The sequence below is a fragment of the Populus nigra genome, chromosome 8 (assembly GCF_951802175.1).
Source record: "Populus nigra chromosome 8, ddPopNigr1.1, whole genome shotgun sequence".
In the NCBI taxonomy this organism is placed as follows: Eukaryota; Viridiplantae; Streptophyta; class Magnoliopsida; order Malpighiales; family Salicaceae; genus Populus; species Populus nigra.
Genome location: NC_084859.1, coordinates 10,955,667 through 11,016,614, shown reverse-complemented (window position 1 = coordinate 11,016,614; position 60,948 = coordinate 10,955,667). Strand labels below are relative to the sequence as shown.

The window sequence follows — 60,948 nt, the reverse complement described above, 5'->3', positions numbered from 1 at the left end:
CTAAGAATGATTTTTTTTATTGTTAAAATATGATTAACTGATAACTTCCTCTCATTTGTCTTACTTTCTCTAAAACTTAGTCTAATATTTAAAATTTGTAACTTGTGAAATCTTGGATATGGATTTAATCAAAAAACTTAACTTTCAACAAATTTAATTTTTAAGGATAAACTAATGTAAAAATTATCAATAAAGAAAACTTGCAAAATGAAAAAAATAGCAACAAAAAAAATGGGGATAAAATTTAATAGAAAAAAACCAAGGAGGATAATTTTTTAAAAAAATATTAAAAACAACCCCCCAAAAAAATAAATTACAATTAAAAAAATGAGGATCAAATTTGAAAGGTTAAAAAATCATATGGGTGAAATTGAAAAAAATTTATAATTTGATAGATTATTTATAAATTAAAAAATGATAGGGAAACAAATTGCTCAGGGTTAACCAAATATAATTGAAACACAAAAAAATAACAAAAAAGGGATAGAAAATAAAAAAAATATATGTTTAGAAAAATAAAAAAAACCAAGCAAAGTATACAAACCTTTTAAATCTAGTTTAATTTCTAAAATTTGCAACCCGTAAAATATTTCAATTAAAAAATCTAATTCTCAACCAACTCAATAAAAAACTATAAGGATAAAATTTAATAGAAAAAATCTAAGAAAGGTATAATTAAAAAAAACAAAAAATATTGCTAAATAAAATAAACATCAATTAAAAAAACGATTAAGGGTCAAATTTTAAAAATAAATAAATCAGGTGAAATTATTATTATTATTATTATTATTTTGTAAAAGCTAAGCAAGAACAAATATCTCAAATCTGGTTAAATTTTAAAAGTTCACAATCCGTTAAAATTTTGGACATGACTCAAATCAATCAAAGAAGGCAATTATGAAATTTAGAATCACCTAGGCTTCTGTCTCTGGCCCAAACTTAGGCTTCACAATTTTGATTATTTTAAGGAGCCGAAGAAGTCCAATAACAGGTCATGGTCCCTACCAAGTTACTAGAATGGATCATGCAGGCTTCTTCAGAGGCCCAGGCGTCATGACTAAGGCCAGTCCAATGGGCAAGAAAATAAAAAAGTAACCACCATAATAAATTTGTGTAAGGTGAAGTAAATAAAATTAACCTGGAAAAAATAGGAAATCGGTGACAGATAAAGGAGACCGTGAGCTTAGAATTCAGAGCTAAAAAGGGCAAAAGAAGAAGCCAATTGATGGACGTCTAATCTAATCTAATTTAGTTTAGTTAGGTATTAACCCCGACGACCATTTTCCTCCTCCCTTTGACCTCTTCCTCCCCACTTTCTACTGTTCTACCAAGCATCCAAATTTGAATTCGGTGATTTTCCTGCAAAAATTTCCACCTACCAATTTCAATTTTTTTTCACCTATCTTCTTTTCTCCTTGTACTTTACATTAATCTACTGCCGTTATGGTGCTTTAAAATTCAAATTTGGTCCGTGGATTATCTTAGATTTGTTCTGATTAGGGATTTCTTTCGCGAATCAAGCTGAGCTAGGTTATCGATGATGCTTCAAGCTGTTGTTTCTGATCGTATGCAGTTTTTTTTTAATTATTTAACTGGTATGAAACAGGAATTTGTAACGGAGAAAATGTGCCATCAGAATTGTGGCGTGGAGCATTTGTCCGTAGAAGAGGCAATTGCAGCTGATGAGAGTCTACTTATTTACTGCAAGCCTGTTGAGCTTTACAATATCCTTCGCCGCCGTGCTCAAGACAACGTAATTAATCCCCCCTTTTCTTAATTCTTATTCTATTTAATCTAAGAATCTCTATATTTAGTCAATTTTTTTTAAATGATGCTTTTTTTATCAAATCATCGTATGACCTTGTTACCTTTTCACTTCCTGGAACTTGCTAACGTAAAATATAGTCAGTCTGATTGTGGTTTTTGTGCAATTTGTCTTCAACGGTATAAGGATGCATAACGTGTTATCTACCTTCTTGCTCTGACTCCGTTCCTGATGTTCTTCACATTATTCCTTCTCTTTTGTATACTGGACTCTAGTGATGGAAAATAGTCACACTGTGATCAGCTTTATTTGATAAAATATGTTCAATGCGATGGTTAGGTATGCGACTGATTGAGCTTAATTACTGTATCATCATCAAACTCTTCTTTAAATCTGTTAAAATGCAAGAAATCAACAGGGTTTTTTATGCTATATCAATTGGATTGCATTGTTATCCTTGATTTATTCAGCACAAGATATTTCTTTCTTAGACATTCATGCGATGTTTCTACTTTCTAATCACATGCTTTATTCGCTGCAGCCTTCATTTCTTCGGAGATGTTTGCGTTACAAAATAAAAGAAAGGCGTAAAAAGAGGTATGTGTTTCAACCCTTACAAGTTTCGTTGCAAGGCACTGGCAATTATAACTTCATCTGCTTAATATATGTGGCTGCATATGCTTGTCTAGGTTAAGAGATGGAATTGTAATTTTCAACTACAAGGACTACAAGAACATGCTACGAAAGACTGAAGGTTATTCCGACTCTTCTGTGTAATGCTTTTAAGATTTTGTACTTGCATGTTACTTGTTTTCTCTGTGTTTGTTTTATTATTTTGTGGATTGCTGGTAAACTTTTAAGATTCATGTTCTACCAACTAAGTTTGTCCCACCGTGATCTTCTAAGGTAAAATTGTTGTTTGTCCATTAAGTACTCTCATTTTCTTGTTGATTAGCATGTGGTTAATTCCCTTGCCAGATCATTAGCTGCTGAAAACAATATGTTAAAATGAGATTAGTTACATTGAAATTATGCGACATGAACTGTGTAATTATTTCAAACTTCTTATTTATCAAGTGGGCCTGGTAACTTCACGTTGAATGCTATGAAATTTGACATGTGCAGCTTTTGGTTGACGTATATTGCTGTCTGGACTGAATAATTGCTTCCGTGAACGTTTAGGACCATACTGCATGGTTCCATCTGTTAAGACAAAATATCAATATTCACCGTTCTAGATGCTTTTATCAATCAAAAGATGACCATCATCCTTTCTGATTCTTCAGAACAAATACTTTCAATTTGTCAAGGATATTCATATTATATGTTGGTTAATTTTCCTTCCTTTCTAATATGCAATAGAAATCTTAAGTGTCCTTGTGAAATCAGGTTATCAAGGGGTAGAATCACTAATTAGAATGCTTTGGTTACTCAGTGAGAACATGTTTAATTATTTCACCATCTGCTTAGAAGCCTATTGATTATGATTCTGGAACCACTATTCGTATAAAATATACTGGTAATGATGCAATCTTAACATGATCTGTTCTGAGTATTTCTACTCTGAGCCTCTCAAAGCACTTTTCTCCCTTGCTCTTATCATTTGTGAAGGTGGAGGCTTTAATGATTTTGTTTTTGCATATCAATTACACTCCGCTGAGATCTTAACGCCTTAGACAGTTAAGACTTGGCTTCTGAAATAAGGTAACTATTAGTTGGAATGAAGGTCTGCTTATTTAATTGAAAATATGTTGACCGCTTGCATGGGAGGTGATGGATTAATCTTGGTGTTTCTCCTTTGAGAGAGCAGTGCTGGTAAATAATTTGGATCAAGGCAGTAATTTATTTTACAGAAACCAGACTTTTCCTTGGTGTACATGCAAATATAATTGTTGACACACTTTTTATTTATTCGAAACTTTCCTCCAGCTTTTCAAAATGAAGTTACCTCTTATAGTTTGCACTGCACACTCTTGTTTAATAAAAGGCAGAATGTGACCTTTTGCAGCTCTATCATATTATGAGCATTGTTTTAATTGAGCTGCTAACCAATTTTTTGCTGTGTGCTTTCTCAACCTGCAGCAACTGAGGACTTCTCCTGTCCATTTTGCTTGATGCAATGTTTAAGCTTTAAGGTGGATGCTCTATCTTAGATACGTGCTCACCTTTTTCTGATTTTGCTATTTTCTGCTGTTCTATCCATAAGTTTGAAGGGCAAATAGGTATTTTAAAATATACAGTTTGGTGAGGAACTAAATAAAAGAATCCTAAGATTTTGTTTTGTTTTGTGGAAAATATTTTTTAGAAAAATGTTTTCTTTCATTTTTCAGTGTGAAACAAATACAGAAATATAAGTCAATGAAATTTTTTTTTCAATCAACCCCAAAACAGTGACAATTTAGAGGAAAATATTTTAACCTCAGTACTAACAACTCATAATATTCACCACCACCCCAACCCCCACCCCACTATTACTGCCACCACCACCCCATCAACTGTCAGTCACTACCACAACTACCATCTTATTACTAATGTAACCACCTTTTTATCATCATCCCACCATAATCAACCACCACCCCACCACCGTCGCCCATAACCATGATCACCATCTCATTACCCATATTGCCATCATTTTACCATGATCCCATCACAGTTTTTCACCACCACCACCACCTCCTTGTTATTAAAATAACCATCATTTCATCACTATTGCAACCATGACCAATATCGCAATAACCATCATTCTATGACCACCACCACCAGTATTATTATTATTATTATTATCATCATCACAAGTACCACCACCATAATCATCATTAGTGCTACCATCATAACTACCCCTACCACCGTCACAATCACTATCCTTATCACGAATATCGCAACTTTCTCATCTAAACAATGGAAAATAACTCATTTTCCAAGAAAATGCTATTCTTTGGGAAATATCTATCGCGAAACAAATGTACCCTAAATTCTGAGTTTGGCCATCCAAAAAAAAAAATTGAAAATGTTTGGATTACATATTACTAGAATTTATGGCTTATGTAAATTGTTGGTTTTCCCACCAAATAATCTGCAATTCATTCACTCAAAGGTGATGTCCCTGGTTCTTTTCTTACTACTTCCCCTTTTCAGCTCACATATTCATAGACATGCTATAACCTCAATGTAGTTACAAGATTCTGTTCACTTGGATACTCAAAAATCAAAATTTACTCCTCTGTTTCTAGGGCCTGCGGTATCACTTGTGCTCTTCTCATGACCTATTCAACTTCGATTTTTGGGTTGGTAATTAGAATTCATCCAATTTTCTTTCATGAATTCTTGTAAAAGCACTAGCAAATTAACATTATTGTGCAGGTGACTGACGAGTATCAAGCAGTGACTGTCTCTGTGAATATTGATAGATTTATATCAGAGGTCAGAAAATTAGTTTGTCTTGGATATACTTTGGAAGATTCATCTTTTTTACTCTTAGTTGGAAAATATTGCACGTTGCACATTAAGGAACTCAAAGTGAACTAGGCACCTGGTTGATTTTAATTTTCTTGGAATTTTAACAAAAAATCTCTTATCAGGGTCCAATCAAATTGAATTTCTTTGCAAATTAGTGAAGAGAATGAGGAATTTTATCTTTTGAGGGTCCATTATAGCTTGTAACTGTTTTTGCTTTCTGAAAACCCAATGCAAAAGGCATTATTATATAATAAGTAGCCACACCTTTCGGTAAAAGAACCGGAATAAGTTCTTATCTAACTATTTGCATCCCATCAATGTGTACAGACTGTTGCAGATGGAATAGAGCAGCGACAGCAGACATTTTTTTTCTGGTGGTCTTTACATATCTACATGAAGATTCTAGTTCTTTTAATTTTTATCTTTTCTGCAGTAAAAGTATTGAGAACTGAAATAATGAAATAAATTGCATATACAGCTCAAAGCCACGAACACGCAAGTCAATAAACCTTGACCAAAATGTGAAGAAAGTTTCCATAAAGTTCTTGGAGTTGAATTCATCTGAAGGCACGAACAATGGATTTTTGGGGAAGGAAGAGGGTACAGTTTCTTTCCTGCTGCATATACAATCACTTCAAAAGTATTTTAATGATGAAATTTCTTAAATATTGAGAATGTTTCTCAGGTCCAACTGTAAGTATATTAATAGTTTCAGATGCCAACTTCCTTTGAGACCTTTATGATCACATTTAAGTAATGATTGAACTGAAAATCACATTAGTGGTTTTCACTTTTACTCTGGTGATTTGCCTGGCTCCTCCATCTTCTTTTCTAATAAATTGGACATTTTCCACAGTACCAATATATAAATTTTATTCTTTTAGAGAGACCGTATGAAGGGGAAAAAAAGAAATCATAGAAGAGCATTTGAGGGAGAAGGATCTTTGCTTACTTTGTTGAAGGATATTTGGATTGGCATCTTACATAATTGGCACACAGAACAATCCTTGACTTAGAGGATGATTTCCCTTCTTTTTTTTTGTTTCCAATCTTCTACCAACTGTAGGTTGAAGTTCTTTTGTGTAGTTTCTTAATCCTGTAGATAGGATGTACCACTGTGGCTGGCCTTTTTATATGTACACATTTTAATTCGTCAGAGAGACTAATAAATAATCAAGTTCCATTACTTTGGTTCTTCTGCTCATGTAATTTCTTTATGAGCGTTGCTGTTTATATTCATCATTTAGATGTATCTTGTATAGGTGAGAATGCTTCCAAGTCATCTTCTAGTGAGAAAGATTTGCTCAACATGAGAGATGGAACAGAAAACTATGGTTCTGAGTGTCCTACCGCTACAGAGTTAATGGAGCGTGTTGCATCCAGTTTTAGTATCCCTGGTGTTTCAATTGCCCAGGCTCAATCTTCCGTGGATCCTGAATGTGTTAAATCACAATCTGGAAGTGAACCTTCACTTCCTGCTGCACTCCATGTTGCAAAAGCAAGGAAGCTAACTGTGGAACGGTCAGACCCTAAATAGTATGTTCTTTTGGCCTTTTCCTTCCTACTCTGTTTTCAACTGTATTCAATGCCTTCTCTTTTTTTCCTTTTCCTTTTCAAATTCACAATATTTTGTTTCTGGAAGGCCCTTACTTCACTTTCAAAGGTAGAATAGGCATGTGCTTATTTCTGTACATGTGTTTTAACCAAGCAGATAAGATTTTTTATAAAGGAGGTGCAATGCCTCTTCTAACCATGTGTAATTCAGCTGTGCATATCATATAATTATCATAGCATCACACCATCTCGTTTTGTCCTTTGTCTTGTTATTATGGTGGCTTCAACTTGTATGGCTTTTTTAAAGTGCAGTCATTAATCTTTGTGCATATTAGAAGCTTGATATGGGATAACGCAGCATCACATGAAGAGAAAACTGCTTGCCAAAATTTTTGTCTTTAATTTTGTCAATCTTGGGAATTCTAATCTATTGTCTTCTGAAATTTTCTTTTTTTCCAGCCGTGCGCTTCTGCAGAAACGACAATTCTATCACTCTCATAGAGTTCAGGTGATTAATTATTACTGAAACCATTACCTTGAACTATCTTCTGCTTCATTTGTCTGATCTGTTAATTGTTAGTTAGTTCAGTTGTGATGGAATTGACTTTAGCATTAAGCCTGTCATGCTTAATGAATATAAATAGCATATTATTTTCATCCTATCAAAATTGTGAGGCTATCATGCCATGTTAATTTTCCTTGATAATCTTAAGGTCTATATTGATCCTTTTGCACCATTCATCTCGATCATAGACCAAATCTGCCTCAATAGATCCTTCATTAGCAGTACCCTTCGTGTTATCTTAGATCTTCCTCTTCCCCGCCTCCTTCCTTCCACTGTCTTAAGAATTTGAATGCATCATGAGTTTTCCTCTTGTCATGTTTTTCTGTGGACTTTAATGAATCCAGTGTATATGCATTTTTACTTGAGGATTCTTCAAAATATTTGTTTTTGAATTGGATAAATGGTTTCTATTATGCAAGGAAAATTTCCCAAGAGTTGCTAATACCTATTGTTTTGTTTTTTTTTTCTTTGAAATTTCTATGTTTTTTTCCTTGTGTTTTTGCATTTCTTTCAAGTTATGTTTTCCCTTTATCTTCCAATTTTACGTGGATCACTTTAACTGTTGGCTTGTCAAACCATGTTTTTCTTGCACTCCAACATTTGCATATGCTTTTTACTATATAACACCAAGGTAATTCCCGAAGTTATGGTTTTCACAATTTAGACTTATGATTTAATTTGAATGTGAACTGAAATAATAATTTCGATAAAATTTTCTTGAGGACTTGCATTCTTGTATTACTAAGTGGCATATATGTGCAACTTTACTCGATAAACAAATGAAACTTAGGCACTAATGCTTGTAATTTATCAGAAACAGCTGTTGGTCTATGTTTCATCCACACCAGATGATCTTAAGGGGGATGAATTCTGGATGTGCATTTTCAGGAATACTGTAGGAATTGAGATTGTAGATTTTAATGTCATTTGTCAACAGGGAACTAATTTTCATAAATTTCATATTGAAATAGTGGTTATTGTTCGCATGATGGTGCACATCAGATGCTTTATTTTTTGGTCACTGTTGACCAAAATGTGGTAAATGATTCTTCTTCTGTATGTTGATTGAGTTTTGTAGAACATCTTGTAGCGACAAGGTGGCAAAAATAATTAATCACCATCTAATTTCATTTTCCTGTTAATTCTTATGTTCCTTTTCTTTGGGACTTTAAATGCTTGTTTTATCCGCAGTTAATAATTTGCTTTTGTGAACAGTTTCCCTAAGGACTAATTGACCTTTTCCAGTGGCCGGTGTTAGTTTCCATTATTTTATACTTGTGTTACTTTCCCCCTTGCTGACGCATTACTGATGATATCTCCTTTTTTTAACTTGAAGCCTATGGCATTAGAACAAGTAATGTCAGATAGGGATAGTGAAGATGAAGTTGATGATGACATTGCAGATTTTGAAGATAGAAGGGTATGCTTGCTGATTATGTCTTTTTTTTTTTTTGCTTTGTTTTCTATTTCTTGATTTTTTTTACAACAGTGGAAGTTGCTTTTCCTTCATTTTCATGTTCTATTTGACTTGTTTAAATTTGTTGTGCATTGTATTTCAATAAGAGGTGTTTTCGCTTATTCATATGCTTGAATAGCCATGTGAAGAACTTGTTTGTTTGCTTTTATGGTAATTAGGAATGCTTTGCATGGTCTTTTGATAGAGAGGTTTCTTTAACTACGTAATGAGAGATAACATGAATGACAAGCTTGTGGTTTTGTGATTTTGAATTAGCACAATCACCTTAGCCTGGTTCAAAATTTGTCCTTTGAAACGTTTGGCTGTACCCATAGTGAGTTTGACCTGGGGGCTGGGATCAAGTGAATCAAAATTAAGATTGGAGGAAATCATGACTTTGTGGGAGTCCAACTATGCAAAACTGGAAGACTTTAGTTTTTTCTCATTTATGCCAATATCCCAAACTTCTTTGAAAAAAACTTTTAGAAGAATAGAGAAAAGAAAAGGTCTAGTTAGAATTGATTACAGAAAATTTAGTAAAAGAATTGTGAAGAGATGAACTTATTGTCAGTGGTTGAAGTTCTTTAGTGGCTAATGGAAATATCAATGGGAGGATGGTATATTGAACTCGTTATTAAATGTTTCCTAATTCAGCTAATGTATAGTAGTAAATTGGTAATAAAAGTAAATCTGACCACCTCATATAAGCGGGTTTTTTTTTTCCAGAAATGAGAGGTGATATATATCTCGTGTTTTCTAATGGTATTAGGTCAAAGCTTAAAATTTTCTACATGCCACCCTGCATGTCGTTATTCTCCAACGTTTCATAGAGTCCCATCAGTATGTGATCTTGATATTGTAAAATTTGCCACTCAATAATTGATGGGTGAGTAACCTTCTATTCTAGATTCAATCCATTTATGTTCCTTTTTCTTTATAGAAAATTGAGCAACATTTGCATTTAATTTTCACATGATTTTATCTGGTTCGTGCTGGCTTTTCAGCTCCTAGTTGCATCCAAGAACAAGATATACTCAACTCATCTCTTAGTAGTGTTTAAGATAACATTGCATCAATTTGTTGCAGATGCTTGATGACTTCGTCGATGTTAGCAAAGATGAGAAGCAAGTCATGCATCTCTGGAATTCATTTGTGAGAAAGCAAAGGTGCATGGGTTATATCAACTTCTTATTCCTCTGCTCTCCCGCTTATTTTCATTTTATCTTTGTAATTTAAGAAGTTAAACAGAATCAGAAAAAAACCTGCTGTGGGCCATGTAATTCTTGTTCAGTGTTTGGTGCCATAATGAAAATGCTTGCCTTTTGCTTGGGCAGGGTCCTAGCAGATGGTCACGTTCCATGGGCATGTGAGGCATTTTCAAAACTTCATGGACAGGAGTTGGTCATCTCTCCTGCTCTCTTTTGGTAATATTCCGGCACTATCATTTCTATTGAACTCCGATCATATTTGCATCAATTCGACTTTTCTATTGATAATCATATTGACCTACCAATGGATGCCATTGACTAGGCCTTGATCAACTATCAACATTTCTTCGAAGATTCAGAAAATATATATTCCTGTTCTGTAGGATATAATTCTCTCTGGCAAATTTCTTATCAAGTCAAGGTTGATATGAAATTGAAGTTTTGAAACAAATTCTCTTGAGATTGCATTAAATTGGAATCGATGGAAGTAAGATCCTTTTGCTGTTAAATGACTGCATGGTTTTGTAAGATTTTTGGTTGCAGCTTCTTTTGATGGATGCGTAGAGCCGAACCATCCTCTTACCGCTGCTCTTTCTGAATAATGATGTTATTCTAAATATCATTGTGTTGCATAATAAATTTCAAATAACATTGCGGCGCATGCATTAAAACAGTGATTTATAAAGGCTTGCAAAATTAATGATTGCCTCATTTCTCGGATATTTTTTATTTGAACTGTCAAATGTACATGGGCTCAGGTGTTGGAGGTTATTTATGATCAAACTCTGGAACCATGGTCTTCTCGACGCATCCACGATGAACAACTGCAACATGATCCTCGAAAGATGCCGAGATGAAGGGCCGGATGCTGCAAAAAGTGAAAGGCTAGAAGATTGACCGGTGTCAAGGAATCTTCAGTTTTTTAGATGACAGGATAAGTGACATTGGTTTAGTGCTGCCTTAACCCATTCTTTTACCCCCGTTTTACCTCAATCATTGAGCCATAATTTGAATTATTATTATTCATTCATGCACATGAGAAGGGATAGCACAGGACCTCCTTCGTGCTGTTGTCATCTCATTCAATACAAACCACCATTGTTTAACTCTACTGAATTTAAGCTCAGATCAATAATTGCTCATTGATCAGACTCCTTGTTAGTATATGATGTATATCAAGACGTTGTCGTCCTCTCTTTTTAGATGAGAAACTGTGAACCTCCACCATCTGGACATAGTTTTCTGCCATCCTCCTTATATCAATCCAAGAAACATCTATGAATCCAACAGCTACCAAACTCTCAAAGGCGTGAGTAAGTCATTGTGAAGAATCTATGTTGCCCTTAAAAACAAAACAAGAAACATGTTATTGGGGGTAATTCAGTAACTTCACAACAATTTTAAAGAGTCACTTTTATAATCCAATGTAAAAGGATCGTTATGCTTCCACCTTTTTTAAGCTTACATTCATGGGTGTTTTCGTCTTTTTCATTTTTAAAGAACAATAAAATAACTTGCATGGCCTTAGAAAGTGAGATTTTCTATAGATTACGTTAAGGGATATTTTTCTATTTGCACTCGTTTTTTTTTCTTACTGTTAAGTTGGTTTAAGGGTGATTTTATAATTTAATATATATAAATATTATTTTTTAAAAAATTACGAGGTCATCTAGTGATCAAGTATTGTTTTTCTTGATGGTGTTTGAATTGTCTTATTATTTTCTTTGTGATGAGGCGGTTAATGTGGTTAATAATTATTTAGTCTGGCATTGCTAATTTTTTTTTCTCCCTCCTCAATTTTCATGGTTATCCCTTAAAAAATTTAAATCAACACTTTAATATGTTGTTCTTTTAGAGTTGGTTTATGTTCTTTTGATTATAATTTTTTTTATTTGAGATAATTTATAAAATTAGAATTATTTTTTAATTTCATCCATTTTAATTTTTTTCATCTTTTAAATTTAGTCCCTATTTTTTTGGTCCCTAATTTTTTTCACTTGATAATTTTTTTAAATTAATTTTTTTTTCTAGTTTCATCGTTCAATATTAAATTGGTTTAGAATTGAGCTTTTTGATTGAGAGTGGGTCTAAGATTTCACAAGTTGCGAGTTTTAGAGATTAACTCAGGTTTAAGAGGTTCGCCCGAGTTGTCTTGTTTTTTTTTTTAAACCTATTCAATAGGAGATTGGATTCTGTTGTTTTTGTTTATTTTTTTCTATAGAGTTTCTTACTAATTTTGAAAATGACCCGAGTTATCTTATTTTTTTTTAATTTGTCATTTTTTGTTAAATTTACTTCGATAATTTTTCTAAATTAATATGTATATTTTTTAATTTCATCATTCAATATTAGATTGATTTTGTTTTCAAGTATCACCATTCAACATTGTGTTGTTTTATAGTTGAGTTTCATATTTTTATTTAATTCACTTTCATTGATAACTATTTTATTTTATCTTTTATTGGTATAAATAATCATTTGATTAAATAAATAATATAAATATATATATATATATATTAATTTATAATTGAGAATTTTTTTATATAAAAAATATATTGAAAAATTTTACATATTTATTTTTTACTGAAAAAAATTATTTCTATCTCGCGACAAAACACAGGTATAAAATAACTAGCAAAGGTCTAAAAGGAATATATTGCGAGAGAAAGCTCAGCTGCTCGGGTAAACTTTAGTTTCTAACCTTCCCCATCAACCGGCCCCACCCCATCCCACCACCCCCGCTTAGTATTTGAGCTGCTATATTTATCATAACATTATAAATTGATCATTATGGAGCTGGTCGTGCTGCCATTTGATTCAGGAGTTTCAAGGCTCAAACCTCTTGATCTTCAGATTCAGGAATTTTAAGATTCAAATCTAGACGAGCTAGTTTTTCACAGTTATCACTGTTCTCATCCACTTCCGCATCCGCATCCATTGCTTCGGGAGGACTACCAGCTGGGGTGCTGAGAAGGGCCTTTTGCGGCCTTACTGTGCTCGGAAACCATGAGGATGTTAAAGCTAATAATCTTTTGGCTTAAATTATTATCAGTCGGAGAAAACCCGCGTCTCGCCTTCCACGTATCAGTAAGCTCCTGGACTGATGGGATGATGACTAGATCTTGTTCAACTCCAAGAAAGGACAATCTGGAAATTGAATCAGAAGTTCCAACGTGGTTTAAATACTGAAGGTTATAGAAGAAGCAGCATGCCTTGATTGATCAGTAAAGATTGATTATATTTTTTTAGCAGCTGTGAGCATAAGATCAACTACAACCTGAAAGCTAGCAGTAAAGGTTTGTAAATGAAAGATAAAGAGAGAAAGTACACTAACTGAGGGGAGTTTTTTCTCCGGAATTTGCCAAGGGTAATTGTAGCATAAAACTAGATAGAAGTCATGTGTTACGCTGAAAGCTTACTCGGATATTAACTTCATTGAATCTAATAAGATATGGTAATTTAATAATCTAATTTAAAAGATAGATAATAACGATAATAACAATAGATGAATTGTTTAAAAAAACATTTGGCAATAATTTATTATAAAAAAGTAAACTATCAACATTATATATGAGAGGAAAAAAAAAGAAATTTGTTAAAGACTCACTGCCATTTTATTATGGATATTGTTCACTATCAAACAAGTTTATTAAGATGGTTTCAAACCACACTGTAAATGACTGTATGATGACACTATAAGAAGTCACATGGATCGCTAGAGTAACGATTCAGTAAAGCAAACTGAACAAAACATAATGAAGTGAGCGTCTTATAGCTATATTCAATCAATCAATTAATTTTATTTAATTCAAGAATAATAAATAAAAAAATATGAGATAATCCAATTAAATAAATAAATAAATAAAGATAAAACAAAGGACATAGAAAGCAAATTAAAAAGAGCATAATCTTCAATTACATAAATGTTAAATGATGAAATTAAAAAAAAATCAGTTTAAAAAAACAAAAAAAATACAACCAATCTCAGAAAAATTTTCAAAGCTAGGTTAATTTCTCGAACATATAACTTGTAAAATCTTAGACAGGAGGTTAACTAATATAAATCCTGAAAATAAACTTTTACATTAACTAAAAATTTAAATTAAACTCAAATATTAAGGGGTAAAATTATAAAAAAAATATAACTCAAATTTTAAACAAAAAAATAAATAGGATAAAAAATAAAACACTTAAATAAGTGAAGTCGAAGTATAATAAAAAAAAAAATAAGACTATAAATATTCTATTTTCTTCTTCCTACCCATTCGGTTGGGCTTCTTCTTTATTTTCATCTTCCTTCTTTCTTTCTTCCCCTGTGCTTATTTTTCTGGGCCATTGGCCCAACAGCTGGATGGTTGGGCCTTTCCCTTCCTCCTCTCCTTTTTTTTCTTTTATTCTTCTTCTTCTCTTCTAGTTGGGCTTCCCGTTGGGCTAGGTTGCCTGGTATGGCCTTTCTCCCTCTACTTTTTTTTTTCTTTCCTTCATCTTCTCTTCTCTTCCCGTTAGCCTACTATTAGGCTAGAGCTGCTTGGTCAGGTTTTTTTTTTTTTTTTTTTCATCTTCCTTCTCTTCATGGGGATTATAATTTCTAACATTCACTATTCAATTTGACTTTTTTTACAAGTCTTATAAAAAAGAAATACAAAAGTAAAAAATAAAAATATTTAAAGTCAACTATTATTACTAAAAATAAAAATGTTAAAATAAGCATTTATCAATTTCTTGTTCTATCGAGAGGTTTGGCTTTGCTTCCTAGTTTTCATTCAATCAATTAGTTATGAAATATGATTAAGAGTCTGTTTAGTTTGTACCATGTTTCTTTAAATTTTTATTTTTTTTTATGTTTTTAAATTGTTTTAATGTGCTGATATCAAAATTGATTTTTAAAAAATAAAAAAAATTATTTTGATATATTTTTAAATAAAAAACACTTTAAATCATAACCATTATCACAACTACAAACAAATCCTAATTTTTTGTGTATTGTCCATATCTCGAAGTGTGATTCGTTAAAACATAAAATTTCCCTTCTCCATTTTTCTTAGGTTTTTCGAGACACCTAATTAGGTTTTTCTTCCTCTCCCCCTTTGGTTAGGTCGAAGGTGTTCGGCCTGGCCTTGATAATTTTGCCTTGTGAGGTAATGATCAAATTTTGTAAAATGTTATTTTTCATCTATCCTTTATTTGTGACTTTTCATCACAAATTCTTACATTTTACCATGAATTTTTGTTTTCCCTTTGTTCTAGGGTAAACCATGTTCTCGAATAAAATTATTTCGAAATCGATTCCAAAACTTAAATCTAAAAAGTCAAGCGAGTGAACATATCTTTTTAACCATTAGATTACCCTTCATTGCATTTTTATTTTTATTTTTACTTGCAAAAAAGGTAGTGATACTCTAGAAATTTTTTTTTATATAATATATAATGATAAAACATTATTAATTATGAAAATCACCTTGTCATACTTTTAAAATATCCATGATTAACGTGCTAAGTCACTTGGTAATAAAACTTAGTAAAATGTTCAATATCCCTAGATTACTTTCTAATAAAAAGGAAGATGATAAACTAAAACAGATTATTTAATGCCATTGAAACCGCAAAACCTAGCTCCCAAACGAAATAAAATATATAAATAGATGCCAGGGTCAAACATAGCCAGCAATTCTTTTAAGATACAATTAAGGTCGGTACTTTCACCCAATTTAGTTGATTAAATTTAAGAAATGAAAAAGTTTTGGAATATTATAAGTTTTTTTTTATATAATTGATTTAATATTAAAATTTTAATTATAACACCATTGCTCATCTTCTTCCTCAAATCTTTTTTATATATATATACATTTAGGTCTTTTTATATTTTATATAATTCATGATCTGCATCTGTTTTAATTTCATCGATTCGTTGGTAAAAGAAACCCGGCCTGCCAAACCAGTAATCAAGCCCAACCCAGCAACCAACTACATGTCAAACACGATGCCCTCGTTTCCACTCGGAACGGCACCGTTTAAACATTTTGAAAACTTTTTCTCTCCCTCTCCCTCTCCTTTTGCTGACGCTTTTCTAGTCTGTGGGATTTTAAATACCATTTTAAGATTAACGCCGTCTGCCAAATCTCAACTTGACCCTATATTTTATGATTAAGGGACCTAATCACGCACGCTGGCCTCCTTCTTATCGATTGCTAAGCATGCTATGACGTCATTAAAAAAAAAAAAAAAGTAGCACGGTAAGATCATAGCCATGACCTCTTGTTGAGCACATAGTTTCTACAGTCCACTGTTCATGTATCAGACTAGTCATTATTAAAACAAGATATATTACGTGGCGAGGAACTCTTATATCAATTGTTTAATAAATTAACTATTACGAAGCATGTGTGCCGTTGGTTCTGAATCCTTGCCTCTTGATTGAAGAATTGTTTTTAGAGAAAAACATATGTTTTTTTTTCTAATTAATATTCTAGTATTTAAATACGTAGTTAATGTATAATAAGGGATGATTTAACTGGGGCGCCATTAATTAGCACGGGCACCCACCATCGACTTGATCCATATGCTCTTGAGCTTCGCTAAATATATTCAAATTCAAACAAATAATCAAGTAAGTAATGCTCCTGTTTTCTTGAAACAATCGTGAAATAATTAACGAATATATTGATAGAATCATTTGTATCCAAATACATAAATAGATATGATGCCTTTTAAGAATATCGTTATATCATATTATAAAAAAATAAACCAAAGGATATATGTGGGAGAAGGAATAGTGCATTGTTTCTCTCTATTCTCTTGATATCAAGATATATATATATATATTAAAATTTAGATTTGAAATATAAAATGTTAAAACACTAACATGGACCAAGATAAGTGAGAAAATTGAAATTTTAGAAAGCATATTCATGCCAAAATCTAAATGGGGTTTATTTTGTTTTTTGTTATTTTTTATCTTTTTGTTTGTTGCGATTATATTCTTATTTTACAAAATTAATCTTTAATTAGTCATCAAAATGTTCCTTGACACCTTGAACATGCAAGAGGAATATTCTAATGATTAATTGAAGACTGATTTTGTAAAATAGAAATTTAGTTATAGTTAAAAACAAAGGAAATTACAAGTCCATGCGAGAGGAATATTCTAATGATTAATTGAAGACTGATTTTGTAAAGTTTTATCAATTTAGGTTTTGGTGAGAGTTTATTTTATTATATATAGAGAGAAAATGTCATAAGTTGAAGAAAAAGAAGGATTAGGGTGTTGTTTGGTGGGTTTTATGATATAATTAATATATATGGTGTCATTTTGGGGTTTTTGATTGATTTGAGATTTTTTGTTGCCTGAGGATGATGTTCTTTATAATTTTCAAAATAATAAAAATAAAGTGTAAAATAAAATAAACTAAAAGATGGTTAGAATATTTTTCTGTGTGAATAATTATGTTTTAACCTAATTTCTAAAACTTTTAAAATAATTTGTTGATTAATATTCAATGAGAATAGAATATTTATTTTTTATTATAAATATTTTATATATTTTTCTCAAACTTATTGATCTTTTACATTTTTCCATATATGTGCATAAAAATAATTAATTCATGATTTTTAATTTTTATCGAAACTTCCTTTCACAAAATTTTTTTTTTCTTTAAAAAATAACTTTTCATCAATATAAAAGAGAAATGCATGAATAAAAAGTTAAATTTTTTTAATCATTGATACTTTTTATTCAATAACCTATGTTGCTAATTAAAAGTTATTTTTTGACAAAAATAATTACATGAATAAGAAAAGGTAATTTTAACTAAAAAAAATACAGTTTCTTTCTATTATTTTATTCATTTTCCCCCTTAAATATCTATTTTTATTATAAAAAAATAGATTAAAAAAACTTTCTGGGTATCCATGGGCGGCGAAATCGCTGGTTATAAATATTAAATTACAAATTGAGATGCAACTCGCGTCAAATAGAAGGCAAGAAGGATCCAAGCAGCCTCCTAATTAAAACACGTGAAGGTGGGAGAGTTACTTATGTGGAATGATGTGGCAACTTGCCAAATTATTGTTCAGGATAGTTTCCGAGACCAAAACTGCCTGCGCTAACTCTTTTGTCTGGTTTAGGCTTCACTTCAACTTGTTTTTTAAAACAATTTATTTTTTTAAATTTCTAAATATATTAAAAATAAATTTTAAAAAATAAATTAATATTATTTTAATACATTTTTAAATAAAAAATAATTTAAAAAACAATCTGCTACCAACAACCTCATTCAAATCTTAAGGGCGCACGCATGTGTTGGTCGTCGGACCAAATGGGGATAGGTATGGTTACTACTAACAGGAAGTCAAGAATTCAGACAAATTTGACCGAATATGTCAGCCTCAAAGGCCTCTATATTGCTGATGTATCTTGTCAAGGCCGATTTCTTGAAGAACTCGCCATTATTGGGCATTGAAAATCTATTTGCGATACTATTTTCCCTGAAAAAAAGGGGACATTGTTGATCTATCAAAAGCCACCACCGAACTGCGAGAGAAAAGAAGATTTTCCACAACTTTACTTTTATTAGTACAGAAACCGTTTTTTATCGGAAAAAGGAAAAATATAACTACATTTTCACTGTGTCTGATCAATCAAGACTGGCCACGGACGGTATAGGATCATTGAGAATCAAGGCATTCTCAAAATGGGTCCAGGGAAAACAAATGAAGTGAAAATAATAATAATTGTTATTTTTAACGAGGAAAATGAGCGGCCACAAGTCGCCAATAACACCAACCAGTATCAGGCCCCGGCCCACAAAAAGCACCAATAATATCGAAAAGTACGACTCCGGTGGTTCCAGTCCCACTTCCATGTCAAGGCCAAGAATTTAAGCTAGCCGTCCTTGAGAGGAAGGGGACAAGGTGGAAAAAAGGGTCATCATCCATATGAGATACACACCTTCCTTGAAGGTAACTTGAAGGGAGAGGGAGTGCAATCTGACGACGAAGTGGTGGGTCACCATGCTCAGGGATTGAAGATCTTGATGGAAAATCGACCTTTTGAGAGTCTTATCAGCATCCATGGAAAATTTTATAATTTGTCCAGGACGGATGGATCCCTGTTGCAACAACAATGGCTTCTTTCATGTTTTTTTCTCCTCCCAGGTTGCCCACGAGTCCACGCTGCCTCCTGCTTTTTCCCCGTCCTTTTAATTTCTTGGGTTGATTTTTCCTCTTTTAATTTCAGGAAAAAAAACGCCTCGTGGAAAACATGGACAAAAAATAAAATTACAAAACCCTATTAAATCAAGAAATAAAAAATAGTTAAAACAAAATTTGATAGGAGCTTAATTAATTAAATTTTAAATTTATTTATAAAAAATTATTAGTTGAGTGTCATAAATATTAGAACTACTAAAAATTTATATGGTCACCATTAACTTTAGAATCTTGACGAATTAGTTGAGGTACGTGTAAGTTAACCCGAACATCCATGATTAAAAAAAGATAGTTTGAGTGTCATAAATTTTAGGACCACTGAAGATTTACATGGTTGTTAATTTTAGGGTATCAAAAAATTAATCGAAGTACATGTAAGCTGATTCCAACATCTATAATTACAAAAAAAAAAAGAAATAATTGAAAAATATAGAAAATAAAAATAAAAAACTTGAAAAATAATTCATGGAAAAACTCATATCGTTTTGTGGATTTTTATTCACCGTCGGCACACTATGTTCTTTGAGTTTTTCATCTCCCTATTTTCTTCTGCATTTCTGGTTTATTTTTCTAGGTCAAGATTTTTACTCCTTGAAGTTTTCCAAATTTATTCTTATTTTTTTCGTATTTTAAGGGTTGTTTTGCATTTAAAAATAATAATCAACTGATTTTTGGTCTGTTTGGTAGTCAATGAGAGAAAAAAATCATTTGACAAGTTTAAGAAGAAAAATCACGATGAGCAAGGAAAACTAGTCGATCAGCGAACATATATATATATATATATATATATATCCAAATCGAAGATATTGTATACATGAACTTTTTTATATTCAAAATATCCTTACTATCCTTTTGGTTATATCTATTTCATATGACTTGTAATTGTTTAGGTAGTGTTCTAGTAATTGTTTTAAGCAACATTCCAAATCAAATAATTTATTGAAATAATATCTTAATAATTTACTTGAAATTATGTTAAATTCATATTAAATTCACATTGCATTGTATATTAAAATATTTGTATATATAATTATTTATAAGCCCCAGTCTAAAACAAAATTCTGATCACATATTAAAAAAATTGATCCAGTTTTTTTAAATAATATTATTTTAATAAAATTAAAATTAAAAAAATAGAATCGTTAAATTTTAATTAGATCAATTTAGATTAGTTGAAGTCTAAAATTTATTTTCAAGTTAATTTATTAAGCGGGTTTGGATGGATTTTATAACTATGTATATATTTAATGAGTTGATGATTTTTTTTCCTATTTTTCCTTAACCCTTAAAGCTTTAGTAAAATCAAGGGTGATAATTTCACTTAATTCATTGAATATTTAGTGTCATTCTACTCGATAAGTTAGATTTTTTTTTTTCTAATTTGATTAAATGATATCCAAGTTAATTTTTATTGGGTTCGGCTGAGTTTGGGAACTCGGCTGCGGCTGCGTTCCCAAAAAATTTAAATTTTTTTTTGTTAAAATTTAATATGATTTGTATGTTTTGGATCATTTTGATGTGCTGATATCAAAAATAATTTTTAAAAAATAAAAAAAATATTATTGACATATATTTTGGCATAAAAAATTATTTGAAAAGCACCCGCAACTACACTGCCAAACACGCTCAAAATCAGATGTTAGATAGTAAATAAATTTGATCGTTCCATGACCTTACATGAGTTAGGGATGGATGATGATCGGAGATATTTCAAGTTGTATGTGTAAAAAAAAACATGAATAAATGTGATTTCATTAACTTACCGAGTAAAGGGTATTTTTTTAGGGTATAAATTGTTTTTTAAAATATTTTTTTTAATAAAAAATATATTAAAATTATATATATAGTTTTATTTTTAATAATATGGCATCAAAACAAACCAATAACATAACATAAAAATAAAAAAAATTAATTTTTTTTAAAAATTATGATCAGACCGTAATCCTCCAAACCAACCACCCCAGCTTTTACTTTTATGTATTATTTGAGTTTTTTCCACCCATTATTTAAGTGTTAAACAAACACTTAAAGACTTATTTTGGGATAAATATAAATTGTTTAAATTAAAAAAAAAAGCTAAAGTAATGAAGAGCCGTACACCACACCACATGACTAGGGATCACACCACATGACTAGGGATGTTAATGGATATCCATGGATCATACTATATATATATATATATATATATATATATATATATATATATATATATATATATATATTACTCAACCATGGATTTCGAGAATCCATTACTCAACAATTATTTAATATTTAATAAAAAAATAAAGTAGTCGGCGATCACAAGGCAGACAACAGGAGATAGAGAAAGAGACAAAAGACAACTTGCTGCTCTAAGACTACAGATGACATCATCATCCCTTCCCTCATCAAAGAAACAAATATCGCAAATTTAAACACGTGACTAAAACTGCACCCGATATTTTTAGAGAAACTTCAAAGAAAAAAAGGCAGGTTCCTCCGAAGCTACCATCACGCCCACAAAGGATAAACGGCAACCCCACCTGCAATTTTATTAGTATTTTTGAAAAGTCTAGCCGTCCCCTTAGTACATGCATCTTCCTCCCTATATATCCCCAGAAAATCCCCATCAGGAAAGAAATACAAAATCTCAAAACCCACAGCAGTACTCAGCACCCTCTAAACCTCTCCTCAAAGCTTGAAAAAGAATTAAGGAGTGATTGATAATGTACGGGCGGAGCTTACTTGATCAGCCCGATTATGCCTCTCTTGATTCCGTTCGCTTGCATTTGCAAGGCGAAACTGTTTCTACTGCTCCTACCACTACTTGCAGCTACACTCCAGCAATTACAACGACGACGGCTGCTCCAGCTGCTAATTGTACTCCACCCCTTGTTTATTGCAGGAGCACAAGCTTCAGCAGCTTGTATCCTTGCTTAACAGAAAACTGGGGAGACTTGCCACTCAAGGTCGACGATTCCGAGGATATGTTCCTTTATGCTGTCCTCCGCGACGCCGTCACCGTTGGGTGGGTCCCATCACTCAAAACCGACCAACTGGTGCAGCCCAATTTCCCACTAGTGAAATTGGAACCCACAGAGAATCTGGCTGTCTCGCCGCCCTCCACGGCGGTTCCAGTGGCTGAGCCTGCGGTGCTTCCGTCCAAGGGGAAGCATTACCGGGGTGTGAGGCAGCGGCCTTGGGGGAAGTTCGCAGCGGAGATTAGGGACCCAGCGAAGAACGGGGCCCGGGTTTGGTTGGGGACGTTCGAGACGGCGGAGGATGCGGCGTTGGCTTACGACCGTGCTGCCTATAGAATGCGCGGGTCGAGGGCGTTGTTGAATTTCCCGTTGAGGGTGAATTCCGGTGAGCCTGATCCGGTTAGAGTGACTTCGAAGAGGTCTTCTCCGGAGCCATCATCGTCGGTGGACAGCGGGTCACCGAAGAGGAGGAAGAAGGTTGGTGGCACAGCGGGTGCTGCTACAGTGGTGGCTAAAGCTGGGTTGGAAATTGGGAATGGGGTTGGATGTCAAGTGGGTACCCATGGCGAGCAAATGTTGGTTATCTAGATAATGTTTAAAAGTGAAAAGGTCTCTAACATTGTGGTGATTTCCATAATTTTGAAACTGTTAGGGGTGGGAAAAACAATCACTGCTAACTGGGGTAAAACTGTAAAAGGATTGTGAATAGAGTTTTGCTATTTTGTGATTTTGATGTAAAATCTCTTCCAACGGAAAATGGAAACATTTCATTCTATTTTTGGATATTTCTAGTCTTTAACTTTTTTGGTTATTAATTTTATTTGTTGTAGCCACGGCAGAATTTAGTAAAACTTCGTATTGCCACATCATTCAACTCATAATTTTCTACCTCTGTCATTGTTGATTTGCGGTCAAATGACCACAAACAAAATGGGAACATTTTAAAGCAGACATGTCTGGCTTCTCAAATTTAAGACTATCCATGGAAGATAACCAAGATCCCAATGCCCGACCAACGGAGGCATCATGGAGATGCGAGAAATCTGTGTAAACACAATCAATTGCTTTGGTTTTGAAATATCAGCTGCTGGTTTTAGAAATATATTGACATGCATGCAGAAAGACAATAAAAACCAACATCCTTGCTTTGAGATAAGGATACGAATCTGCACTAAATTTGAATAATTTCCCCCCTGAGACTTCATTTTTTTTTTAAAAAAGAGAGAAAATGGTGACAAATTCCTGATTCTAGCTGGATAATTCCTGATTCTAATATGCCATGAGCAACTTGGTTTACCACCAGGAGACACATCAAGGGTACAGCGACCTTCTTCGCCTGTAACTGTGCGGTGACCAGCTCCTGCGATTTGGAAATTAACAAGATTGAATCATAAGACAGAGAATGGAAAACATGCAATCTATGTGAATTAAACCTGATGAATGGTGAAGAACATGTAGAAGATGGTGATTAAGCCGCTGCATTTCTTCTTTTTGATAAAACATATCAATGAACTTCACTAAGATGGTGAATTCGTATCAGATGAAATCAGAAAGGTTTAATTGAGAAACAAGGCCATGGTGCCACTTTTGTTTCATTAATTGCACATATTTCACATCCACCAATGTCAAGGATCAAGCTGATGAAGAAAGACAGCCAGCTTACTTTGTCATGTTTCAGCCACAAGAGGACGAGAAAACTGGGTTTTCTGAGGCTCAGATGCATGACTATAGGTTACAGTTCATACAAAAATAACTTGCTTAGTTGCCTCGTTAATCAACTTAATTCCCCATCCATATATTCAACAATATCAATGGAAATTACTGTTTGCCTGAAATGAATGAGTAATCGCATACAATATAGAACACAACTTTAAGATGGATTACCTCTTGGATCGCATGAGATCCTCTTCATGTTCCATTGGTCCACCAAGAAAGTCAAAACCATCACCATATTCCAAGAAACAAAGGTCCTGCTTGTGCTGTGATTTCTGCCAACCAAAAAGAAAAAAAGGGACCTTATAACAGGAACATAATTTGCAGGAACATACAGCTCAAGATTCAGGGTTACTAAAATCACAGCACTCGAATTCCTCCTCATCACATATTCTGGAAATTTTATGGTAAGAACTGCTTCGTATTATTTTATATAAAATGAAATGTGTCTGCTTAAAACTTATGAAGAGATGAACTTAAAACATTTAACATAACCAAAGTTTCTTTTACTTTTCATGGTTGGTTCTCCAATGCCACAGGGATCACTGATAGCCAGAAATTTAGAAGTCAAATTACAACAGGAGAGGAAGGAAAACTCACAAAGTAGAATGCATATTCAGCTTACACCTTAAAATGGATATTTTTCTTTCCTTCATCAATTCTACCTTGGAGTTCCTGCTGGTGATCCATGTTCAACTGACACATTTTACTAGCGCAGTCAATCTTTTCTTCAATCAAGGAAAGCACGTTGTCTGAAGTGGCTAACCTGAAAGTTGCAAACAATAGCTGTGACATCCTTCCACACCAGCTTCACAAGGACAATAAACATAAGGAGTTTGCGGGGGGATTGGACCAAATTAAAATGGGATTTAGAAAAAAAAATTCATGCTTTGGTGAAATTAATGTGAACACAACAATTTCAGAAAATCCAAAGCAGAGAACGAAATCACATGATGTACACAGCAGAGAACACTAGCCACTCGAATTAACCAATAGATCCCAACACATCATTGCCAACGGAATATGCAATTGTAGAAGTCACACAGCGAACAAATGACAATTTAATTTTCACGATCTTATTCAAACCACCACCCAATGTTCAGTGTGACCACCAAAATGTGGCAATAACACTGGACTAACTTTGTCCATACTCGCCCACAACAAAACTAAAATGGGCAACTTATCATGGATGAGATTTCAGCAACATTTCATCCTGCATTAGTCCTTGTCTCAACATCTTGTGGGATATTGAATGACATAACTGGATGAATGATGGAACAAATACTTTGATGGAAAGTGAAGCCCCCTTTTCATACAAGTCCCCAGCACATCTCAATTGATTTTTTTAAGAAGATCCTCTTGATTGCAAAACGCAAGACAAAACTCAAATTCTTTAGTTTTGTCCACTGGGAGTTTATTAAAACATACTTTCTTCAGTATTTGGCTGCATCATGATGCCAAGTTCTCCAATAGTGCATACAACATGTAACCTCAACTGCTTATCCTCCTTCAGCATCCCTATTCTTGGCTACAAATTGTGATTTGTCTCGAAACCACGTGAGGTTGCCCCTAGGGTTAGCTAAAGGTAAAAGATCATAAAGTGCAATGTAGAAGGTGACGTTCATGAATACAACATCAATTGAAATGACTCATCGAGACATCATCTCTCCAACAACTTCTTAAACAGAACATAAAGCAGTAAATAGTTTAATAACTCCACTATTTAGATGCATATCAATAAAAAACATGTTTTCATAAATTGTACTTCATTATTCCAAGTCATTGATAAAAGAACCATATGGTGAAGCCCCCTTTAACATGACAGAACAAGTCTGCCTGTGTTTAATTACCACGTCCAGGGATCGCAAACAATTTGAACGGAGGCACAATTACTGCACCTTGACAAGAAAGAGATGCTCCAACCAGGAATCATTCTTAGAAATGCAGAAACTAAGACAGTCAATGACCTTAAATAGGACTTTGTGTGGAATCTGTGTTGAAATATACTTGAACTAAAGCATGTATTTGAAAAAATAGGGACTATAAGCCTACCAGTTTCCCAAAGTATCTATCATACTCCCAAGCTGCCCATGCATGAGATCCCTCTCTGCTGCAAATTGCACCTACAAATGAAATAACCCCAGAGAATCAAGCATTAAATCGAAAACATTTATTAGAGACTTGATGAAGCCAAACAAATGACTTATTCTTCACAGGGTAAATAATTAAATCTCAAAACATCTTCCCAACTGATTCAACTTCCCTTTGACTATGCCCTATAAAAAAAGCATTACAAAAGGATCATTCAGAATTAATTAACAGGGAAGGCAGATACATGTTTCCAGTACCTGATGCAGAAATGGGGAGACCTACCGTATCATGCAGTCATTTATTAGGAAGTCTTCAAGTTCACGCACATTAGAAACCTCAAGCTCCTCTTGAAGTTTATTGTAAGAGAGAACCTATAAGGAGTAACTAAAATTATAACAGCAAAATAGCATTTTTTTTCTTAATGGAGAATATGAAAACAAGCAAGAGTTTATCCTGTAGAACATGAAGCAAAGGGAAAAACTCGAGCATAAAATTCTAATTTTGCAAGACAAACTGAAATCCCATGAAACGAAACAAACAAAATAAAAGGAGTTCACTCCAATTGCAGCTATAAATTTCAAGAATTTCAAATGAGAAAAAAAACTAACATTAGTTAAAATCCAGTACCTTATTGGTCTCAGAAAGAGTAAGCACAGTGAGTTGTTTGAGCTTGAGGATTTGATCCTGTGACAACTTTGGCAGCATAGCAGAATTACCTTGGGGATTACAAATATATAAATATTCAAACATGAAAAAACAAACCTACACGCACAATCTAAAGAAGAAGGAAAAGAAAAGAAAACAATCAAGTGCATTGCTTGTAGGAGATAGATAAAGCCAACCCACAAAACAAAATCGACAGCCAAAAAAAAGGGTAAAGTTTGTTTCTTTTACCTTTGTAATCACGCCAGGTTCCATAACCAAATAAGCGAAGCAAATCAATATAAGCAGAATCCTCAGTTCCTTGAAGCTGCCATTGAGAATTCAGGTTTAAAATAAATCAATTTCTCTACAAGAAGCAAAACAATTAAAAAAACAAAGATGAACATTGTTGAACGCACCAATTAATTTATTAGCTAAAATAAAATAAAGAAGAAAAAAAAACCTGGAGGATATTAGGGAGAGATAAAATCTCGGAAAAAGCGAAAAGAGAAGGGTGAGAAGTGGCTTCAACGATGAGGTTGGCGAGAGAGGAGGTGGTTTCAAGAGTCGAGGCTTTGTTCACGAACTTTTGGATTACTTGGGCTTGCCCTTCCTCGATCTCCATTGTCGACTGCTGTTTTTTTCTTTCTTTCGACAAAATTTGAATGGGACACCAAGCTCAAGTCTTTAATAAATACATAGACACACACAAAATTTGACGGTTTCAAAGATAAAATTTCATGCTACGTGATCATGCAGAATGACCACCTTCATTGTGGATTGTCGCACTGTTATTATAGACAGTTCCATTGTTATCGTGGACGGCTACACTGTCATAAATGGCTGAAGTATTAATAGTTAAATTGATTAGTTGTCTGATTATGAGTTTGAGTTTACTCAATCATTAAAAAATTATAAATTGTTAATTTTAAAATTTAAAATACACGCAAAATAACTCAGCACGCAAAATGAGAGGATTGATGGGCTCTGGTCTAAACCAATTTCCTCTCCTCTTGGGCTCGGTTTTAGTTCCCTTCTTCTTCTTCTTCTCTTCGGCCTCGGTTTTGAATTGGACTCGATCTTGATTGAGCCCTTCTTCTCGATCACAAGCTCGAATTTGTGCCCACCATCAAGAGTATATACCTCTTAATTATCACATCAAACCCCTGATAATTGCCCTCACTCTCTCTTTTGGAACCATTAAAAACTTTTATTTGATCAGTGAAGGAAAAATAAAATGGAACAGGAGCCTATGTTTAGCAAACTTTTCATGCTATAACGCGGGTCTTAAAAAATCAATGTTCAAGTGATAATAATACTTTCAAAGAATAAGTGAATTGGATCATTGACTTAGTCATACTCTCAGTCAACATGAATTAATCTACATGTAATTTTATAAATAAAAAATCAGAATAATATCATAAAAAATAATAAAACTCAATTTAAACAAACCTAATATAATAAAAAAATTAAAAAAAACCAATTATAAAAGAAAAACCTAATGCAACTCACATGTAGGTTTTTGTATATTTGTAAGTATATATTTCATGATCCTGTAAGACAGTGTATGTTTACGCTGCTGCGGCTGTGTTTCGCTTGAAACGCAGCTCCTGCATGTTTGGTTACCAAAAAAAGGGATTTACTGTTCATGGGCCCCGTCTGTTTTGCGTTTGCAACGCAGCGACGATAGAAGATGCTTGGGGTTGCTTTTGTTGCAACTGTGTTACAACACAGTAAACAATGGCGCGCCCTACAGCAGAGAAATAACCAGCCCTTTCCCTTCCCCCTTTTCTTCTTCAAAACAGCTTGGGGTTGCTTTTGTTGCAACTGTGTTACAACACAGTAACAATGGCGCGCCTTGCAGCAGAGAAAAATAACCAGCCCTTCCCCTTCCCCCTTTTCTTCTTCAAAACAGCTTGGGGTTGCTTTTGTTGCAACTGTGTTACAACACAGTAACAATGGCGCGCCTTGCAGCAGAGAAATAACCAGCCCTTCCCCTTCCCCCTTTTCTTCTCCTTCTCCTTCTCCTTTTCCTTCTTATTTTTCTTCTTCTGCACCATGTCTCCACTGTTCTGCAACGTGAACAGTGGAGACTCCATTGTTCACGTTGAAGAACAGTGGAGCGCAGCTCCTTTACCACCGCCCTTTCCCCTTCCCCTTCTCCTTCCCCTTCTCCTTCCCCTTCTTCTTCTTCTTCTTCTTCTTCTTCTTCTTCTTCTTCTTCTTCTTGTTTTGCACTTCTCCATGTCTCCACTGTTCAGCTACGTGAACAGTGGAGATCAGCTCCATTGTTAATGGGCCAGACCCGAACCTAAATGCATCGAACCGGGTCCGACCCAAACCTAAATGCATTGAACCGGATGTGACCTAGTAAAATAAAAAAATCCAAAATTTTTTCTCAATATTGTGTTTTATTTGAAAAACTAATGTTTAACATGATTCAATGGCACTACATAATTACATTTGAAGGAGATCGTATGATGACATAACATTTGCAGAATTTGATCGCAATCCCAATTTTATTCCTGATGATATTTTACCTTATGTTGTTGCACGCTTAGGAAACCATGGAAACTGTAGTCCTTAATTTATTGAATAGATTTCATACATGATGAAATTGAACATAGTTTAATCTAACAATAAAAATACTTTATATAAAGTATTGTTTATTTCATGATGTAATAGCAGTAGTTAAATCGTTAATATTTCAATTAAAAATCATCAATATTAATATATGTCTTTTTTAATTATTTTATAACCTTAATTTGAAAAGCATTTTTTAACCAAACACATTAAATTAATTTTTGTTCAACTTTAATTTCAACCACAGTTTTAACCAAACATATATTTTTCCAAATCAACCTCAACTAAAAGTACTTTTTATAAAACAATTTTTTTCAAACCACAACCACAACCACAATACCAAACACACAAATAGTCATGGTTGTTAAAAAACATGATTTCCTCCACCACAGACCCAACACTCCACGAAATTGTTTAGTGCAAATTAAGAAATGGGCTAATGACCATTGACTTGGAATGAGCTGAAGGGAGAAGGGGACCGTACCGCCATCTTCATTGTAGGTCCCTCCACCACATTGACATCTCTACCCACATTTGCAGCCTCTCTCTCTCTGTAATCCGTCACCATCCTATCGTTGTCCACCGAAAGATGAATGCTCCCTCCAACACTGCCATCATAAGCCCAATCTGGAAGAACTTCTCTTTCTCCTTCTCCTTCAAGGTCCATTACTAATCTTCGAGAACAGCGCACCAAAACTGTAGACATCCACTTTAGCAGTTACAAGCGCATTCTTGAACCATTCACAGGGCACATAGACTCAATCGTGTCCCTCTGATCATCATATGGGTTCGAGGTTGATTTGAGAGAAGCAGTTTTTCCAACCCAAAGGCGGTTATTCCTGCATTGAGATAATAATCTAGAATATGTTTTGAGGCTTAATGTCACAATGGATGATTGGGAAATCACATTCTTCATGTGTTGCTGTTAGTGTGATATATCATTGATTAATCACTTGACCAATTATTAATTTTCTTGTTAATATTTTTACTTATTCTTTGTTTTTTTCCTTCAAATAAAGAAGAAACTATAATTAAAAATTTAATTTCATGAATAAAGATAGCAACCTCGTAAAATTTTAAGATCTTAAAACTTCAAAAACGATAAATTTATCTCATTTAATGCCAAGTAAAAATGAAAACAAGCACTCGAATAAAAAGAAAAGAAAATAAATAAAGCAAAATGCTAAAAGCAAATAGGATGAATAAAATTGCAAAAAGATATTGCATTTATAAGGTTGTGGCAATCATTTTCACTAGTGGATTACCTATTTATAATGCTTACACATTAAAATAAACTAAAAGAAATCTTGGTTTTACTATGGTGCAAATTAATGTAGTTCAAGACACAAAACACAATCGATCGATTATATTTTATTGTAACTCAAGTTTTTTTTTTTATTTCATACTTTTTTATATTGAGTTGGTTAAAGATCAGATTTGAAGCTTTGTCTTAGTTCAATTTGCATGGGATTCTCACAGTGTCAAGAAAAGAATTATGCGCTTAGTTGATGATCAGTTTTGAAAAATAAAATTTTATTTTATTGATTTAAAATAATTGAAACTTTAGGGACTAAATTCAAAACTTGCCAAATTTCCAAATCAAGGGCTAATTTGAACAAATGAGGAAATTTTGTTGGCGTGTGTGAGGAAGGCTGGCACATTGCGGTGGCAATTGACCTTTAGAGGATCTCTGGTTTCTTCATCAATGATGCGTGTTGATGGAGGATCTCTGGTTTGGCCTTGACGAACCATCTTTCTTTTCATTTTCTCTTTCTCTTTTTTTTTTTGCTTAATTTTCATGTCTGACACTCTCGTTATTTTTTCAGTTTGCTTTTCATATGACTATCTTGGTTTCATGATCCACGTCATAGGTTTTGTAGGTTCATCCAGGTTTACTTGGGATTTTTTCTATCCTTTTTGTTAATTGATATTTTTTTTCTTTCAATTTCATCCTTCTATATTACTTCTTTATCACGTTGGTTGGGAATTAAATTTTGTAATTTATTCTGGTTTTCTTTATGTTAGGTTATCCAGGTCTCACAATCTAAGTTATAAATTTGACAGGTTAATTCAATTCATTTTTTCTTTTTTTTTAATTGACTTCTTTTCCTATTTTGTTTTTTAACATTGAATTGGATGAAAATTGAACCTCATAATTTTTTTTTTGATTTGCTTTTTATGGAGGTATCCTATTTTCATAACTCGAGTCGCGTGCTTGGAAGGCTGACTCAGATAGTTTTTTAGATTCTTTTTTAAAAATTGAATATTTTTTTTCCCAGATTCTTCCTTCAATAGTTTGTTGATTGGTTATCAAGTAAGATTATAGAAGAATTTTCAAAATATTGACAAGTAATTTTTATGCAGGTCATTAATGATTGTTTTTATTTAATTCGGTTGATTTATCATGGCACTTCTTCAAAATATTGACAAGTAATTTTTGTATCGGTCATCAACGATTTTTTTGTTTAATTCGGTTGATTTATCATGGTTGCCTTGTTTTGTTATCATATGAATGAATTAGGTGAAATTATTGAACCCAGTTAGGTTTATGATCCGAGTTGCAAATTTTTCTTGTTTCTAGAAAACACGCTAGCAGTGTCTGGTTATTCTTTTTTTTTTTACATTAAAAAATATTTTGATTAAGTACACGATGTAGCACAGGTCACCAATTTAGTTGAATCCTAATACAATCGAAACTACTTTTTAGTGACAATTAAGTGAATCCCAGCCAATTTACAACACTTGATTAGTTCAATCCACTAATAACTCGTGTTTTGAGTAGATTGAACTTCTAGTTATTCGAACGCACCAAATTGATCGTTTTAGTCAATAGCTTTTGATTTTTCCTAGTCGATTAGGATTTTTTAAGCTTAAACGATTTGATATGCTCAATTTCAATCTTTCATTCTCTATTTATTAAATATGAATAATTACTATTTTAATTTGGTCGAGATGTAAATAAATGTTTATTTTTTTTAGGTAAACATCATGTATACATAGAAGCCCTTTTGCAATTTAGAATGCAATCTTAACTATCTTATGCCAATCAGGTCTTGGAAGTGCAAAGATAGAGTTTGCTAAAACACCATTACTCATGAACTCATATATCAAAAGCCAATGAGATCATTCACTCAGATTAATAGAGAATGTTTATTTCTGTGGCTGTTTCTGCGTTTGAAGCAGACCACAGAAAAAAACTGTTTGGTTAATTACTAAACATAATTTACTGTTTGTGGGATCCAGTATAATTTACGTTCAAAATACAGGTTTACCAAAAGCATCTTCAAGCTGCTTCTCCTTCTCCTACCGTCTTCACAGTAGAGAGTTTCACTCTTCACTGTTCATGGTCGGACCGGGTTTGACCCAAATTTAAATGCATTGGACCGGGTTCAATCCAATAAAAAAAATCCAATTATTTTATTTTATTTTTAATTGTGTTTTGAAAAACTAGTGTTTAACATTATTCAATGACACTACATAAATTAGAAGGAGATCGCATAATGACGTAGCATTTGTAAAATTTGATCTCAATCCCAATTTCGTTCATGATGATATTTTACTTGATGTTGTTGCACGCTTAGAAAACCATGAAAACTGTAATTCTTGTCGGATGAATTTCGTATGTTATGGAATTGTAGATAGTTTAATGGAACAATAAAAAATATTTTATATAAAGTATTATTTATTTATTGATGTAATAACAATATCTAAATCTACAATATTTATATTAAAAACTATCAATAGTAATATATATAGCTTTTTAGGTATTTTATAACCTCAATTTGAAAAGCATTTTTAACCAAATACATCAAACTATTTTTTGTTCAACCTTAATTTCAATCACAGTTTTAACCAAACATATAGAAATATTAAACCAACATAAAAAAATACTTTTTATAAAATAATTTTTTTTTAAATAACAACTATAATAATTACCACAATATCAAACACGTATTATTATCTCTGCAAGGAGATGGTGCTTACCTTGTGGTAGCTTCTAAGAGATTATAAATATACAACACATCTTTCCTGGCACCAAGAGGCTCACAAGCGTTTAAGTTCCTAGTTACTCCTACGAAAGAAGAGGAGGGAGAGGACAACGATATGTGCCGCCCTATCATCTTCTTCATTTCTATTTTCTATTTGGAAAACAAAATCATAAGACTTGGTTGTTTTTTATTTTAAAAAATACAAAACACCAATAATCAGTTATCAAAGAAAAAAAATGATTTCAAAAGTAGCTGTTAGTTTTGCTCTTCGATCAAGACCCAAAACAATCACAATTTTTGATTTTTTTATTTTCAAGAATTTGAAAAGAAATAGAAAAAAAATATTATTTTAATATATATTTTAAAAAATAATTGTTACCAACAACTCTGGTGGGGGGAGTGGGGACTAACATAGCAATGTGGTAAATTCAATAGGTTTCTTTTAGAAGGCCTAAAATGAAGATGAAGATGGTTATGCAAATGTTTGGAGGATGAGCCCAAGTTCCTTTGCTTCCTCCCATGTCCATCTTCATCTCGTCTTCAAGGATACCAAGCAACAGGCATCTCAAAGTTCATTTATTTCCCTACGTTTGTTTACCTCTCAATGCATGAGCCGTAACTCCGCAATATCTGGCACTGTGTTTGGAATCTATGGCTGCCGATGTGAATTTGTTTGCAAGGATAACGCAAAGAAATGATCCCATAATAAGAGAAGAAATGATCCCCAATACGCACAGGCCTGCTCCTCCTAGCAAGTAACGCATCTTGAACACAAATGATGAGTGGTAAGATAATATGATCCCAACGCACATAAAAAAGGTTTTTATTTCTTGGTAAAGCAGGCAGAGTTTTGTGCTAAAATGTTTAATGGAAATAGTTAAAAACGAAATGATTTCAGGTGCAGAGATACCTAGCTACATTGACGACAGCTGGAAGAACTAAATAAAATGTTTGGTAGAATGTGAAGTGATGAAAAGAGGAAATGTGCATCTGTTATCCCTTTCCCTTCCATTACAGTATATTCTACCGAGCATTGCCTAAAATTGCAACCATCTGCGCCTGGATGAGATCAAAACACCAACCTTGGACTGAAACCTAAGCTCTCTTTGAAATTGCAATTACATTAAAGTTGAGCGAGCCAGGATTTTTCTCGATCATGCCTTGTATGACTTTAGCAGCATCCTGTTACGCAATAAAGGTCATTAAAATACATACAAACTCAAGGGTTACATGCATGTTCATTCCTTGACGTAAATTACTTTTAAAATTTTTCCAGATTAAGGCCTGCCTGCAGCATAGTATTGGAAAGGGTTTTGAAAGTTCAAAAAACTGTCATGACCGACCAAAAGGCTGAGCACAGGACAAACAGCATAGAGTTGACAAGACAGGTTTGTTGAATTTTAAAGCATAAAGGGAGAGTCTTGTTCTTAGCTCAGAACATCTTCAGCAGCATGGCCTCTAAAACAAAAATTGTATGCACCAAAAAACTTTCTAAGCCACAATATTCAGCGACTTCCACTTAGTAATTAAAGCAATAACCCTCTCAGTGCTGAAAATTATCATTTGTGCTTCATTCTAATTGTTTCAATATTTCTATTACCCAAAAACATTTATCTATAATGTTCCCTTCCCAGCAATCACATACTCTAAACGTTTATACAGACAACAAAATACACTACACATTTATCTCTAATGTTCCCTTCTTAGCAATCACGTACACTGAATGTTTAAAAGAACAATAAAATAAACTAAAGGATTGTAATCTATACCTGTAGCAAGCTGCCTGGTGAGGATGCACCATGAGATATTGGCCCAGATTTTCTTCCATCAAGCTCAAAAAGTTTTCCTATGTACAACATAACTATGATTTAGGATCATGAATTAAGAAAATCACATTTTTTCTTTTTTAATGCTTTAAACAAGTATAGAGAAAGAGAAGTCAATTATTTTAGTATTTACCATCTACACAGGTGAAGCAGATAAAATGAGTGTCCACATTTTCCGTTGCCTGCACAACCAACAATTAACAAGAAATCAAAAGGAATGACCTCAATCAAGCAAAATGAAGATGGAGCAAAAATATTGCTGCTTTTCAACAAAGTTTATTGATTTTGGTCATTGAGTTTCATTGCAGAGCCTTTACAACCATTGCTGCCCATTATTCCCCCATCAAACATGAGAAATAATGCCATACCTGCAACTTCACATATTAAAAACCCAAGCCCAGACTTTTTCCCCATTGAACATAGTTTCATCCTACATTTCTCCCAAAGTCTGTTCATCAGCCCGTCTTTCTAGCTCTTTCAAGATCCAACCTCTTCTTCATTAATTTCTCCAACTCCATCCTATTCTCCAAATTAAACTGGTTAAAAACCATGAAGATTTCATTGAGCTTCAAAGAGCCTATTTGCTGAATATTGCCATGGGTCAGAAGCTCATGTAGTTATGACATGTTTCTAACACAGGTAATTGACCCAATTATGCTAGCTTGAGGCAAACAATTCTCATCCAACCTCCAGAGCTCCAACTTAGTTCTTTAGCACCCATGCTTAAGGTTCTTAACTCTATGGAATATAGTAATCATTATTTTCTCCAGTAAAAAACATAAATATTGACTGCCTTGTGTATATTTCTTAACCAGCATGCGCATTAAAAAATAAAACTTCCTGTACATCAATTAGAATAAGATAAAACCTTTATCAGTTTGATCACTTGTTAAGGAAACATAGCTTGATTAAATACTATGATCTATTACTGTATTCTCTAATCATCAGAGGGGTTTCCTGCCCATGCCAAGAATAAGTAAAACAGAGTAAATAAGAAGGCTTATTCTTCATGCCTCCTTATATTTATAAATTGACATGATGTCACCAGATAAAATACAACATTCCATCACTAGTCACCAAAATTGTAATTACCAAATCACTCACCTCTGTATCACCTCCTGTGGCCGCTACAGAATGAGCATCTTCCATTTCTCTGTCATTCTCAAGGAATCTTGCTCGCTACATGAATAAAATGAAGATGTCACAAGGAAGAAAAGGATGCAATCATCAAATTCATCATCAAAACATCAAAAACTCTGTAGACATGAGTTTTTTGAGGCAGGAGAAGGGAGACAGAGCAGCAGCAGAATAGCCAAAGACAAAAAAGAACTAAAGTAAAACCTCCAATGGATCCATGTTTGCAGTTGATTTGAAAAATCTATCCAAGAATGACCTGTCAGCTGAAAATAAAAGGTTAAACAACAAAAAAATAAGTGATAGTTAAAGTGATAAGGACTTCAAATCATGTGGTAATGATCCTGATAATATTGGCAGATGCATTGAGTCCTTAGTTCACAACAATTCACATTGACAGGAAGTATGAATTCACAAAAGATGGCACGCTTCTCAGGTGAAAAAACACTCATTGTTGATACCGAATTAACTAAAACATTAAATGTGCCTGGAATGGCAAGTTTACAATCACACAATGGCTATTTATGCCATTTTGAGATAGCAAACTCATAGATTTCCGCATGATCCAAATTGTCAAAACAAGAAAGGCAAATGGTTGAGAATGCAATCACATTGCATAGCAGGATCCATGCAATGAAAAGTACTTGTAGATATAACAGTATAATAGATCCTTCCATGTGATTCAGAAGCTAAGTTAAGTCTTGTTGCCCTCTATGCAGCCTGTCAGAATTCATCCTATAAATTCAAAATCTAAAACAATTGAAACCATTCACATGGATGATTTGGAAGCAAAGCCCATCTGTATCCAATTCCTGATGTTTTTTACTCCACTGATTCCCTTCAAGGCTCTCACCAAATTAAACAAGAAGCCTTTTCTTTGATCAATTTTATTTATATTTATTTTGGGGAGCAACGGGCATTCAGAACTGGTTATGAAATACATATTGAAGCTTTTAAGAACTTTGATATCATGATTTAATTATATAAAGAGGAGGGAAACCTTGTGTTTTTTTTTCTACAGGGGTGGGGGTGATTCCAGGACTATATTTCAGTTTTCACTTGCTAAAAAAGATGGCATGAAATACTTACTGAGTTTGATCTCTGAAGTGATATTCCCAACTGCATGAAGGAGTCCTATTGTTCCGCAAGCATTACCCACGGTTTGTTTCATGAAATAAACTTTACTGCTTGGATCCTACACCCAGAACACATGAAGAAATGGCAATTGAATTATCAAAGCAAAATGAACCAGAAGTCAAGAACATTCTATTTGTGGACAAAGCAAAGTGAAATAAATTGTGGGCAAAAGGTAAATGCATTTGATAACAATGCTCAACATATAAACCTCGGATCTTTGACACACAATGGGAGCATCTGACTGATTAATTCTCTTTATCATTTCCCATAATTTTTACAGGTCCGGTTGAACAATTCAAAATTTGTCACTAAGATTGAACAAAAAGAATTCTAGTGACACACATGATGCATGCCGATTAATGCAAAGAAGTTACATTCAACCTATGATCAAATGCCACTGTACTCACCGTTTCAATGCTTTCCTGCTGAATTCTCTCAGCTTCGCTCTGGATTAAGAAATAAGATTTTCCCAAAATCAGCAGATTCACATATTCACACTAGTTTTGCAACATGCAATAAAGTACATCTTTTGGGGAAATTAAACTTCATTTGCTAAAAAGGTCATGATCAAGAAAGGAGTTTAGAAGTCTAGCGGATGTGGATGGTTGTTGCTCTTGAATCTACTAAATCTAACTCATGAAAAACTATTAAATATACCTTCAGCAAACATGAAAACTTGAATTAAAGAATTCCAAAGATATTCAAGAGAAATCATAAAAGCAGAAGGAAGATAGGAAGGAGGAGCTGTTTTTACACGTTAGTGTAGATGCACAAGTAAAAAAGAAAATCCACATAGCAGTTAAGTACAAGAAATGCAGTCACAACAGAACTTGGCAAGAAAGAACAAAAACCTGTGCTGTTATAGGATATAGAAACAAAACAGCAAGTACAGGCTTTGGAACCATTTCCAAGAGTTCCTCATCCAAGCCATAAACATCACAGCACTCTGCTTCATCCAGTGGAAGTCCTAGACCCCAAAGAAACTGCACAATGACAAAAATATCAGCACAGATTCAATGAAGAAAATGTGAAAAAAGAGAGACAATCTGAAATGGAAATGGCATTTCAGTAGCAATCTGTAAAAAAAATTATTTTTATTTTTCCTTCTTAAGAAGAAATCAACTAAACCAAACTGATCCTCTGTGCCATTAAATTCCATTTCACAACCATTTCGTCAATGTTTTCTCAGCAAACACAGCACAGCACACATAGGAAGAAAAAAAAAAAGAGAGCATCTCTAATCACCATGAAACAACAAAAACCAATCCAATCATTGAGTAAATTCCTCTCGAAACCAAAAATATCCCCTTCACTCTTCTCAAACCATAAGCAGAACCAAATCATTCACAAAACCCTAACTGATTATTTTTTAGTTTGAAACAATAACAATTATCAAACAGATTCTAAACATTACTTCTTTCTTTTTTAAAAAAAATTCAATGACTGAAAAACAAAATTAGTAATGTATTATCTCTTCGATTCGAAGCATCCAATCAATCAAACAGATAAGAAATCAATTATTTTCAAAATAAATAAAAAATAGAACATTACTGGTGTAGTAGGGTACCTGATTCATAACATCAGGGTTAGCTTCAAGAGGAAGCCACCTCTTAGCACCAGCACTTTCATCGATAGTCGTCATTTCTCTCTAGCTTTCTAATCCTTCTCCTTTTCTCTCTCTCTGTATATATTTTTTAAAATTAGAATAACGAAAACAAACAGAACGGAAAAAAAAGAGAGAGTGAGAGAGAGAATGAAAGAAAGATAAGAGCAGATGCTGTTTTTGGTTGCTAGACTCTTTTATACCTTGCTTGCTGGCTACGATGGACAACGATGATGCAAAAAGGCTTTCGGATAGTTTTTAATTTTAAAGGTTAGTAAATGAAAAATATATTAAAATAATATATTTTTTATTTTTTAAAAATTATTTTTGATATTAGTAAAAATAATCTAAAAATATAAAAATAAATTAATTTAAAATAAATAATAAATAAATATTTTTTTAAATATTGAAACAGGTTAGGGGTGAATAAAAAAATTTAAAAACTGAAGGTATTAAACACACCGTGTGGACTGTAGTAGTGTCCTTGATCCTTGGACGTATCCATAATTAGGCCCATTATATATGAAGCCTAGACCCAAATCAAACTCCCTCCAGCCCATTTACAAGTTTTGACTTTTGAGAACCAAACCAAGGGTAGAGTGGACACAGCAATTGTTTGCAAACAACATATTCAAGTTTCTATGTAATGGGCTTTAAGCCCGCTATTAAAATAAATGAAATCTTACAGCCCAAATCAAGCCTATACTCTCTAAATAGACTATTCATAATGGGCTTTATGCCTAAATTTAAACAAATGTAATCTTACAAAGCCCAAGTCAAGTCTCTCTCCATCTATCAGCATCTTTCACTGCCGGCAAAAGGAAACACAAGGGTTTATGCTGTCTCTTGGTGATTAAAGAAAGCCAGAGGCAGCACACACGCTCGCACAGAAGCTAAAACCCAAACAAAACAGACAAAGAAAGAGAGAAAGAATGGAGCTTGCGATAAAAACCCCTATTGCCCCAACAACACAAAACTTCTTAAAACCAAAACCAAAGGTGAAATCTTTGAGGGTTTTCAGTCTCAAGTGCGTATCTTCTCTTTCTTCCTCAGATGGTGCTGCCACTGGTAAAAATCGCTTCTGTTTTGCTTACCCTTCATCTTTCTAATGTTATTTTTCTGGGGTTACTCTAAATTGTTGATTTGTTGTTTTAACTGAGTGTAATGTGGAGAATGCGTGCATGAAAATGTGAAAAATTGGGGGCATTTTTGTTTTTTTAGGTGTGGTGGAAAGACCTTGGAAAACTTCAGATGCTAGATTAGTGCTTGAAGACGGTTCAGTTTGGAGGGCTAAGTCATTTGGTGCTAGAGGAACTCAAGTCGGTGAAGTTGTTTTCAATACTTCTTTGACAGGGTAAGATTTCTTCATCTTTTTCGTAAAGAATTGAGTTTTACAGCTTGTTTGAAATCAATTCTTAACTGAATTCAATTATAGTGGTTGATTTGAATTCAATTAATAAATAAGATGAATTCAATTATAGTGTTTAATTTGAATTCAATTAATAAATAAGTTGAATTCAATTAATAAATAAGTTGAATTCACATGTTTGTTTGAAAGAGATGAAATTCAATTCATTTTGTTTTTTATATTACCCTCATTACTATTATTTTATTTCTTTAAAGTTCTCTCTCTCAAAAAAAGATGGGTAGATGGGTATTTAAAAAAAAACTAGTTTTAACATTAAATTACTTCTCTTTGGAATTGTAAATTAGAGGGGTTGACCTCTGATTTACTTTTGTATAATTTTTAGAGATTGAATTCTATTTGGAATTCAATTCTTAATACTCAAAATGATAACATGGGATTTCATTAAAAGCTCTGAATTGAATTCAATTCAAAGAGTTCCAAATATACTGTAAATAATTTTTTTGGGGCTTTTTTTATAGTATTATGATCTTTTAATATTGTAGAGTATTTCCGTTATGATATGCTAGCTTGAGTTGAGTCAGTAAAAATAACGATGATGTAAATCAGAATTTTTTTTTGACAAGGTAGAGTTTTCCTCAGTTTCAAAATTTTAGGTTTGAAACATTTGGACTGAGATTACTCTAGCTTCGTGTATTTAGATCTGTACTGACACATTCACCATAATATCGAGCTGAGCTTAGACATTGACCATTTGAAGTGGTAGAATAAAATAGGATAATTGTCAAGTCCTCCCATCCTAGGAATTCTACTCTGTTATTTGGTTTAGATAGAAATCCTGTAAAAACCGATGTCTGAGGTGCGTTAAGGGACAGAGAAGGGGTTTACCATTGATGCAGGTACATTAAGCGAAGGCATATGTGATACCTATTTGAAGGCCAGTCAAATGGCAATAAGCTGATTGGTTCAAGTCTTAAATAAGTTCTGTAAACTCTACAAAGATGTATGCCAATTCAAAGTTTTTCCAAAAGCTAATGCAGCATTACCATGGTGGCTTTCCAAGCCTATGTGAAGTGCAATGTCTGTTTCAATTGTTAAAAATTTTGCATTATTCATTATTTGAGTATATATCTCATATTTATTCACATTCTAGGTATCAAGAAATCCTCACAGATCCTAGTTATGCTGGGCAGTTTGTTCTTATGACAAACCCACATATTGGGAACACGGGGGTAAATTTTGGTAGGTGAAATGGCCTTCAATTCTTGTCTGTATATCACAGGAGTATATATCTGATTTGATGTCTTGCATACCAGATGATGAGGAATCAAGGCAGTGTTTCCTTGCTGGTCTTGTTATCAGGAGCTTAAGTATCAGGTGCTGTTTCTTCTTCCAGTGCTTTCTCATCAGCTCCATCTTCACTTGGCATATCTAGTTTTGCATCTTTTGTTATTATGTTTGTTGAAACTATCTAATAACTGGATTCAGTACGTCGAATTGGAGGTGCACAAAAGAACTTGGTGATTACTTGCTTGAAAGGAACATCATGGGAATATGTATGTTAAATTTCACTTTGTTGATACTCTGTTTTCTGATTATTGTCCTGCTTTGCTTGTCGTTAAATCTTAACCTTTCTACTTGATGTTGTTTCAATATATGACAGATGATGTTGACACACGTGCAATCACCCGCAGATTGAGGCAAGATGGAAGCCTTGTCGGTGTCCTTACCACAGAAGAATTGAAGACAGATGAGGAACTTTTAAAAATGTCTCGCTCATGGGACATAGAAGGTAAAAGATTTAGTTTACTTGACAGATATGGTTGTGAGTATTGCTGAATATTGGCAGTTCTCACTTTTACTGGTTCAATTTTCCAGGTATTGATTTGATAAGCGGCATCTCTTGCACTGCTCCTTATGAATGGGTTGACAAAACAGATCTAGAGTGGGACTTTAACTGCGAGGGAAGAGGAGAGATTTACCATGTTAGTATGACTCGCCATAGTTTGTTTTCAGTTGAAGATCTTTGTTTACAAGTTGATCTTACTCTTTCTCATGCTTATTCTTGGATTGAAGGTCATTGCATATGATTTTGGGATCAAGCATAATATACTCAGACGCTTAGCATCTTATGGCTGTAAAATCACTGTGGTGCCTTCAAATTGGCCAGCATCAGAAGCTCTAAAGATGAAACCAGACGGAGTTCTTTTCAGCAATGGACCTGGAGACCCTTCTGCAGTTCCTTATGCTGTTGAAACAGTCAAGGAATTGCTGGGAAAGGTTCCTGTTTTTGGAATTTGTATGGGCCATCAGTTGCTTGGGCAGGCATTGGGTGGTAAAACCTTTAAGATGAAGTTTGGCCACCATGGAGGAAATCATCCCGTCCGCAACCTTCTTGCAAACCGTGTAGAAATTAGTGCCCAGGTGAGTTTGCTCAGCAGTGACCTGTTTAAATAAATTTCCAATATTTGAATGGTGAAAGTCATGAAAACATGTAAAGCAGGTTTGATTTTTACTAAATGCCAAAGTTAATTCATTAGATATCAACGAATAAGCATGATGATATTATCCCCCATGGATTTTCAACTCAATGTTTGAATTAGAAATTAGAATGCAATGGTTAAGACTGTATGTGCGCATGGTTGCATGCATTTAGGGAGAGCTCTCCTTTTATTCCATTCTAGTCACATTCTAACATGCAACTGGTAATGTGGCAGAATCACAACTATGCAGTTGACCCTGCATCACTTCCTGAAGGTGTGGAAGTGACGCACATTAATCTTAATGATGGAAGCTGTGCTGGTCTTGCTTTTCCTGCACTAAATGTCATGTCTCTACAATACCATCCTGAGGCATCACCAGGACCTCATGATTCAGATTCTGGTAATCAAAGTCCTCTCATTTATTTTACTTGTTCCTTTTCATTCCATTTCTTGCCTTTCTATGCACAACATAAAATTACTTCTCTCTATATAGCTGACACAAGTAGCTATTGCAATTCTGAAGCAGCTAATGCACTTCTCAAGTAATTCCTCTATATTACTGAAAGGGAGAGGGAGAGAACAATGCATAATTAAGTCCTATCCTCGCTTCATTTTAGCTTTTCCCTCTGCCCACAAGTGAAGCTGGGTGGTGTTTAATCATTTTTCTTCTTGTTGATGATGATGCATCATGATCAACATTGTCGTCATCTTCACCTCAATGCTTATATTAAAATATTGGATGTAATTTCGTGCACATCATATCAACCTAGTGCTTTCTTGCCGCAGTTTTTGGAGAATTCATGGAGTTAATGAAGAAAGTAAAACAAAAGGCATAAGCAGAAATGTCTATGATTGTGGGAAGAAGAGACGGTGATAATCTCAGGGTTGTCTTGCTATCAGTTTTGTTGGTCTTTACGAAATAGCCGAGATAATTTATGTTTTTCCGTTGTTGTAGACCATTAAAGAAGTTTCGTGGGCTCGAACGTACCATGTAAATTGTCCTAGATTTATAGTCTCCTATATTTGGTTCTACATGAGATTCGATGAATTTTGGTGTGCACAATGATTTTCTTTTCCCTGATTTCTGAAGAGCAACGCAGAAAGACATTTCCGTGGGTTCATGACAGCTTGATCAAGTTTCAAGTTTAAAGAGTATTTTTATATTTATTATAAAATTATATAAATTAAATCTTGGGGTTTTTTAATATGGTTTTTTTTACAAGAAGTAAACTTTTGAGTTAAAATTGTTTTTTTACAGTAATAACCTGCATTAATGTAAGGCTCCAGAACAGAGAGCTCATGTCATGACATAGGACCGAATTCAGTAGTAATGAGAGATATGGTCAAGGTGGGGCGGGATTTGCTTCCTTGAAGTTGCTTCATGCTAAAGAAAAATAGAATGATGAACCTTTTTCTTCAATTAACAATAGAAGAAGCATAACAGTCCATGTTTATTTCAGGAGTTCCTGCAACCAATCTCAATCTTATTCCTTTTGAGCCTTGTATCCTTTCTCATCCTTTGTCTATTATTGGATTCCATACAAGGTCCAGTTAAGATTTTAAAGCATTCCCTAACAATTTCCTATAAAATCTATAGTTGCTCAAAATAAAGGAAACTTGTCCTTCTGCAACGTACAAGAACTATATTGTTCTTCTGATGTTGCTTTGTTTCGCTCAGAAGTTAATTTTGGCCTGGATCCATCCATTCTAGAATCTCAAGAAACTTCTTTGTGTTCGCATAATGTAAAAACACAGTCAGCATTTGAGTGTTGGTAGAAAATTGCAGCAACTGGAGAGCGAAGACTCAAAGCAGCTTCGTTACGGTAACTCATGAAGACAAATTTGAGAGTAAATTATTAGCTGATTTTTCACATGAAGAATACAGTTGGTTCTGAATCCTGGTGATAAAAGGAGTGTACAGGTCTCAGTCTTGAGCAATCTCATTTCTTTATGATCAACTCCGCTAAAATCATGCAATGAAAAAACATAGAACTAAATGTCATTCAGTAGGTGTTTATTACTCAAAAAGAATATAAAAAAATGGAAACGAAAGTCTACAACAACAGCAGAAATACTGTCAAATGTTTATTATTCATGAAAACATCTTTAAAAGAAGGGATGATGATATGGTCTTCTTTCTACAATCAGGACTAATCCCTTGTTTGGCTCTTTTTCCATGTCAACAGCATCCACTTCGCAATCTAGGTTTTCTCCTGTGTCATGTTCCTGCTCGGCACTTCTACCAACAGCATATGTTTCCATGCTATTACGATATACATCTATCACGTAAAACACCCTCCTATTAAGATCCTCTTCATAATGGCATTTTTAGAAAAAGACATCGTCTTTCGGGCTCAAGTTATTCATCCCGAGGAAGTGTCTCCAGCCTTCTGTAAGAACAGGTTCTACTCTTTAGTCTTTACCAACAAGCTCCACTTAGGGATCCTTCCCGAGTTCAACCATCTGCATTGAGCTATCTTCCATTGACTAGGGGCAATGATGTTTTTTTTCATTTTCAAAACACGGTGAAAAGACCCACATTGCAGAAGAGTCAACATACCAGAGTCTGAGGCTAAAGTTCGAGCGTATCATGGAAAGTCCCCTTGTAAACCATAAACGGTATTTAAGAAGGCAAATATGAGAGTTCAGTTTTCAAATGTCTTTTGGTGAATGACAAGCAAAAATTCAAAGAATAAAAGGAAACAGAGTTTCAACTCTTAAGGACTTATCCGTTCCACTGGAATCTACAATCATTATTTGCACATACAATGCATTGCTTTGTCCTGTGAGTGATTTTTTTTTCCCAGTAACAAATCATGTCAAACCACGTAAACTATACAATGTGCTTGTTGGCTGAATGAAGGGTGTAGCTGCTACTGATTCTAGCAATATGACAGTTTGTTAAGTTCAAAATGGTTTTTTCATTATTATTATTATGTAAGATGAGGAGTAATTTTGTATTTAGTCAAATATATATATATATATATAAAAAGATTAAAAGCACAAGAAACAATCAAAATGTTTTTGGAAGTCAAAAAATTAAAATTAACCTCAAAGGGCTTTTTAATCCTTTTCCAAAAGTTTTTTTTGATATTAACATGTCAAGTCAAGAACAATTTAGTATTTGTTTAAAAATAAAAAAATTAAAAAAAAAGATATGTTTGTGTACGATATCTAGAGATGCGTGAGAGACAATAATACACTTTGGTGGCCCGTGAGAAGCTAACATATCTCCTAAAGTCCAAAATGCCCTTCTACCAGTGGTAGTTCAATTTATTGTCGGTTAGCTTTTTTTCTTTTTTTTTTCTTCTTCTCTCTTCTTCCCTGAAAATTACAACCTGACTATCTTTTTTTTGTTAGTATTTCAACTTCAATCCTTATTATTTTTATTTTTTATCTTCGATTTTTTATAGAAATTTTATTTGTTTACCAATTTAATCCTTATTTTTTAATTTCTAATTTTTTTTTACCCTTTTATAAAAGTTATTATTCTTTTCAATTTTACCTTTCAATCAAAACATTATTTTTATCTTTTATATCAATTTTGATTCTTATTCTTTTGATATTTTTTTATACTTTTATTAAATTGATTTTTCTTTTCAATTTCACCCTTCAAGCAAATATAAAATTTATTTATCTATTTTTTAGTTTTTATCATCACTCTTTTAATTACTATTTTTTGAATCATTTTATATAATAATTTTTTAAAAATTTTCATCATGTAATATTTAATTTATCTTTATTTTTTTTAATCATTATTTTTTTTAATCATTTTATTCTAATCTCATTATTAAAGCCATAAATTTAGCAAGATATGTGAAGTTCGCTCAACCTAATTATCATGATTACCAATATCATGTTAACTCATGTTCATCAAAACCGGTTTTTTTTATCATTTTTATTTAATTTTGTTTTTTCATATTTAATAGGTTGTAAATGAAGATATATCATTTGTCCTCTTGAAAAAACATTTTTTCTCATGTTATTCTAATTATTTAAGAAAACATTAATTTTTTTACTGCATTTTTTTATCAAATTAAAATAAAACTAATTTATTTAACTCAATCAAGTTTATGAAACCGTATATTTTTCTTTTTATTTTGTGTGCAAAGGAAAATAGCCTGGTCTGTGGCGAATCACGGGCACAGAAACTAGTTATCTCACTGATTAAACTAGACAGCTTTTAAAATAACCAACAAAACATTCAAGACCAAATTGATTATGACAGATAAGATAAATGCTTACTATTTTCTTTATTAACAACATACATATCAAATGCTGCCTGGCATTAACATTATCTCATGGGCATAATTTATAGGAAGAATGACAATTAATCCCCAGAAACTTGTCCAGAAATTCTTTTGTTAATTTTATTCCCCTCTGTACCTTGGTTTCCTCTTTTCAGCAAATGCTGCCAAGCCTTCCAAACGATCTTTAGTGTTCAAGATCTGTTCATAGCACTCTTCTTCCAATTCCAAAGCTGATGGTAAATCTATCTCAAGGCCCTCATTGATAGCCTTTTTTGCCATCCTAATTGCTACTGGACCCTGTCAAGAGTACACACATGTCAAAGTGTATGTGCAACAACCAGAAAGTAACAAATTAGTGCTCTTTGTTCTACATCCAAATGACTTCAGTTTTTACAAGGTTTACACAATACCCTTGAAATGCTGTGCATATGGCCATCAAATCATTTCGGTATCCAAAGTTAACAGCAAGGAGCCCCTTAAACCAATTCGATCCAGAGAATAAAGGATCATCAATGCATTTCCGGAAGTGCCAAATATCTTTAAAATCATTTTTCCCAGTCCCACTAGAAAAGAGTTTTAAAGTTAAATGATGGGATTCTAGTCCCATGCTTTTGGTTAAGCATGACATTAAATACACAGGGCCTTAGACCTACCAGAATTTCCCGTCTTGAATTAGCATTTAAAACTTACGAGTTTTGAGTATTCTAAGTTATAGCAGAGATTAAGTCTTCTATTTTCAACAACAACGTTTCTGCAGAGTGCAGAGCTGCACTTCTATTTTGTGTGAGAAAAATCCTTGAGGTATATGATTTGTACCTTCTGGATAATCTCCCGAGCGATTTCAAGTGCTTTTGAATGAGCTTCACTGGCAGGGACAGAGTAATTGGCAAGCCCTGAAACATAACAAGACTTCATTGCCAAATATGAATCAAAAACAGAAAAATTCAAAGCAGCTACCAAGTAAACATACCCATTGGCATAGCCTCTCTACCACCAATCTTGCGGCCAGTAAATATCAGTTCCTTTGCCAGTGATTTTCCTACCAACCTAGGAAGTCTTTGAGTCCCACCTGCACTATTAAAGACCAAAGATTCCATGAGAGGATGATCTATCACTACGCGGCCAATTTCCAATAAAACTTAAGAAGGCTTCAAGCACAACGAAGAATGTTAAATATTTACATATTAGAAGTCCATTCCAGGTACAGTTCTTCATCAATAATAGGCAGGAAAAACTAAGTTGCAGAACAGAATTGCTCCGGCAATAAGTTGAGGAGATACTATGCATCCATGGTTAAATATATTTATAAAGAACGATGGATGTCCTTTTCTTTTCCGTGGAGCAAGCAAACTTGCAATCAAAAAAAAAAAAAAAAGAACATGTAGTGCCAGGTAACTAACTACGAATGACAAACAAAATATAGTAAATACCCAGGAATTATGGCAAGTCCTGTTTCTGGCAAGCCCAATACTGCATCTTCTCCTGAATCATTGATAAAGGGCATAGAGATGTAAGAATCACGAATCGATTATCAAGATATAATTTTACATGAGAAAATATTGTTCAGTGTGGCAAATGTGTGAGAGACTAAATCTGCAACTACCACATATCCGAAGATCACATGACAAAGCCATTTCAAGTCCACCACCTAATGCTACTCCTTCAATAACAGCGATGGTAGGAACACGGAGTGCCTACATTTACAGAAACATGTTGCTTATTAAGTGGTCAAGGAGGGGATAGAAGTTGAGACAAATGCACTGACATAAAGACATCTTATAATAAACACATGGATCTAACATTCTTGGGCTATAGTATAGGTGGAAAGTTTTGAAGGAGTTGGCTACATGCAAAATTCAAATCTTTGAACAAAAGGTCACGGATAGCATTGTAAAGACGAGCTGTAAGAATTTCATGCATTCCTGGAGAACTAGAATTTGAACAACACATACACAATTCATCCATATGTAGACATGGAACCCACCCCTGTACCTGTTCCACTCAGACCAAGTCTCACAAACACATTCTCACATCAACTATCTACGATGTTGAAGTAACAAAAAACATAAATAACTATTAGAAAAGATGTAGACAATTATAAGGAACCACCTCTATGAATGAGAACGTAGATCGCAATGAGTTCACAAAATTTTGAACTTCAGATGGAGTCATTGTCTTGCGCTCCTGCCAATCCAATCAAAGGCAGATCAGTCAGGTATCTGATTCGCTACCAAATATATGTGCAGACTTGCAGTTTCCTAGAGGAAATACTATTGCTACTGTCATCCTTACAAGAAAGAACAAAATAACTAGCAGAAAGGGGAAATAAGAACAAAAAAAATCACTAAAAGACCACACGAAAAGCCTCAATGTGCTTCTGAACATAGAGAATATAAGCCACAGCCCATAAGTGAGTTTAGAGAACCTGAAAACTTAAATTCTATGAGTATGAAAGTGATGCAGGAGGATCTGAACAGGGAGATACAGAACTGTTGCAATTGGACCACGGGGAAAGCCTAGCACACACATTTATGGACTAGATGGACAAGTTTAAGCGCAAGAAGAGGTTTAGTCGTGCCAAATGACTTAACTTTTGACGGAAATGGCTTAACTTTTGATCCGCTATATCATTCTCAAATTTTACAGGAGAATTTACAAGTCATGTTATATTGAGGGTCGGCTTGTTGTAACTAGCCAAGGTTGTGAAAGACCTTCAAACTAGGACCATAAGATGCTGTTTTTTCTAGTTTTAGCATATCACTTCCATAGTTGTATTGAACCAAAAGAGAGTGGGACGAGATTCAAAAGAAAGAAATTGTTGATTATTTGCCATCAGTTAAGTAAAATGTACAGAGAATCCAAACAACCCAACTGGACTTTAAGATTAAAACTTAGAAACTCAAAGAGATGAAGTCTCCTCTACTTTCTAATTGTCTGTCGTAAGCTTTCAGCTAAAAGAGCAAGCTGCTTTCCATGAAGTCTCTTTCTTTTGGGATATAATGACATGAGACCTTTCGCGACATGGCAAAAGGTCTTTAACAAACAAAATCCCCAACTATTATTGAGGAAAGAGAAAAATCAAAGTCCAAAGAGTGAACGCATTACCTTTAAATCAGCACCAGCACAAAAAACCTTTGGAACCGAACTGCAAATCAAAACAACCTGGGCAGATTCATCACTTTCGATTGTTTCAAAAGCATTGCGTAACCCTCTTAACATTTCCTTCCCAATTGAATTTTTCGCTGCAGGCCTATCCAAATTAACCTCAACAATCCCTGTTTTAGTAACGAAACTCAAACGGGTTCATATTTAAACGATCTAAAACAAAAGGGAGTACAGAACCAAACACTAATGCAGAGAGTTTGAGGTGGGATTTTCACCAGAATCCGAATCTGACAACCTTCGAAGCCTGACTGATTCATAGGATAGGGATTCCAAGATGAGGGTTCTATGGGTTTGGTACTGATGACCGTTGCTGTGAATGTAAAGATTCGGTAAGTTATTCGATTTCGAATTTTTCACGCAGCGATGACCCAATGATCTTGTTAGAGCAGTGAAAGTACCCATTTGTCTGTTTCTTTGATTCTTGAGAGATTTAGACAGATTTTAGTGGGAGTTTAGACGGGAACAGAGAGACAGGTTCGGGTTTCTTTCTTTGATTTTAGCTGGGGATGGCCGTGGTAAACTATTATCAATCATTCGTTAATCAATATCACTAATAATAAATTGTTGTTATTATCGGGTAAACCTATCAGTTTACTCTTGGATATTATATTATTTATCAATCGTGCTGTTCCATACAGTATACTTTTCATCAACTATTTTCATAAAAATTAATATTCTTTAATATATGTGTGTGTGTGTGATGGTTTTGATATGAAATGATAAAAATATCTATTTATATTGATAAAGAAAATTCTTAAAATAAAATTAACATGTAACAAATAGATTCAATATATAACCAAGCTTATTCAAATTTTAATAAACACACCAATATGAATTTTTTTTCTTATATTCTTTTAACTTAAGAAGGATATTTTTATACATTTATAATAAAATCACTCGCTTGTTATATATAAAATTGTCAATTTTAATTAAATTATTTATTAGAAAAGTATATTAGAGAATATAAACATACTAAAAATTACAATTACTTTTTTTATATATAAAAACATAAATGAGAAATAATGTAATATAGAAGAGCATGTATTAATAGATTTTCCCTTCTTCTTCTTTTTTCTTACTGCTTTTATAAATAAAAACCTTAATCTTCAATGGATCCCACACTTTAAAACTATAATTTAATTGGCAACCAAATAATTAATTTTAATGATTTAGATGAAACAAAGCAGCTATCGCACTAACAAACTACTTCTCTGTATGATGTGCATTATGAAAATTATAATTCATATTGTAAAGTTGAACTTAATTTACAAGAAGTTTTAGATAATCCAATAACAAGAGTGAGAGCGAAACAATTGCAAAAGGCCTTAACGAGTCAAATTGGAATGATTGAAGCTGCTTTTGAGTTAAAAGCTAGCAATCTGTTTGAAATTGGTTCAAAGGTTCTTATTTGTCTACAATTGAAACTTGAACATTGGAAAGCCTTTAATGGTTCTTTTGATGTTGGGCTACTTGAGTTTGGATTAATAATGCAAATAAATGAAGAAATTGATGTTGTTAACGGTCAGAATAGTAGATGAATTTGAACTCGATTTTAAAGTCATCCATTGCATGTGAAGACAAGATTAATCTAGGTGGATTTCAAGTTCAGAACGTGATCTTTCTAGATTGTCCAACCATGATTACATTGGACTTTTGTGCAAGAAGTTATAGCCGTTTTAATTTTGGTCTGTTTATGTTTCAATTAAGGTAAGAAAACGTGTGATAGTTAAATTTGTCTAATTACTTTATCAAAGTCTAATTTTTTGATTTGATTTTTGTCATGTTGAATTTTTCTAACTATGGAAGGATGTTCCAATTCTAAATATAATATTAGAATATGTAATAAACACTTTAGCTAAGATTTGAAACTTAATCCAAAGAATTAAGAGTTTTTCCAAATTGATTTTGTAAAAAATTCTACCTGACTTATCACTTTTCAATCACAAAGAGTGTGATGTTGAAATCCTATATTGATCTTTGTAGCGTTCAGATCGACTTATCAAAGTATCATTCTAGTCTATCCTTCATCTTATTTATTTTAAAATCACTATAATCCAGCTTAAACACTAAAAGAAAAATAATCAATCAGGCCCATCCTTCATCTATTTTTATTAGATTCATGATTGTTGATTTTCGAACCATTCACGACATAACTAATCATTGTTTTTACTTTTTATTTTCTTAATCTTAAAAGAAAGTAAGGATTGATATTTAAACTAATTATGGAAAATTTTAATTTTTTTTTCCTAAAATTTAATATAATTTGTATGTTTTGGATCGTTTTGATATGCTGATCTCAAAAATAATTTTTTAAAAATAAAAAAAATCATTGATATGTATTTCGGTACAAAAAATTATTTGAAAAATAACCGTTATCACACTGCCAAGCACCCTCTTAATTTTAATTTGTACAGCGAAAATAAAAGAATCTGCATAATATACTCTGAAAATTTTATAAAACCAAATAGGTTTTTTAATTTGTATAGTTAAAAAAGAAAGATGATTAAATTGAAACATACCAATCCCAACCCCTTCGTAGCTCATCAATTTTTATGTGATGAGAGATAAGATTCGGGTTTTTCTATATAACTCCCTAGATTGGATCCGAGGTGCTTGCCAGGCTCAGCCAAGACAACTTTCTCGGACTGGTCGAGCAAAAACATTCCAAACAATAGACCAATTAAACAAATAAATTGAAACACAACTAGATACACGACCAAACCAAACTCAAATCTCTACTGCTTTATCAATGAAGAACATAACTAATTCTTTCACTTCTATGGACCATCCAAAGTTCCAAACAATGACCAGTTAAACAAACAACACAAGTTAGAATGCAACGAAGAAGACAATCTCAAGCCCAAATTCGATCTGACTTTGCCGGTACCTTGTTAAGCAAGATCGAATTTGTGTTTGAGCTCGACTTCTACTCTGCAATGGACGAATCTTCGATCAATTCAGCGATCTGGGTTCTTTTGGTAGGAGGGAGAGCTGGCTTCCGATGGATATATATACCATAACCATATACACTACTATCGACTGTTTTTGGTAAACAGCGAGCTGCTCTTTTTGTGAAGGCTATTTTTAGGGTTTGGTACGTGGTTGTGGACATTGGAGAATAATGATTGAATCACTCTTTACACGTGATTATACTCAATTGGCTTAAAGCTGAAAACTTGCCCCGCCGACTATGACTGTAGTCCGACCGTCATAGGCCTTATGTAGGTGAGGGTCTGACACTTTGGGCTCAAAATGATACACTAATCGAGATTCGGTAGTTAAGAAAAAAGAGGTGAAAAAAAAAAAAACAAATCGAAGTTGTTGACAAAGTTATAAACTCGGCCTGGCCCAGGTCATCGTGTATCATCCAATTACAAGTCCTCTACAGGGTTTTCAACTTAAAGCTGTTATAGCCTATGAACCCATCGTTCAAGTCGAAGCTGCTTCATAGGAGGTCCAAAATTTGGCTTACTCTTCTGAGGACACTTCCATTTTCCAGTGACTCCAATCACATCAGGGTGTTCAAGATTAGATACTTCTGATAGCACCTTTCTTTTTACAGCGGCATCCTTTTCACCATCTCTTGAAGTCATCCCTCTATCTTTTGGACATTCCAACAAAATCAGTTGTTGCCTATGCATGTCCAAAGAATTTTCAGCATTTGGTTTCGCAATTCTACTCTTCCTTGTTGTAACAAAACCATTTCGTTGAGCTTCTTTTCCTTCATTTTCTTTGTTATTGCTCCTTCCATGGGTTGACTGACTCATTGAAAAAACTCCGGCACCTCGAACAAAGTTCACATTGCCCCGAGGTGATACAAGATCAATTTCTGTTTGAGCTTTAACCAAGTTTTCTGCGGAATCCTTCCTGCAGTTCAACTTTGTTGCAGATTTATCGCTTGATCTCACATTACTCGTGACTGACATAAAACCAACTTCTTGCACTAGATTTTGCATCTGTGGCTGTTTAAATGGAGGCACTTCTAACCTCGAGCTTGGTTTCTCAACATCTTTGGTTGGAACAATAGCATGGCTCAGAACTGATTTATCTTCCATGCTAAGCTCCCCTTCATGGTGCAGATTATCCAGAATAGATGAGCCCTCTTTCTCTACATCCCAAGAGTCCTGTGATGTGAAAAGAAAATGACTTGGAGAATCACTAACAAAAACATCCCCTTCCCCTTAAGACCAGCTAAAACACCATCATGCTGAAAAGAAAGATATTAGCTATAAATCCTGTCAAACATGTCAAAGCTGACCTGAGAGGGAGAAACCTTATTCAAGAATTTTTCCTGTTTATGTTCTCCTAAGGAGCTATTGAACTTCAAAAATCCATTTGAGTGTTCAATTTCATCTGAACTTCTGTATTGTCCTAATTTCCATGAATTCGTCGTTTTATCTCTCTTGCTGTCTTGATTAGCAAAATCATCTCCCTCGCGTTCAGTTTTGTCATGAAGAAATCCAACGCTTTCAACCAGTACAGGAGATTCATACACGTAGCTGGGGAACCAGTTCCTTATGTCAGGTGGCTCTGGCAGACAAGAGACACAAAACAACGTTATTACCCTATAATTAGCTAGTTTAGATTTTTCACTTCCTTATTTTATTCTGAAAGAATCAAAGTGAAAAGTAGATTCCCGTGGTTTTTTCAGCTTTCGTTGATTCAGTAAAGCCAAGGAAGCATGTTCTGAAAGTGCTACTAACCAGAAAGGAATGAGGATGATTGAGAAGAATCTGGAACCTGCAACATTCAAATAGTAACTAACTTCAAACACCATATGATGGCTGAGAATTTGCGCAACAAGTGAAAGAATATCAACAGTGATCAATGTAACACAAGTAAGAATGATGGATTGAGCAAATGCACCTTACTTAAAGGCTTGTTGTCACACACATCTCCAAATGAACTCTTACACGTAATGGACCCATTTGAGGATGGCTTCTCATTAGCACGTACTTCATTGTTGTTTCCAGAGTTGCTCAAATCCCCAGCATTTTCTTCTCTTCTATTCTTACTCTCTTCAATAGCAAATCCATCCTTCTCACCTTCACTTTCTTTAATAACAGATTCGATAAAATATTCCGCTGTATCCAGAACAGGAGATTCGTACTCATAGCTCGGAAACCAGTTTCTGATGTCAGGAGGCTCTGATAAAAGAGACAAAATAAGTTTAAAACGGTTTCGTGTCCTTAGTTTATTTACTTAAAGGACAGAATGGTGAGAATTGAAGGTATCTTTTCTTTCTTAGATCACAATGTCAGCCAAGAATTTGCTCAAATTCCATCAAACCAAGCACAAAAAGGAATCGGTACTAACCAGAGAGGAGAGACAATGAGCACAAAGAATCGGGCATCTATAACGAAAGAATAAGAAAGTGTGTTAGATATGAGAAACTTTTAGCATGTAATTATTTTATTTATTACTTGAGCAAACTAGAAGATACAAATACATGATTATGCTAAATAAGGCACACCAAGAACCCAAGTCATTGCCAGTGACAAGATCACGATATTCAAATCTAAATCAATCAATTTTATCCTAACTAAAACAACGGTATGTTATTGACAGGAAGCCTATTATTGAAGTGTGCTAAATATAGTAAATACCACAGGTAAGAACCTCACCCATCCATGATTGTGTCAATGAAACACAACACTAAATCCAGACCCAAATTACAAGTTACAGCAATCATCCATTTGATAAAAGATATGGATTGGTAGTAATTTCCAATTTTTAAGAGAAATTTATGTGCAAGAAAGTAAGAGGCCAGTAATTATACCTACCTTATTAAAAGACTGATCTTCATGCTGATTCTCATCACTGCTGTTGTTACCGATTCTTGTGGCGTCGCAAGAAATTGTTTCCTTACCTTTATTTCCCTCTTCAAGGCAAAGACACCCATCTCTCGTACACTCAAAGTCAGTTTCCTTAAGAATAGGACCTCCAAAAACATCATAAGTATCCAAAACAAAAGATTCATACTGGTAACTAGGAAACCAGTTTCTTATATCAGGTGGCTCTGCAAGAAACCATATGAAGAAACTTGGTTATATACCCATTTCAGAATACATTGTTTTTTACTCAAGAAAATGGATAGGTACCAGAAGGAAGCGGCAAAGAAGAATCAGGAACCTGCACAAAGTAAGTGGGGAAGGTCATAAATAGAAAAGGGGAGGTTTGGGTTTGAGAGAAAGAAAAGATGCTTACCGCCTGAGAATCAGAATCAGAGGTGTTTTCCATTGGAGATTGATCTCAATATCAGTCTATCTATCTATCGCATACAATACAAATACTACAAGGAGATTGACCGGGGGCTATAGTAAGTATTAAATAATGAAGAAACTAAAGACTGATCAAAACTCCAAGCCCTAGCTAGGAGTATAAAAAGAAAGAACTCTAAAGACTTAATTTAGGGTATGAACAAGAACAAAGATCAAGAACAAGAACTGTTTCTTTATCTTGGATTCATGGTTTTTATGGATGCTAGTGTGTGTTTGCCTTCATTTGGGGTGCGTCAAGTTCTTGCGGGAACTGTGGGGTTTTGTATTTTTCTATGTAATTATGATTTCTTTCACCTTTTGAAACCTAGCGGGACTCTTTTGGCGCCTGTTTTTTTATTGAATTCTGCTGGGCACAAGCCTAAGCTCTTCCGACAAGCCCAAGCTCAACACAATAAGGTTTGGCAGGCCTGCCTTCAACGACTGGTCCAGATATTTAACCATCAAGAGTTATGGGTTCGCTCAAGGTTGAACCGAGATTCAAGCTAAACATGTAAGGACATATTATTATTCAATAAAATCTAATAATCCTTTTTTATGTTTTTTATAAAATAAATAAAAAATAGAGTGAAAATTTAATGACCTAATTCGAGAGATCAGAAGGAAATTAAAAAAACATTTTTAAGCTTGAATCAAACCATGACATTATGAGCATATTTGTTTTTACGGTGAAATTATGTTTTTTTAAAAAAATTAAAAATTATTAGCTTCAAATTATTTTTATAATATTTTTACGTCATTTTAATGTTTTATAAACAAAATATATTTTAAAAAACAACCATTATAATACTAAACAAACTCTATAATAACTAAATTATTTCATATTTTATCTAGTTTATGGTTGATTATTACTTTTTTTTAATTAATTTCTTGTTTTTCACTACTAAACTTAAAAAGATTTTGTAAATTTGATAATTGAATCAATTCACAACCTTTTTTAAGTTCAACAGTTTATTTAATCTGGTTTTAGAAAAATTTTATATTTGAAACACTAAAAAAATAAATTAGAATAATTATTCTAAGATATCATGAAATTATAATCATCATTTAAAAGATTTAAACATTTTAAGAAACCCTCTTCATATTTAAATAAAATATTATAAAAACTCTCCTTTTATATTCAAAACACCCTTAATTACTATTCAAATATTGGATAAATTATAAACTTAGATATTAGAAAAAGATGTTCAAAAATTAAAAAATCAAATCAAAATCAACCGAATTAAATGATGAATTTTATATTCTATATCTACCAAATATACATATATTTTTTTGGATTTGAATTGCTAATACGCAGCATTGCCATACGGGGAACAAGGCTTTAAAAATTATACCTGGGATTCCTCAAGTATTAATTATTGCATGTAGATTTTCACTTTTTCCGTCTCACTTGCTCTAAGTTCACCAGGTCCACCAGCCCAAATTGTTTCTGAACAGTTTAAAAGCCATTCTAACCAGACTCTCTATAGATTGATTTTTGTTCTATTAACAAAACAATTCTCTGTCTGATTCTGAACTGATTGGAGGATAAGATTTAAGAAGATAAATGAAGTTGATCCCTAAAACAGAAAGATTAAAAGCTGGGCTTTGACAAAAAGAAGAAGAAGAAGAAGAAGAAGCTCAACTCGCCCTGGATTGGCTTAGAGGCAGCTCCTGGGCAACCCAGTCAAGCGCCAGCTAACCCTGGGTTAGGCTCAAGGTTCTCGAGTCTAACCCGACCTCTCTCTTTCATTTTTTTTTCTCTTTAATTTCAATTTCAAGACGATATTTTTATTTACGAATTAATGACTCGGCGAATCATGCAAGCTCTTTTACCGCCAATGAGGCCTGCCCTCTTGTTTCACACGACAAGAATCCTCTTCAGTCTACATGGTATATAGTCGTACTGAACTACTGATAGCGCCACCCTAGCTAGCCGCCCTGAGTTACGAGTAGGGTTGGCACCGCTGCACTTGTAAAGAAGAGGCAAGTAACATTTAAGCTTTTGGGAGAGAGGTATGAGACTCATCTCGATGACACACTGAATAATCTTTTCACCTGCTTATCCTTAAAATAACAAAAACACAAAAAAAACTGAATGAGGCATCAGAGTAAAAAAAATGAGGCATCAGAGAGTTTTTTACATGTGACACCAACTCAACTCATCATACCGGTGTCGTTTAATCCATCATCAGCTGTGAAAAAACCCGAAGATCTATCAAAGCTAATTTTACCTGACTTCATCTTAACCCTACAATCTATCCTGAGAATTAATACCACATGCCATAGATATAACGATATTTTTAGGGTTAGGAGTATAAAGTGTGAGGAGAGATGCACGACAAATCTTCTGAGGGGGACGCGACCATTCAAGCTGTATGGACAGAGGCGTGGAGAAGACTTATCCAAGGTGCGGCCAGGCGGTGGAGACGACTTGGCTATGAAGAGAGGCTGTGTGCGTATTCAGGATTTCCCATGTAGGATGAGGGACCTAAGTAAGGCGCGGCTTGATGAATTTTGTAAAGGAGTCCGAATTTCATGCCTTGAATTAGTGTAAATAAATTAATATGTTTAATCAAAATATCCATTGATTTAAATGTGTAAATTAAAAGATTTCATCCAAGATGTGCGCGTCAAATCCACCTATACCGCTATAATTCAAATAATGTGTTCATGAACAAGCATGGAGAGAAATGTTCTTAGCACTTAATTTTTTCCGGCAACAAAATATGATTTTTGTTTTTAGCATTTGAATAGATTTAGAGAAAATAACCTGCGTCGGTATTTTCTTGGGAAGGGCATTGTTAATTGATTATACGTGTAAAACGTTAAAATCGTCGTTGAAATCTTGGAAGACCAATTCAAAATTTGCCTCGTAAAGTTTTCTTTTTTATTATTATTATTTTTCAAAGATGTTCATACTAAACATCCAAGAATCTTTCAAAAAGCTCGAACACGAAGCCTTCATTAATTTTATATTGTTCCCTTACGTAAGGATTAGGTTCGCACGTTGCAAGTTCAGAGTTTTTTTTGTTTGTTTACTATAAATAGAATCTGTCAACATAAGTCCAAACCCTTAAGGAGGCGGCTGTAAGAAATTAAAGATTTATGCGTTCTTATTGTATTATCGTTCATTCCTAAAATGTTTTTTTATTTAAAAATATACTAAAATAATTTTTTTCAAAAATATATATTTATTTTTAATGATAATATATTAAAACAATCTAAATTTTAAAAAAATTAATTTTAATTAAGAAATCCAAAAACATTTTTTTTATCTCAAAAGCGTACATATAATTGATCATCCCAAGCATGATCAATAATTTATAATTATTAATTTTAAAGGGTGGTTCAATTAGTTAGGTTTTAGATTTGCTCTCTAATAATCACGAGTTCGAGTTCTCTCAAAATCACTGAAGACTTACATAATTATTAACTTTAAAGTTCATGAAATTAATTGAGGTACACCTTAAGATTCAATTCTTTTGCACAGTGCATAAATGTGTTCAGAGCTGTTCCAATTTCTTAATCCCAATCTTGTTTCCACTCTGAAACACTTTTTCCACCCATTCGTGCGCTCTGCTCTTGGAAGCAACCAGGAAGCACAGACCAGATGGATAAGAAATGCCTTGCCTTGTAAGATTTAAAATAACAATAATAAGTTGTCCATAACAGCCTGTATTTTTAAGCCCTGGCCATCAGATTGTCCCGTTGACTACGATCTCCAACTCAATCCAACGGTTCAGAATGGATGAAGACTGCGAAACGGGGAAGAGGACCTTCTGTGGTCAAAGAAGCTCCGTGGAAAAGTCGCCATTTTTCATTATTCGTGTCATGCCCTGTGTGTGTGTGTGTATATATATACACCCTTCCCACTACTCCTTCCACTCCCATCCTCAGCTCCCTGAATATTTCAAAACACAACTAGCTTTCAAAAATAGAAGGGAAAATCTCTTAACCTCTTCTTTTGTTCTTTGAAATTAATTTTGAAGCTAAGCTCGATCCCGTATTGCAAAAGATGGAAACGGATCAAACTCAGCAAGTAACTTCAGCCTTAGAGTTCATCAAGCAACATTTGCTTGGCGATCTTCTTTCACCTGTTGCTACCTCCTCCGCTTCTTTTTATCAATTTTCTACAAATTCTGCAACCTCTACTTCCCTACAGTGTGAGACTACTAGCTGCTCAAGTTCTGACTTTTCCACGGCACTCCCTGATTTTTTCGGTTCTCTTCTCGAGTTCACTTCCGTATTGAGTCCCGCTCAAGAGAACAACACCAATATCTTCGAATTTGAACCTAAACCTGAAATCATTGATCTCTTTACGCCAACGCCACTCAACTCAACCTCCCACATCAATTTCCAATCAAGCAGCAGCAGCACCGGCAGCAGCGGCGGCAGTAACTTCTTCGAGTTTGAATCCAAACCTCAAATTCATCAGAATTTCGAGTTTGATTCGAAACCACAAATCGTTTCTCAGCGAAGCAACAGTTTCTTCTATGAAGAACCAAAGCCTCAGGTTCAAACAGCTCGGAAACGCT

General features: G+C 33.7%; 8 protein-coding genes across 15 annotated transcripts in view; 4 read left to right on the top strand and 4 right to left on the bottom strand.

Moving 5' to 3' along the window:
• Positions 1 to 1,137: 1,137 nt before the first annotated feature.
• LOC133701753 (polycomb group protein EMBRYONIC FLOWER 2-like) lies at positions 1,138 to 11,252 on the top strand. 5 transcript variants are annotated; one of them, XM_062125823.1, is made up of 15 exons: positions 1,138 to 1,261; positions 1,607 to 1,753; positions 2,307 to 2,362; positions 2,455 to 2,519; positions 3,848 to 3,900; positions 4,996 to 5,049; positions 5,126 to 5,185; positions 5,549 to 5,595; positions 5,700 to 5,821; positions 6,484 to 6,757; positions 7,235 to 7,283; positions 8,677 to 8,760; positions 9,883 to 9,962; positions 10,131 to 10,220; positions 10,763 to 11,252. In XM_062125823.1, the coding sequence occupies exons 2-15, from the start codon at positions 1,625 to 1,627 to the stop codon at positions 10,899 to 10,901; spliced, it is 1,302 nt and encodes a 433-aa protein (XP_061981807.1). In that variant the 5' UTR covers positions 1,138 to 1,261; positions 1,607 to 1,624; the 3' UTR covers positions 10,902 to 11,252. The 5 variants fall into 5 exon arrangements, with proteins under 5 accessions (XP_061981807.1, XP_061981806.1, XP_061981803.1 ...); XM_062125822.1 differs by having other exon boundaries at positions 1,173 to 1,530; XM_062125821.1 differs by having other exon boundaries at positions 1,174 to 1,350.
• Positions 11,253 to 21,699: 10,447 nt separating this feature from the next.
• On the top strand, positions 21,700 to 22,956 carry LOC133700995 (ethylene-responsive transcription factor 2). Its single transcript, XM_062124742.1, has one exon. The coding sequence runs from the start codon at positions 21,917 to 21,919 to the stop codon at positions 22,757 to 22,759; it is 843 nt and encodes a 280-aa protein (XP_061980726.1). The 5' UTR covers positions 21,700 to 21,916; the 3' UTR covers positions 22,760 to 22,956.
• A 119-nt stretch (positions 22,957 to 23,075) lies between these two features.
• LOC133700996 (COP9 signalosome complex subunit 7-like) lies at positions 23,076 to 27,380 on the bottom strand. 4 transcript variants are annotated; one of them, XM_062124747.1, is made up of 8 exons: positions 27,081 to 27,380; positions 26,870 to 26,945; positions 26,603 to 26,691; positions 26,258 to 26,346; positions 25,937 to 26,160; positions 24,485 to 24,650; positions 24,056 to 24,159; positions 23,233 to 23,531 (listed from the first exon to the last, which is right to left on the bottom strand). In XM_062124747.1, the coding sequence occupies exons 1-5, from the start codon at positions 27,240 to 27,242 to the stop codon at positions 26,154 to 26,156; spliced, it is 423 nt and encodes a 140-aa protein (XP_061980731.1). In that variant the 5' UTR covers positions 27,243 to 27,380; the 3' UTR covers positions 23,233 to 23,531; positions 24,056 to 24,159; positions 24,485 to 24,650; positions 25,937 to 26,153. The 4 variants fall into 4 exon arrangements, with proteins under 4 accessions (XP_061980727.1, XP_061980731.1, XP_061980728.1 ...); XM_062124744.1 differs by having other exon boundaries at positions 25,937 to 26,007; positions 27,081 to 27,379; XM_062124745.1 differs by having other exon boundaries at positions 24,550 to 24,650; positions 25,937 to 26,007; positions 27,081 to 27,379.
• A 6,605-nt stretch (positions 27,381 to 33,985) lies between these two features.
• LOC133700351 (ubiquitin carboxyl-terminal hydrolase 3) lies at positions 33,986 to 39,070 on the bottom strand. The gene is made up of 9 exons (XM_062123851.1): positions 38,854 to 39,070; positions 38,138 to 38,269; positions 37,694 to 37,732; positions 37,239 to 37,344; positions 36,357 to 36,415; positions 36,120 to 36,194; positions 35,149 to 35,197; positions 34,959 to 35,035; positions 33,986 to 34,371 (listed from the first exon to the last, which is right to left on the bottom strand). Exons 1-9 carry the CDS (start codon positions 38,926 to 38,928, stop codon positions 34,285 to 34,287), a joined length of 699 nt encoding a protein of 232 aa, XP_061979835.1. The 5' UTR covers positions 38,929 to 39,070; the 3' UTR covers positions 33,986 to 34,284.
• A 621-nt stretch (positions 39,071 to 39,691) lies between these two features.
• LOC133700541 (carbamoyl-phosphate synthase small chain, chloroplastic-like) lies at positions 39,692 to 43,801 on the top strand. The gene is made up of 10 exons (XM_062124102.1): positions 39,692 to 39,957; positions 40,111 to 40,243; positions 41,409 to 41,497; positions 41,572 to 41,632; positions 41,744 to 41,811; positions 41,919 to 42,047; positions 42,134 to 42,240; positions 42,332 to 42,679; positions 42,973 to 43,138; positions 43,525 to 43,801. The coding sequence occupies exons 1-10, from the start codon at positions 39,822 to 39,824 to the stop codon at positions 43,572 to 43,574; spliced, it is 1,287 nt and encodes a 428-aa protein (XP_061980086.1). The 5' UTR covers positions 39,692 to 39,821; the 3' UTR covers positions 43,575 to 43,801.
• A 3,166-nt stretch (positions 43,802 to 46,967) lies between these two features.
• LOC133701015 (probable enoyl-CoA hydratase 2, mitochondrial) lies at positions 46,968 to 50,718 on the bottom strand. The gene is made up of 8 exons (XM_062124765.1): positions 50,369 to 50,718; positions 50,094 to 50,263; positions 49,098 to 49,172; positions 48,592 to 48,682; positions 48,419 to 48,470; positions 47,959 to 48,062; positions 47,805 to 47,881; positions 46,968 to 47,285 (listed from the first exon to the last, which is right to left on the bottom strand). The coding sequence occupies exons 1-8, from the start codon at positions 50,553 to 50,555 to the stop codon at positions 47,109 to 47,111; spliced, it is 933 nt and encodes a 310-aa protein (XP_061980749.1). The 5' UTR covers positions 50,556 to 50,718; the 3' UTR covers positions 46,968 to 47,108.
• Positions 50,719 to 52,825: 2,107 nt separating this feature from the next.
• LOC133701378 (uncharacterized) lies at positions 52,826 to 56,701 on the bottom strand. Its single transcript, XM_062125279.1, has 8 exons — positions 56,361 to 56,701; positions 56,255 to 56,285; positions 55,937 to 56,172; positions 55,470 to 55,506; positions 55,020 to 55,300; positions 54,857 to 54,893; positions 54,412 to 54,683; positions 52,826 to 54,277 (listed from the first exon to the last, which is right to left on the bottom strand). Exons 1-8 carry the CDS (start codon positions 56,391 to 56,393, stop codon positions 53,561 to 53,563), a joined length of 1,644 nt encoding a protein of 547 aa, XP_061981263.1. The 5' UTR covers positions 56,394 to 56,701; the 3' UTR covers positions 52,826 to 53,560.
• Positions 56,702 to 60,290: 3,589 nt separating this feature from the next.
• The window catches only part of LOC133702318 (ethylene-responsive transcription factor 6-like), a 1,325-nt gene continuing 667 nt past the window's right edge, over positions 60,291 to 60,948 (top strand). Inside the window, exon 1 of the mRNA XM_062126638.1 lies at positions 60,291 to 60,948. This exon is cut by the window's right edge and continues 667 nt beyond it. Coding sequence (XP_061982622.1) covers positions 60,429 to 60,948 — 520 coding nt within the window. The 5' untranslated portion in view covers positions 60,291 to 60,428.

Coding starts and splice junctions, on each gene's coding strand:
- LOC133700996 (XM_062124743.1), bottom strand. CDS start 24,540: ATGAAGGAAAGAAAAATATCCATTTTAAGGTGTAAGCTGAATATGCAT. Junction 24,160..24,484: donor CTGAATATGCATTCTACTTT/GTGAGTTTTCCT, acceptor TTTGGTTGGCAG/AAATCACAGCACAAGCAGGA. Junction 23,532..24,055: donor GATCTCATGCGATCCAAGAG/GTAATCCATCTT, acceptor TCCAAATCGCAG/GAGCTGGTCACCGCACAGTT.
- LOC133701378 (XM_062125279.1), bottom strand. CDS start 56,393: ATGGAAAACACCTCTGATTCTGATTCTCAGGCG. Junction 54,894..55,019: donor ACAACAAGCCTTTAAGTAAG/GTGCATTTGCTC, acceptor TGAATGTTGCAG/GTTCCAGATTCTTCTCAATC. Junction 54,684..54,856: donor ATCATCCTCATTCCTTTCTG/GTTAGTAGCACT, acceptor CTTGTCTGCCAG/AGCCACCTGACATAAGGAAC.
- LOC133700351 (XM_062123851.1), bottom strand. CDS start 38,928: ATGACGACTATCGATGAAAGTGCTGGTGCTAAGAGGTGGCTTCCTCTT. Junction 36,195..36,356: donor CAAACATGGATCCATTGGAG/GTTTTACTTTAG, acceptor TTATTCATGTAG/CGAGCAAGATTCCTTGAGAA. Junction 35,198..36,119: donor CCACAGGAGGTGATACAGAG/GTGAGTGATTTG, acceptor TTGGTTGTGCAG/GCAACGGAAAATGTGGACAC.
- LOC133700541 (XM_062124102.1), top strand. CDS start 39,822: ATGGAGCTTGCGATAAAAACCCCTATTGCCCCAACAACACAAAACTTC. Junction 40,244..41,408: donor TTCAATACTTCTTTGACAGG/GTAAGATTTCTT, acceptor TTCACATTCTAG/GTATCAAGAAATCCTCACAG. Junction 41,498..41,571: donor GAACACGGGGGTAAATTTTG/GTAGGTGAAATG, acceptor CTTGCATACCAG/ATGATGAGGAATCAAGGCAG.
- LOC133701015 (XM_062124765.1), bottom strand. CDS start 50,555: ATGGGTACTTTCACTGCTCTAACAAGATCATTGGGTCATCGCTGCGTG. Junction 49,173..50,093: donor GTGCTGGTGCTGATTTAAAG/GTAATGCGTTCA, acceptor TTGGATTGGCAG/GAGCGCAAGACAATGACTCC. Junction 48,471..48,591: donor ATGTGATCTTCGGATATGTG/GTAGTTGCAGAT, acceptor TCAATGATTCAG/GAGAAGATGCAGTATTGGGC.
- LOC133700995 (XM_062124742.1), top strand. CDS start 21,917: ATGTACGGGCGGAGCTTACTTGATCAGCCCGATTATGCCTCTCTTGAT.
- LOC133701753 (XM_062125819.1), top strand. CDS start 1,538: ATGATGCTTCAAGCTGTTGTTTCTGATCGTATGCAGTTTTTTTTTAAT. Junction 6,758..7,234: donor GAACGGTCAGACCCTAAATA/GTATGTTCTTTT, acceptor CTTTTTTTCCAG/CCGTGCGCTTCTGCAGAAAC. Junction 10,221..10,762: donor ATCTCTCCTGCTCTCTTTTG/GTAATATTCCGG, acceptor ACATGGGCTCAG/GTGTTGGAGGTTATTTATGA.